Below are 72,089 nucleotides of genomic sequence, written 5' to 3' on the forward strand. Positions count from 1 at the left end.
GCAAGACTACTCTAACACTCTTACAGAGGAGCTACACCGGGATGGCGCGTGCCCAAACTGTGAACAGGACATTAGTGCTGTAATTTTACACGCTACACCAGAGAGATAAACAGATGCGTGGGTGGAAGCAGAATCAGTAGTACTAGGTCTCTTCTGCAAGGAATCTATTGACTTTCGGTCCAATATGGGTATATGACTATATGACGACAACCATATTTCTCATTATATCAAAAATAAAGTTGAGTAAAAATTCTACAACCATCTGCAGTCAATTCATTAACCTCATTCATTAATCAACAATTGAACAGTTGCTGGCTAGCTGCAGTGTCGGCCGCCCATTTGGGCGTTAGGGGCAGCGCCCCACATGTGATTGGTCAAACTGAAAAAAGTAATAATTATATATATAGAAAAAATAACAATATTATATAATTCATGGATTATGTTTTAAATGTTCATAAAAGTGTGGTAAATGTGTACATTCTCCTGTTTAAAAAATATATTGTTCAAAACAAGTGGTGCAGTAACTTACTACTCTGCCCCTCAGTGACTCTGCCAGCAGCAGCAGCTCCGCGGGCGCATAGGCTGCGCGAACATTGCTTGGATTGTTTTGCCAGCTATTTGCTATGAGGGGGAACTGCCCCAATGAAATCACAGAATTTCATAGCATACATTTTTACAGCACAAAGTAAATGGACCACCCTGGGGTGTTGAAATGTTCACTCAGTCAGAACTTCTGTGTCTGCTCTAGTCTTCCTCCCAATGAGTCTCTCACACCTGACGGCTTACTTCCGCGTGAAACTAGATCTGCTCTATCAGGTACAGATGCCGCTAAATCAAAAAGCTAATTGTACAGTTAACTTGTAAATAAATAATCAAAACAGTCATGGGAGCCTGGGACCTGATAAACCGGACATCTACATCCAACAAGAGTCGAAGGACAGAGGGATACACTAGCTAGAACCTTCTCATCGCAGATCTGGTAGGACAAAAAAGCATGTTTCCCCCATGGTGTTTAACATATTGACTAAAATAGCATAAAACTGGGTGTATAACAAAGCATGATCAAATTAATTAATTAGCTAGCTACAGTAATTTTGAGTAACGTGAAATAGTTTGGTAGATTTTTTTGTCAAATTAACCCTTTATCTACCTTTGATAAGCAGATAGCTAGCTGGTAGCTTGCTAGCTAGTTGGCTCCCATGCCAATGTCAAGTCTATCTAAACTAATATCTGACTAACTCGGAAATAGGAAGTTATTTCAGAATTAAAGTTAACTTGCTAGTGCATCATACTTTGTGACATTATGTTAGCTATCCCCAGTTAGATAATCTGCTTTCACTTATAGCATCTGCATGCTTGTTGCGTTCTCCCTGGTGCACTCGTTCGTTTGTGAGCTGGCTGCTTGTTCTAAATAGACCCGCGCCCCGGGCTTTCAACCAATCAGCGGCTGCCACTGGCTAGCTGTCTGTACTTTGCAAGCCAGAACAAATACACATCAATTGATTTTGTTGACAAAACAGACCTGGTTCTCCGAAGACGGTTGCTACAGCATTCCATGCTTTTTCAAGCGTCCTTGTATTGGGGGTTGCTAGGGTCATACAGCAAAGGGTCCTTCTCAACTTCGATGATCAAACGGGTGTCATCCATTTTGCCAACTTTGTCCTGTCCTTTCAAATCGGAATAACTTCAAAGGAGGGTTGGGGGAGGGGTCTACAGCATCCTCTGCCTCAAATTATAATACAAGGTAGACAATCAGCTCTGCAACTGCCTCTAGTTATGAACTAGGAAGACTACAGTTATATTTGTTTTTCAATCAATCAATCAAATTTTATTTATAAAGCCCTTTTTTTTCATACAGGTAGCCTTCTACTATTGTATTGATGTAGCCTACTACTATTATTCATGTTTCTATTACATTTTCACTATGAAGCTGAGTGAAAGTGTCAAAAAAAGATTCATACCAATTATTTCAGGCACTTTGTATGGTGTTTACGTGTGTGGATCCGAGAAAAAGAGACTCCAAACATAATGTTAGGTTGCTGCTACAGCAGCTGCCAATGTCTACGCTTTATGCACGTGCCAATGTAGCAGGTAACATTGACTACAGTAGGACTCTTATCAACTTCGTATGAAGCAAGTCTCATGGACGCGTGGTGTAGCTGGGCCGTTACAGACTCTTATTATTATTAATGTGCTTGCTGAAGGCAAGACCACTAGAGTTCTTACATAATAATATTAATAATAATAATAATAATAACAATAATAATAATAGTAATACTATATTATTATTTTTGCATAAATTAATGTGGACTTGAATGAGAACAATAGTAATACAGTGGTAGCTATTCAACATCATATCAAATTTTATTTGCCACATGCGTCGAATACAACAGGTGTAGACATTACAGTGAAATGCTTACTAACAAGCCCTTAACCAACAATGCAGTTTTAAGAAAAAAGTAAGTAAAAAATACCGGTTAGTCGAGGTAATTGAGGTAATATGTACATGTGGATAGAGTTAAAGTGACTATGCATAGATAATAAACAGAGTAGCAGCAGCATAAAACATTGTCCTGTTTCTCAGCCAATTAAGACCAACTTTAAAATGTTCAGGCTATCCTAACTACAAAATTCTCTAAAACCTTTCTAAACTATATAAAGAAATGTATTTGCAAACATTTGCATACAACTTAATTTATTCAATGCCAGCCATAAGAACACAGTGGTGGACATTTTAAATGCTACTGCTCTTTATCCATTTCAGCTACAAACATTAAAGCAACTTTAAGATTTTCAAAAGGTTATAAATTATAACTATTGAAATGTGCATAAATTACCATAACATAACCCATCAAAAATAACAGTAACTTTTGAACCGTTCAAGCTAAAAACACCAAACCAACTTTTATATATTCAGGCTATCAATCAATCAATCAATCTTTCAATCTACCTACTTTATCAACTATAACCAGTCACTACTGTTACTACTGCAGTCACAAGCACTACCATAAATACTTCAACACAAGCTAGCAAGCACACACATATTCTTTAGGAAATTTACTTTTCTAGTATGTATATATTATTCTTTTCACATGGCTGAACCAACTTTATATGTATTATACAATTGTAAAATGCGAACAATTCAAAGCATGAGAATGTTTTTGCCCGCAGGCATTTGCATTGGTATGCAGCATTGCCTGTGTGTACTTTTTTTTTAGGAGATTAGTGACTGACTGTGAAACTATCTGTCTTGACGTTAGGTATTTGCCCAGCGTCACCTATCATAGTATTTTACTGTGACAGAAGTCACAGATGATCACAGATGAGAAGATGATTTATTGCCAGGACATGAATGTTCCAATGTGGTTAGCCAAAAATGTCATGAGATAGTTCACACGGCCATTATCCAGGGTTTCAAATGAACAGATATGCCACATTTCTGGTTCGTTCTTGTTGCAGGGAGCGTTGACAGGAATGATAATTTGATTATAGAAAACCATGCTTTTGTTATGTGTGACATGACAATTGGAGAGAAAGAAGATTATACAGGCTGCCCAATTCTGATCTTTTGCCCAATTATTGTCAAAGAGCTGACATGTCCCGTGTAGCTCAGTTGGTAGAGCATGGCGTTTGCAAAGCCAGGGTTGTGGGTTTGTTTCCCATGGGGGACCAGTATGAAAAATAAAAAAAAGATGTATGCACTCACTAACTGTAAGTCGCTCTGGATAAGAGCGTCTGCTAAAATGACGTAAATGTAAAGGGTGCTTGTCTGGCACCTCTGGGCTACATCATTCTACAGTCTTGGGATGGGTTGATGCGTTTTGAAATGCAATTTACTGATCTGATTGGTCAAAAGACTAATAAGCAGCAAAAGATCAGAATTGGGCTGCCTGTGTAAATGCAGCCAAAGAAGAGGTGTGGAAAGAATGTCACCATGCCGGTTTGCAGACAGTTGCCACGTTTCAATCCAACCCTTTTTCTGCGTAAAAAAAAACTCCAGACAAGTGGAAGTAAACAGCAAATTGTCTGTAAAATGTACACACAAAATATGTTTGACTAGAGTGGATTATTTTTTGTTGGTGAAAAAGATTATGGGACAAATGGCGATGAAAAAGCTTTTTGGAGCGAATAGCCTATTGATAGAATATCATCATGTTGTCCTCCCACTCCTAGGCTATGACATGGGGATGCACCACAGCTCACGTTCAATATGTTCCTCATGTACAATTCCTTGTGGGAGTATTCACACCCTTAGACAGGTGTAGCAAATGTATGATTGTAATCTTCTCTATCAACTCCAATCCAATACTGAAAAGTGCTGACTGACCCAACTTTATTTAATTTAGTTATTTCGTTTATTTTACCTTTATTTTACCAGGTTAGTCTCACTGAGATTAAATATATATTTTGCAAGAGAGACCTGGCCCAAAAAGCAGCACACGAAGTTTCAAACATTTACAACACAAAGCACTACAGTTTCAAACATTAGTTTACACATTGATCAGGACATTGCTGGTTGGGAGGAGTGGTTGACTAGGGGTCAAAACATTGACAACACCGCAAATCATTTTCCACCATTTGACTCTAGCTTTAAAATAATTTAAAGAGACAAGCTCCTGAAGTTTCAAGTCCTTTTGTAGCTTGTTCCAAGTAGAGGGGCCAGAGTAATGGGATGCTTTTTCACCTGTACGGACCTTAGGCACCGTCAAGGAGATACAGTCCTTTGAGCATATGCGGTAATTGTCATTAGTCTGCTGGATAATGCAGGTACACAGGTAAAATGAAAGCTGTCTCAATATGGCCTTATAAATTAAAACTTATGTTGCTTGCATTCAGATTTTTGAAACTATTTATACTTTTTGAACTATAACCGTTTTGAATTTGCAAAAATTAACATGGATTTCAATGAGAACCATAGGAGTACAGTGATTGATATTCAAAATGGTCCTGCTCCTTGGCCAATTAAGCTACAATACCAACTTTGAAAATGTTCAGAATATCCTGACTTCAAATTCTCTAAAACCTTTATAAACTGTAAAAAATTTAAATCGCATAAATTAGGATAAAACATAATGGATTCAAAACCAACCGTAACAACACAGTGGAATACATTTTAAATTCTACTGCTTTTTAACAATTTTAGATACAAATATTAAAACAAATGTAACATTTTCAAAACTTTTTTAATTAAACTATTTAAATTACCCACAAATAGTAATGATAACTGTTGAACCATTCGAGTTAGAGACACCAAGCCAACTTTCTTGTGTTCAAGCTATCCTATCAATCAATCAATTAACTAATTAACCAATTAAAAAATTGATCTTCTTTACATTTCCATAACTTAACATGGGTTAGCATAAAACTTCATGGGCTCAATGCCAACCATAAGAAAACAGTGGTAAACGTTTGAATGCAACTGAGTCCCTGGCGGCGTAGTGTGTTACTGTAGCTCAGCTGGTGGTCCTCTGTAGCTCAGCTAGTAGAGCACGGCGCTTGTAACGCCAAGGTAGTGGGTTCGATCCCCAGGACCACCCATGCACAAAAAAAATTATGCACGCATGACTGTAAGTCGCTTTGGATAAAAGCGTCTGCTAAATGGCATATTATATTATTATAAACATTTCAGTTTCAAACATTTAACCACTTTAAAATTGTCAAAAGTTTATAAATTATAACTATTTAAATGTTCTTACATCTTACTAACCCATCAACAGTAATAGTAAAAATCAATCAATCATTCAGTCAATCAATTAATCTTTCCATCTACAGGTACCTACTTTTTTAACTACAGTGGGGAAAAAAAGTATTTAGTCAGCCACCAATTGTGCAAGTTCTCCCACTTAAAAAGATGAGAGAGGCCTGTAATTTTCATCATAGGTACACGTCAACTATGACAAACAAATTGAGAAGAAAAAAAATCCAGAAAATCACATTGTAGGATTTTTTATGAATTTATTTGCAAATTATGGTGGAAAATAAGTATTTGGTCACCTACAAACAAGCAAGATTTCTGGCTCTCACAGACCTGTAACTTCTTCTTTAAGAGGCTCCTCTGTCCTCCACTCGTTACCTGTATTAATGGCACCTGTTTGAAATTGTTATCAGTATAAAAGACACCTGTCCACAACCTCAAACAGTCACACTCCAAACTCCACTATGGCCAAGACCAAAGAGCTGTCAAAGGACACCAGAAACAAAATTGTAGACCTGCACCAGGCTGGGAAGACTGAATCTGCAATAGGTAAGCAGCTTCAAATCAACTGTGGGAGCAATTATTAGGAAATGGAAGACATACAAGACCACTGATAATCTCCCTCGATCTGGGGCTCCACGCAAGATCTCACCCCGTGGGGTCAAAATGATCACAAGAACGGTGAGCATAAATCCCAGAACCACACAGGGGGACCTAGTGAATGACCTGCAGAGAGCTGGGACCAAAGTAACAAAGCCTACCATCAGTAACACACTACGCCGCCAGGGACTCAAATACTGCAGTGCAAGACGTGTCCCCCTGCTTAAGCCAGTACATGTCCAGGCCCGTCTGAAGTTTGCTAGAGTGCATTTGGATGATCCAGAAGAGGATTGGGAGAAACACAACTCGTCGTGTTTGGAGGACAAAGAATGCTGAGTTGCATCCAAAGAACACCATACCTACTGTGAAGCATGGGGGTGGAAACATCATGCTTTGGGGCTGTTTTTCTGCAAAGGGACCAGGACGACTGATCCGTGTAAAGGAAAGAATGAATGGGGCCATGTATCGTGAGATTTTGAGTGAAAACCTCCTTCCATCAGCAAGGGCATTGAAGATGAAACGTGGCTGGGTCTTTCAGCATGACAATGATCCCAAACACACCGCCCGGGCAACGAAGGAGTGACTTCGTAAGAAGCAGTTCAAGGTCCTGGAGTGGCCTAGCCAGTCTCCAGATCTCAACCCCATAGAAAATCTTTGGAGGGAGTTGAAAGTCCGTGTTGCCCAGCGACAGCCCCAAAACATCACTGCTCTAGAGGAGATCTGCATGGAGGAATGGGCCAAAATACCAGCAACAGTGTGTGAAAACCTTGTGAAGACTTACAGAAAACGTTTGACCTGTGTCATTGCCAACAAAGGGTATATAACAAAGTATTGAGAAACTTTTGTTATTGACCAAATACTTATTTTCCACCATAATTTGCAAATAAATTCATTACAAATCCTACAATGTGATTTTCTGGATTTTTTTTTCTCATTTTGTCTGTCATAGTTGACGTGTACCTATGATGAAAATTACAGGCCTCTCTCATCTTTTTAAGTGGGAGAACTTGCACAATTGGTGGCTGACTAAATACCTGTTTCCCCCACTGTATATAAGGTCCCACAGTTGACAGTGCATGTCAGAGCAGAAACCAAGCCATGAGGTCGAAGGAATTGTCCGTAGAGCTCCGAGACAGGATTGTGTCGAGGCACAAATCTGGGGAAGGGCCTCAATAATTCTTAAATGGAAGAAGTTTGGAACCACCAAGACTCTTCCTAGAGCTGGCCGCCCGACCAAACTGAGCAATCGGGGGAGAAGGGCCTTGGTCAGGTAGGTGACCAAGAATCCGATGGTCACTCTGACAGAGCTCCAGAGTTTCTCTGTGGAGCTGGGAGAACCTTACAGAAGGACAACCATCTCTGCAGCATTCCACCAATCAGGTATTTATGGTAGAGTGGCCAGACTGAAGCCACTCTTCAGTAAAAGGCACATGACAGCCCGCTTTTTAGTTTAGTTTGCCAAAAGGCACCTAATGTACTCTCATAACATGAGAAACAAGATTCTCTGGTCTGATGAAACCAAGATTGAACTCTTTGGCCTGAATGCCAAGCGCCATGTCTGGAGGAAACCTAGCACCATCCCTACGGTGAAGCATGGTGGTGGCAGCATCATGCTGTGGGGATGTTTTTAAGCGGCAGGGACTGGGAGACTAGTCAGGATTGAGGGAAAGATTATTGGAGCAAAGTACAGAGAGATCCTTGATGAAAACCTGCTCCAGAGTGCTCAGGACTTCAGACTGGGGTGAAGGTTCACCTTCCAACAGGACAATGACCCTAAGCACACAGCCAAGACAACACAGGAGTGGCTTCGGGACAAGTCTCTGAATGTCCTTGAGCCCGGACACTCCCCATCCAACCTGACAGAGTTTGAAATGATCTGCAGAGAAGAATGGGAGAAACTCCCCAAATACAGGTGTGCCAAGTTTGTAGCATCATACCCAAGAAGACTCAAGGCTGTAATCACTGCCAAAGGTGCTTCAACAAAGTACTTAGTAAAGGGTCTGAATACTTATGTAAATGTCATATTTCCGTTTTTTAAATATATTTATGCATTTGCAAAAAAATCTAAAAACCTGTTTTTGCTTTGTCATTATGGGGTATTGTGTGTAGATTGATGAGGAAAAAAACAAATTTAATAAATTTTAGAATAAGGCTGTAACGTAACAAAATGTGGAAAATGTCAAGGGGTCTGAATACTTTCCAAATGCACTGTATATTTATATAGTCATTATTATTCAACGTGTCCTCACCTGAGATTTGAACTCACAACTTCTTGGTTCCCGGCATTCCGATCTTTCTGCTACGCCACCATGTCTGTGTGAATAACTGATTTCACCTGTATTCCGACACTTTGGACTTCAAAGTAAATCTCAGCTTTGTATGATACATTCAAGAAAAACTATTTTATTTAAGGGTTGGTGTGAGGTGTGAACAATGTGCGGTACAGTATAGACAGTAGGCATAGATGGTGAAACAAGGATCTTTACTGGTGGTCCCAAAGCCAGGATACAAAATAACGGACTTGTCACGATAAAATAAAGGAGGAGCAAATTGGTCTCCAAAAACAGGCTGACAGCAAAAATACAAAATACTAACTATGACTGAAACAACAATGAAACAGGGAGAACACTTCTCAAGTACCTGTACATATGTCTCGCGATCAGACACTGATTCGTACTGCTTGGCATCAAGAAACTAACAGAGAAAACTGAGCAAGGGAACACAGGGAAGTGAGGGCATAAATACACAGGTGAACAGGTAGACACAGGTGACACCAATAGGATCATGATTAGTCCAAACTGTGAGTGAGGAGGTGCCTAAGGTTGTCGGAGGAGGACACCTAATGGGTCGCTTCGCTGCGTCCCCCTCCTGTAACAATCATAGTGTGTCACGTTTGTCTAATGACGGGACAGACCAAGGCGCAGCGTGATATACGTACATGTTTATTCAACTAAATAAACACACGACAAAACAATAAACGAAACGAAACGTGAAGTCCTAAGGTAGATACAACAAACCTTAACCGGAACAAGATCCCATGACACACTAGTGCCAATAGGCTGCCTAAGTATGATCCCCAATCAGAGACAACGAGCGACAGCTGCCTCTGATTGGGAACCACACCGGCCAACATAGATATACACCTACTAGAAAAACAACATAGAACATACACAACAAAGAATATACACACCCTGACTCAACATATAAGAGTCCCCTGAGTCAGGGCGTGACAGTATCCCCCCCCCCAAAGGTGCGGACTCCGACCACACAACAATAAACATAACAGGGTAGGGGCCGGGTGGGCATTCCGCCTCGGAGGCGGATCCGGCTCGAGGCGTGACGACCTCTCACTCTCCGCCTCCCTGTTGCGCCCCTGGTCTGATCTGGACCTCGGCGCGCTGCTTCCCCTCTCCTTCCTCCCACGATACGCCAGGCCCTGTCTGGACCCTGGTGTGGGAGACCCCGAACCTGGAGAGGGGCTGACGTCATGGTCTGGACTGGAGCCGCTGACTGGAGCTGGACTGGGCACCGGTGGAGCGGACTACTCTGGTTCCGGAGTGGAGCCGCTGACCGAAGCTGGATCAGGCACCGGTGGAGCGGACTGCTCTGGCTCCGGAGTGGAGCCGCTGACCAGAGCTGGACTGGACCCCAGTGGAGCAGACTACTCTGGCTCCGGAGTGGCGCAGCTGACCGGAGCTGGATCAGGCACCGGTGGAGCGGACTGCTCTGGCTCCGTAGTGGAGCAGCTGACCGGAGCTGGATCAGGCACCGGTGGAGCGGACTGCTCTGGCTCCGGAGTGGAACAGCTGACCGGCACTGGATCAGGCACCGGTGGAGCGGACTGCTCTGGCTCCGGAGTGGAGCAGCTGACCGGTGCCGTACCAGGCACCGGTGGAACGGGCACGGGCCGTGCCGGACTGGACAAACGCACCACTGGTCTGGTGCGAGGAGCAGGCACGGGCCGGACCGGACTAGGAACACGCACCACTGGCTTGGTGCGAGGGACAGGAACGGGCCGGACTGGCGACGCACACCACTGGCTTGGTGCGAGGAGCAGGAACAGGCGGTGCCGGGCTGGCGACGCGCACCACTGGCTTGGTGCGAGGAGCAGGAACAGGCTGGGCCGGGCTGGCGACGCGCATCACTGGCCAAATTGTTTTTCTTGGGGCTGCTTCTCGGGCTTCCTCCTCGACCGGCCTCCTCCGTGTTGCCGTTGCTCCTCTCCTGCCTGGGCATCTACCTTAGCCCATGGTCCTTTCCCCGTGAATATCTCCTCCCATGACCACAAATTGGCCACCTGTGACATGGCCATCCGCTCCGCCTGGACACGCTGCTTGGTCCTCGTTTGGTGGGATCTTCTGTCTCGTTCGTCTAATGACGGGACAGACCAAGGCGCAGCGTGATATACGTACATGTTTATTCAACTAAATAAACACACGACAAAACAATAAACGAAACAAAACGAAACGTGAAGTCCTAAGGTAGATACAACAAACCTTAACCGGAACAAGATCCCACGACACACTAGTGCCATTAGGCTGCCTAAGTATGATCCCCAATCAGAGACAACGAGCGACAGCTGCCTCTGATTGGGAACCACACCGGCCAACATAGATATACACCTACTAGAAAAACAACATAGAACATACACAACAAAGAATATACACACCCTGACTCAACATATAAGAGTCCCCTGAGTCCCCTGAGGGCGTGACATAGTGATTCAGGAGTAACATTTAAACATAATATGCCCTAACAACATTGGACAACTATACAAAAAAAACTCAAATTGCTGATATAAGTAAATAGAATCAATGATGAGAGAATAGTCAGATTAACTGATAACTAAAATAGCAGTGCAGATGGCACTCTTTTGCTAAGTGCAGAGATGTATTATAGGTAATGAATGTGATGGGCCTTCTGACAATGTTACAGACTTAGTGGCACAGCAGAAACATCAGCATACCCAGGTGGGGTCATATTGAAAAGTCAGTACTACGTTATCATGTCAAATGTAATCATATTGTCAATGATTTAAGATTTTTACTAACATTTTGCTGAACGGCATACCATTTACCTTAAAACCTCCATACCATTTCATTACTTCTCTTACAAATACAAATTATATATGAAGAGAATAACATGTTTTCACCTCACAATTGAATTGCAGATTGTGAAAATCTAATTTCTATTTTCACATGTGAAAATTGAATTTGCATTTTCACATGTGAAAATGTAACTTTCACATGTGGAATTGCATTTTTACGTGAAAAACTGTCACGTGAAAATCTAATTTGCACTTTAACATGTGAAAAACTTTCACAAGTTGTCACATGTAGTTTCATGGTATCACATGTTGAAATGTTGCATCCCAATGTTGTCACATTTATTTCACCATGAGATCATGTTTTCATATGTGTAGCTTCATGTTATCACATGTTTCTTTTACATGTTGTCACGTTATCACATTAACTTCGGTAGTGTATATATTATGTATTTTGGATGTTTTCAGTGTATTTTGAACTCTTTCAGAAAATGCGATTTAAACAATTGTGCATTAAAATTACAAAACGTTAACTGATTAACTCTGACAGCGCTCATTTTAACATGTTAAAATGATAAATAAGGAGACACGGAGCACAAACCCTTGAATGAGTAGGTGTGTCCAAACTTTCGACTGGTAGTGTACATTTTAGTTATTTTGATGTTGGAAGGGAAACAATCTCTCTAATTTGTCTATCATATATGAATGTGGGCCTATGTCTCAGTTTGGCAAACCTTTAATCCAACTTACAAATCTCTCTCTAGCTCTCGCTCTCGCTCAGCTCTCACTTACATCTTAGAGAAGAGAGGAAAAAATATTGAATGTCATGTACTTGCATGGATGGCTTACAACATATGCTTGTTTGGTGGACCATGGGTCTCAGACAAGTGGAAAGGTTTTTAATGTTTCAGAGGTTGCTAATGCCACGATAATTATACTGACGCACAACAAATACTGCTCAGAGATACATTTGGGTCTAAGGAGATGCACCATGTAGTGTTTCACAAAGTTTTAGTTTAGGAACTGTACACGATGCACTTCATGTGCTATACTTTTAGCTGTACTGGTTACTCTGTTCAGAATCAGCTCACACATGAAGATTCTCACACCGCTGTACTGTTGGTAATACTTTACTTACATGGTCAGAAAATTACCAAGTAAATACTACTTATCATAGTGTGGCATTACTGGGTCTACTCCTCAGCTAACTAACTAGCAGAACAAGGAGATGGTAGATCAAGTTGAACCAGACAACAGGGTTTTATTGCCCTCTCAATACAGGTTAAAGAGGGTTAGCAGGGCAGCCCAAAACAATAAAAGCTATGGCTCACTATAGCAAGCTAACTTGGTAGAACTTGGTAAGAGTGGGGCTCTCCCTTTCAGTCCAGTTTGTAGTCTTCCCCTCACTCTCTTCCTGCTCAAATCCCTCAGTGGCCTGAACTAGTGGCAACTCCTTTCCTTATATTTCACCATAAGCCATAAGCTAGGTAGTGTTTGACATGATGTTTTAGTTTAGGACCTGTACACGACGCAATGTAGGAGGCATTGCATATGTGCAACCATGGGTCTTACAGGGTTAAGCTATGAACTTCAAACCAATGTTGAAATGTGCAGACTGACTCAACTTAGATGGCTTGCATTCGGCTTGTTGATACTATTTATACTTTTTTGATATATACATTTAACATTTGCATAAATTAATATGGATTTGAATGGAAACCATAAGAACAAAGTGATAGCTATTAAAAATGGTGCTGCTCCTTGGCTACAAGACCCATTTTTAAATGTTTAGGCTATCCTAACTTCAAGTTCTCTAAAACCTTTATAAACTATAATGACATGATATAGACTATAATGACATACACTGAGTATACAAAACATTAAGAACACCCGCTCTTTCCATGACATAGACTGACATGATCCCTTATTAATGTCACTAATGTTGGGGGGGGGTTGCTAATGTTTAGTATACTCAATGTATATAGATATAATGCTAATGCAGTTTAACCATTTCAGCTACAAATATTGAAACCACTTCAACATTTTCAAAACGTTAAATTATGGAGTGGCTACGCTAAAGGTACTGAGATTTCTGTGCATTTGCAGGATCCGCTGCGCGCTTCCCCTTCAGAGTCCTTTCAGTTGCTGCTTCAGTGCTCACTCACTCCATGACTCCGCTGCCGCTTGTTCAAACAAACTTAGTTCTTTGTCTGTTGTAACAGTAATCAAAGCAAACATAAGAACGACACAACAGGCAGTCTAGCGATTTCATGTTCTTTTTTCAGGAGGGGAGTTGGCCTACATAGAGCTATTTAGGCAGGTTATATGTACACAGCATATCAACAAGCAAGACACAGACAGGCAGTCAGTAGTAGCGATTTGATGTAGAAACATTGGCTATAGGGAGGCTGAGCAATTTTTTTTAGCAACTGGCTATATGGCAGCATAACTATAAAGATTACATCATCACAAAAAATGTTGATACTTTTCCCCCAATGCAATGTGTAGACTGTGTCTTGCGTGTGCAACAGCAATATCCATTACAACAGACAGATAATCTTCATATACAGTATACACTGAGAGTACAAAACATCAGGAACACCTGCTCTTTCCATGACATAGACTGACCAGGTGAATCCAGATGAAAGCTATGATCCCTTATTGATGTCACTTGTTAAATCCACTTCAGTCAGTGTAGATGAAGAGGAGGAAACAGGTTAAAGAAGGATTTTTAAGCCTTGAGACAATTGAGACATGGATTGTGTATGTGTGCCATTCAGAGGGTGAATGGGCAAGACAAAAGATTGAAGTGCCTTTGAACGGGGAATGGTAGTAGGTGCCAGGCACACCTGCTTGAGTGTGTGTCAAGAACTGCAACACTGCTGGGTTTTTCACACTCAACAGTTTCCCGTGTGTATCAAGAATGGTCCACCACCCAAAGGACATCCAGCCAACTTGATGCAACTGTGTGAAACATTGGAGTCAACATGGGCCAACATCCCTGTGGAATGCTTTCCACACCTTGTAGAGTCCATGCCCTGACGAATTGAGGTTGTTTGAGGGCAAAAGGGGGTGCAACTCAATATTAGGAAGGTGTTGCTGTTTTGTACACTCAGTGTATATATTTTTGGAATGTTTGTTCAAATCGCCACCACATTTTTATTTCAGCTGTTCAGAATTATGATGCGCAGAACGTGATTCGGATCCTTAGTTTTGGGAGAGAAGTTTCCAGAGGGGCGGGGGGCGTAAACTCCATATTCATAGTCTCGGCCTAAATTATTGAAACGGTTGAAATTAGCATAAATTAACATAACATAACCCACCATCTATAACAGTAACTTTATGTTTGTATTCTTATTTTTTATGACCTATTATTGTTGAGAAGGAACATGTATTGTAAGCATTTCGTTGTGATGCTGTATTGTAAGCATTTCGTTGGATGGTGTATACCATGTGTATTCTTTACGACTTTTTTTAAAACTTGAAACTTGAACAGTACACGTTAGAGACACCAAACCAACTTTCACATGTTCAGGCTATCCTATCCTATCATATCCTATCCTATCCAATACTATACTATCCTATCCTATCCTATCCTATCCTATCCTATCCTATCAACCATAAATACTTAAAGACAAGCTAGCAGACACACATTTTCTATTTTTATTACGGTGCATTCGGAAAGTATTCAGACCCCTTCCCCTTTTCCACATTTTGTTACGTTACAGCCTTATTCTAAAATGGATTAAATAAAAACATTCCTCATCAATCTACACACAATAACCCATAATGACATAGTGAAAACAGGCTTTTAGAAATTTTTACAAATGTATTAAAAATAAAAAACAGAAATACCTTATTTACATAAGTATTCAGACCCTTTGCTATGAGACTCGAAATTGAGCTCAGGTGCATCCTGTTTCCATTGGTCATCCTTGAGATGTTTCTATAACTTGATTGGAGTCCACCTGTGGTAAATTGGACATGATTTGGAAAGGCACACAACTGTCTATATAAGGTCCCACAGTTGACAGTGCATGTCAGAGCAAAAACCAAGCCATGAGGTCGAAAGAATGGTCCATAGATCTCCGAGACAGGATTGTGTCGAGGCACAGATCTGGGGAAGGGTACCAAACAATTTCTGCAGCATTGAAGGTCCCCAAGAACACAGTGGCCTCCATCATTCTTAAATGGAAGAAGTTTGGAAGCACCAAGACTCTTCCTAGAGCTGGCCGCCCGGCCAAACTGAGCAATTGGGGGAGAAGGGCCTTGGTCAGGGAGGTGACCAAGAACCTGATGGTCACTCTGACAGAGCTCCAGAGTTCCTCTGTGGAGATGGGAGAACCTTCCAGAAGGACAACCATCTCTGCAGCACTCCACCAATCAGGCCTTTATGGTAGAGTGGTCAGACAGAAGCCACTCCTCAGTAAAAAGCACATGACAGCCCACACTAAAGGACTCTCAGAACATGAGAAACAAGATTCTCTGGTCTGATGAAACCAAGATTGAACTCTTTGGCCTGAATGCCAAGCATCACGTCTGGAGGAAACCTAGCACCATCCCTACAGTGAAGCATGGTGGTGGCAGCATCATGCTGTGGGGATGTTTTTCAGCGGCAGGGACTGGAAGACTAGTCAGGATCGAGGGATGAATGGAGCAAAGTACAGAGAGATCCTTGATGAAAACCTGCTCCAGTACGCTCAGGACCTCAGACTGGGGCGAAGGTTCACCTTCCAACAAGACAACAACCCTAAGCAACCCACAGCCAAGACAACACAGGAGTGGCTTCAGGACAAGTCTCTGAATGTTCTTGAGTGGCCCAGCCAGAACCCGATCTAACATCTCTGGAGAGACCTGAAAATAGCTGTGCAGCGACGCTCCCCATCCAACCTGACAGAGCTTGATAGGATCTGCAGAAAAGAATGAGAGAAACTCCACAAATACAGGTGTGCCAAGCTTGTAGCGTCATACCCAAGAAGACTCGAGGCTATAATCGCTGCCAAAGGTGCTTCAACAAAGTACTGAGTAAAGGGTCTGAATACTAATGTAAATGTGATATTTCCGTTTTTGTTTTTATTATACATTTGCTAACATTTCTAAAAACCTGTTTTTGCTTTGTCATTATGGGGTATTGTGTGTAGATTGATGAGTGAAAAAAAACACAATTTCATCAATTTTAGAATAAGGCTGTAACGCAACAAAATGTGGAAAAAGTCAAGCGGTATGAATATTTTCCGAACACACTGTAACTTTCTTTTGTTGTTACACGGACTATGAAGATTTAATGAGGATGAAGACTACAATAATGAGTCTTCCATTACCGTGGGCTTATGCCAATCATGGACATTTCATAGCTTTTTCCAACATCTTAATGTTAATGTGGGAATGATTGTCACTGTATAATACGCTGTTATTATTTTGATTAAGAAATTAGGTTCATAAGAAATTAAAATCAAGCCACTGGCAGTTTATCTTCAATGTGTCCTTTATTAATCTCTTAAGGACAGACTACGTAATCATAAAAAAAGGAATTATGTGAGATTTTAGTTCTGGGTTAACCGAGATTAGACCTTTATAGATAGCAAAGTGTAGTTTGAAGGGGCAATCTGCAGTTCAAAATATTACAAAGCGGTCACCCTCCACTTGTTTTGATAAACAGCTGAGGGATGGGGCTTGAGTAATATAACCACTCTGAAATTCATAGACAAAGCTATGGATGCAAGGACTGACCATCTATGAGATTGAAATGATAGTTTTACCATGTTTTAAAGCTATAGTGGTTGTTTACATTAACATTGTTTACAAACATTGGAGTAAAACAAGCTTAAATTTTGGCTTCTGATGGGGTACTACAGTTGAACTAAGCTCATGAAGCATTGATAAGGTATATTATTCAATAATGAATGGCTATATATCAATCATGTAACGGTCCAAAAATTGATGTAGCATCTGCAGATTGCCTCTGTAAATGGCACAAACATGAGTTATTAAAAAAGTAATGTTCTGTTTTCTTTATTTTCTGTATAAATTAGAATATTATATAAACAACTTCCGGGCACTGGAAAGTGCCATTTTTCATGAGTGAAAATAGAAACTGTCATGATTTTGGTTGCCCTATTTTGCCCGAATCAAAGCTACCTTGGGGAAAATGCAGAATAGTTGTTATTGTAAATCAGATTCAATTACAGTCTATGTTATTGCAGACTTAATAGGATGCTGCATAGGAGTGTCAACTGCTCATATAACATGATAACAAACACTTGTGAGAGTCAGACAATTATGTCCATACAATAGTTTTGATTTAGATTGACAGAAATGTCAAACCGATTCATGCAACTTCGCCTCCATGCCACATGCAATTGTTTGTAGTCACAACCCTAGGCTGTTGAATGGACGTCATTCCAATGTTTTGGATGGCGGTTCAATGAATCCCCACATCAGACCACTTATTGGCGCAACAGGTTTCAGGAGCTAAGGCTGGGGGTTTACTCAGAAACACTAACCCATCTGGAACAATAAATGTCAACCCTTGACCTAGCCTAGTCTTCATTCAGATACAACCAGCATTGTCCAGAACTTGCACCCCATTGATAGACTAGATTAGCCAGCCTACTCCAATTGTGCTGATTGGAACCTGCTTGACCATTTCTGTCTTAACCTAAAGTAGGGGCAATCTATGATTGCTACATCCATTTTGGGATTGAAAATTCATGATATAAACCCATTGATTCTTGAAGAGTATAAGAGATTAGTTCCACTGTCTTACCCCATCAGAACCCCATCAGAATCCCAAATATATGCATTTGTTTGTAAACAATGCAATTGTAAAGAAACACTGTATAGCCTCAATACATGGTTAAAACTATCATTTGGATATCATGGAAGGTCAGTCCTTGCATCCATAGCTCTGTCTATGAACTTGAGAGTGGATACATTTCTCCAGCCTCAGCTATTTACCAAATCAGTGGCGGGGTGACCACTTTGGTTACATTTCTCCAGCCCCATCGCTCAGCTATTTACCAAGTCAGTGGCAGGGTGACTGCTATGTAGTGAAGCGGCATGGGGAATACGTGGAAGAAGTGCATGGATGTACTGTATGCCTGCCTGAGGTAGTCCATGGAAATTTGCTGTTCTTCTGATGAGGTATACAGAGAACAGTGTCAATATGGGCCCCCTGCCCAGAGAATGTCCACGTGCTGTTGTGGGTGCACAAAGTGGAATGGTGAAGCATTATAGTGGAAAAGGTTAAATAACACAGTATTACATAACAAACACATTGAAACAACACTCAACCCCTCATCCATAAGATGGTTTTCATAGACAAATGTCAGAATGACTAATGATGTTCAATTCTATTCTAATTTATTCTATATTCTTCTTCTATTCTGGTCTATTCAAAATGTCCATTACTTTAGGCTACTAGAATGTCAATTTTCCATCCTCAATAACTGACAATTCTGTTTTTATTTTCAGCCTTATGGGCCATTTCCTGATCCATCTCCCTGACCTCCAACCCCACCCCCACCTCCCCACCATGAATCCCCAAGACTGCACCTCCAATCCTGGGGACTTCAACCTCTCCTCCTCCTCCATCGGCTACTCCACGGTCACCAAGTCCTTCATGAACGGGTCCGGCGAGAGCGCTCCCTTCCAGGACAGCAGCACCGTTATCACCGCGGTAATCTCTATGACTGTATTCATGGTGGGACTCCTGGGCAACACGCTGGCCATCTACGTGGTCCTGCGCTATGCCAAGATGAAGACTGTCACCAACATGTACCTCCTGAACTTAGCCCTGGCAGATGAATTGTACATCTTAGGACTTCCCTTCCTGACCACCCAGAATGTGCTCTCCTATTGGCCGTTCGGGCAGTTCCTGTGCCGCGTGGTCATGACCGTAGACTCCATCAACCAGTTCACCAGCACCTTCTGCCTGACCGTGATGAGCATTGACCGCTACCTGGCCGTGGTGCACCCCATTCGGAGCGCCAAGTGGCGGCAGCCGAAGGTGGCTAAGATCATCAACGGGATGGTGTGGGTAGTGTCATTCGTGGTGGTGCTGCCAGTCACCATCTACTCAGATGTGCAGGACCGCTTCAACTCGTGCAACATGAGCTGGCCTGATCCCCAGGAGCTGTGGTCAACAGTCTTCATCCTCTACACGGCCATCTTGGGCTTCTTCGGCCCCCTGTTAATCATCTGCCTCTGCTACCTGCTCATCATCATCAAGGTATAGTTGGTTTGTGCTATAACCCACATCCTCTTTAGTCTTATGTTGTTCATTGTTTGTTCATTGTTTGAGGCCACATTCCATTTTAGTCCCTAGTCCCTTCTTCTCACTGTCCCAAACTTAATTCTAATGGTTCTTAGGTTTGGTTCCATTTCCAAACCCAATGGACCAGTGCCTTAAACCCTGGCCTGGGTCTTTAACCTCTCCAAACCACTCTATAAATCCTCTCAATGTAGTGATGTTCAAAGGTATCCATGTCCAAAGATATTCATTCACAAAGTCACTGAGCAAAACCTCCCATTCATTACAGGTGAAGTCTGCCGAGGCCAAAGCGGGCCTGACCAAGCGGCGCCGCTCCACATGCAAAGTCACTGACCAAAACCTCCCATTCATTACAGGTGAAGTCTGCTGGGGCCAAGGCAGGCCTGACCAGGCGGCGCCGCTCCGAACGTAAAGTCACCCGCATGGTGGTCATCATCGTGGTGGTCTTCGTCATCTGCTGGCTGCCCTTCTTCACCACCAACATAGTCAACCTCGTCTTCATCATACCAGAGAACAGCGTCACCGCCGGCGTCTACTTCTTCCTGGTCATCATGACCTACGTCAACTCCTGCGCCAACCCGCTCCTCTACGGCTTCCTGTCGGACAACTTCAAGCAGAGCTTCAGGAAGGTCCTGTGTCTCCACAAGGCCAACGGGGTTGGGGTGGGGGACGGAGGAGACATGGGGAGTGGAGGGAGACGTCCCATATCCCCTAGGCTGGAGAGGGTGGAGACGACCCAGCAGCACGACCCGCTCTTCACCCCCCGGATCATGGACTTCAAGAATGGACACATGCAGAACAACCAGGTAGGTACATCTATAAGAAATAGAACGACTAGAACGGACATTCACAATAAAGTGAATGTTTCATGATGGGTGGACTACTAATTCTATGGGTCAATCTTCTACCCAAGAACTGTGAATGGCTGTGAGGTATCACTTATTTTGGTCAGTCTGCCAAAGATAATCTTGAAGGCTGTCAGTTTCATTTATTGGTAGTCAACCGCAGCATACAATATAAATAGATTCACAGCCAATTTATATGTAATACATCTAAATGATAGTATTTTATAGTTTGATCACCTGCAGAGCATCTTAAGAAGTCAAACCAGCAGTAGAATATATTAATAAGCACTTACTAGACAGGGCGTTTACCCTTCTCCTTGGCCCACAAATGCTTTACGGCATAGAGGGTGAGAGGAGCTGAAAAATCACTCTGGAATCCTAATATAGTAAACCCTCCTGATCAGCAGCTATGACGCTGAGGGGATCCAGTGTACTGTGTGCTGACAGTTAGTTCAAATCAAATCAAATGTTATTGGCCACATGCGCCGAATACAACAGGTGCAGACATTACAGTGAAATGCTTACTTACAGCCCTTAACCAACAGTGCATTTATTTTAAATAAAAAAGTAAAATAAAACAACAACAAAAAAGTGTTGAGAAAAAAGAGCAGAAGTAAAATAAAATAACAGTAGGGAGGCTATATATACAGGGGGGTACCGGTGCAGAGTCAATGTGCGGGGGCACTGGCTAGTTGAGGTAGTTGAAGTAATATGTACATGTGGGTAGAGTTAAAGTGACTATGCATAAATAATTAACAGAGTAGCAGCAGCGTAAAAAGATGGGGTGGGGGGGGCAGTGCAAATAGTCCGGGTAGCCATGATTAGCTGTTCAGGAGTCTTATGGCTTGGGGGTAGAAGCTGTTGAGAAGTCTTTTGGACCTAGACTTCGCACTCCGGTACCGCTTGCCATGCGGTAGCAGAGAGAACAGTCTATGACTAGGGTGGCTGGAGTCTTTGACAATTTTGAGGGCCTTCCTCTGACACTGCCTGGTATAGAGGTCCTGGATGGCAGGAAGCTTGGCCCCTGTGATGTACTGGGCCGTACGCACTACCCTCTGTAGTGCCTTGCGGTCGGAGGCCAAGCAGTTGCCATACCAGGCGGTGATGCAACCAGTCAGGATGCTCTCGATGGTGCAGCTGTAGAATTTTTTGAGGATCTGAGGACCCATGCCGAATCTTTTCAGTCTCCTGAGGGAGAATAGGCTTTGTTGTGCCCTCTTCACGACTGTCTTGGTGTGTTTGGACCATGATAGTTCGTTGGTGATGTGGACACCAAGGAACTTGAAGCTCTCAACCTGTTCCACTACAGCCCCGTCGATGAGAATGGGGGCGTGCTCAGTCCTCTTTTTTTTCCTGTAGTCCACAATCATCTCCTTTGTCTTGGTCACGTTGAGGGAGAGGTTGTTATCCTGGCACCACACGGCCAGGTCTCTGACCTCCTCCCTATAGGCTGTCTCATCGTTGTCGGTGATCAGGCCTACCACTGTTGTGTCGTCGGCAAACTTAATGATGGTGTTGGAGTCGTGCCTGGCCATGCAGTCATGGGTGAACAGGGAGTACAGGAGGGGACTGAGCACGCACCCCTGAGGGGCCCCCGTGTTGAGGATCAGTGTGGCAGATGTGTTGTTACCTACCCTTACCACCTGGGGGCGGCCCGTCAGGAAGTCCAGGATCCAGTTGCAGAGGGAGGTGTTTAGTCCCAGGATCCTTAGCTTAGTGATGAGCTTTGAGAGCACTATGGTGTTGAATCCTGAGCTGTAGTCAATGAATAGCATTCTCACGTAGGTGTTCCTCTTGTCCAGGTGGGAAAGGGCAGTGTGGAGTGCAATAGAGATTGCATCTTCTGTGGATCTGTTGGAGCGGTATGCAAATTGGAGTGGGTCTAGGGTTTCTGGGATAATGGTGTTGATGTGAGCCATGACCAGCCTTTCAAAGCACTTCATGGCTACAGACGTCAGTGCTATGGGTCGGTAGTCATTTAGGCAGGTTATCTTAGTGTCCTTGGGCACTGGGACTATGGTGGTCTGCTTGAAACATGTTGGTATTACAGACTCAGTCAGGGACATGTTGAAAATGTCAGTGAAGACACTTGCCAGTTGGTCAGCACTTGCTCGGAGTACACGTCCTGGTAATCCGTCTGGCCCTGCGGCCTTGTGAATGTTGACCTGCTTAAAAGTCTTACTCACATCGGCTACGGAGAGCGTGATCACATAGTCATCCGGAACAGCTGGTGCTCTCATGCATGCTTCAGTGTTGCTTGCCTCGAAGCGAGCATAGAAGTGGTTTAGCTCGTCTGGTAGGCTTGTGTCACTGGGAAGCTCGCGGCTGTGCTTCCCTTTGTAGTCTGTAATAGTTTTCAAGCCCTGCCACATCCGACGAGCGTCAGAGCCGGTGTAGTACGATTCAATCTTAGTCCTGTATTGACTCTTTGCCTGTTTGATGGTTCGTCGGAGGGCATAGCGGGATTTCTTATAAGCGTCCGGGTTAGAGTCCCGCTCCTTGAAAGCGGCAGCTCTACCCTTTAGCTCAGTGCGGATGTTTCCTGTAATCCATGGCTTCTGGTTGGGGTATGTACGTACGGTCACTGTGGGGACGACATCATCGATGCACTTATTGATGAAGCCAGTGACTGATGTGGTGTACTCCTCAATGCTATCTGAAGAATCCCGGAACATGTTCCAGTCTGTGCTAGCAAAACAGTCCTGTAGCTTAGCATCTGCGTCATCTGACCACTTTTTTATTAACCGAGTCACTGGTGCTTCCTGCTTTAGTTTTTGCTTATAAGCAGGAATCAGGAGGATAGAGTTATGGTCAGATTTGCCAAATGGAGGGCGAGGGAGAGCTTTGTATGCGTCTCTGTGTGTGGAGTAAAGATGGTCTAGAGTTTTTTTTCCTCTGGTTGCACATTTAACATGCTGGTAGAAATTAGATAGAACGGATTTAAGTTTCCCTGCATTAAGGTCCCCGGCCACTAGGAGCGCTGCATCTGGATGAGCGTTTTCCTGTTGACTTATGGCCTTATACAGCTCATTCAGTGCAATCTTAATGCCAGCATTGGTTTGTGCTGGTAAATAGACAGCTATGAAAAATATAGATGAAAACTCTCTTGGTAAATAGTGTGGTCTACAGCTTATCATAAGATACTCTACCTCAGGCGAGCAAAACCTTGAGACTTCCTTAGTATTTGATTTTGTGCACCAGCTGTTGTTTACAAATATACACAGACCGTAGTTACACCCATTAGTAGTGTAAATGGGTACCACTGATTTCTCCTCAACAGTTGATGCCTCCAGCGTATTTCATTTTTCTGATGTGGTGTAGTTGATGCGGCTGTGCCAGTGTGTGTGTGTGTGTGTGTGTGTGTGTGTGTGTGTGTGTGTGTGTGCATATGTACAGTGTGTGTGTTTCTGTATCTGTGTCTGTGTGTATGTATATTAGTCCATTGAGTGTGTGTGTGCGTGCGCATGCGCATGTGTGAGTGTGTGTGTGTTCAGCATTCAACACTATTGTCTCACTATTGTGAGATGGCGCTGCAGAGATGGGTAGCTGCCGTCTTACGGGCTCCTGACCAATTCTGCTATTTTGTGTGTTTTTTTACGCTGATCTTTGGACATAATATTTCCTCCATTTAATATGACCGAAAACAGCTTCTGGACATCAGAACAGCGATGAAGATTTATATTTCAACGAGTCGGCAGCTGTGGAGGTACTGCTCAGGCCCTAAGCCCCGGGACTTGGAGAGACGGCGCAAAAGAGGCAAACGAACCCTGAAGAGACTACGTCGACGAGTAAATAAACCGCCTCTTACACTTCGTTCAATTGGCGAACGTACAATCACTAGAGAACAAACTGGACGAGCTCAGTTTGGGACTATCCTATCAAGGGGACCTGAAGAACTGTAATATCCATATCCTTCTTCAGTTGTGGCTGAAGAAGGACATTGATAATATACAGTACCAGTCATAAGTTTGGACACACCTACTCATTCCCAAGGTTTTTCTTAATTTTTACTAGAATAATAGTGAAGACATCAACACTATGAAATAACACATATGGAAACATGTAGTAACCAAAGAAGTGTTCAAATCAAAATATATTTTAGATTTTAGATTCTTGAAAGTAGCCACCCTTTGCCTTGTTGACCGCTTTGCACACTCTTGGCATTCTCTCAACCAGCTTCACCTGGAATGCTTTTCCAACAGTCTTGAAGGAGTTCTCACATATGCTGAGCACTTGTTGGCTGCTTTTCCTTCACTCTGTGGTCCAACTCCTCCCAAACCTTCTCATTTGGGTTGAGGTCGGGTGATTGTGGAGGCCAGGTCATCTGATGCAGCACTCCATCACTCTCCTTGGTCAAATAGCCCTTACACAGCCTGGAGGTGTGTTTTGGGTCATTGTCCTGTTGAAAAACAAATGATAGTCCCACTAAGCACAAACCAGATGGGATGGCGTATCGCTGCAGAATGCTGTGGTAGCCATGCTGGTTAAGTGTGCCTTGAATTCTAAATAAATCACTGACAGTGTCACCAGCAAAGCACCCCCACACCATCACACCTCCTCCTCCATGCTTCACGGTGGGAACAACACATGCGGAGATCATCCGTTCACCTACTCTGCGTCTCACAAAGACACGGCAGTTGGAACCAAAAATCTAAAATCTGGACTCATCAGACCAATGGACAGATTTCCACCAGTCTAATGTCCATAGCTCGTGTTTCTTGGCCCAAGCAAGTCTCTTCTTATTATTGGTGTCCTTTAGTAGTGGTTTCTTTGCAGCAATTCGACCATGAAGGCCTGATTCACGCAGTCTCCTCTGAACAGTTGATGTTGAGATGTGTCTGTTACTTGAACTCTGTGAAGCATTTATTTGGGCTGCAAAATGTCTGAGGCTGGTAACTCTAATGAACTTATCCTCTGCAGCAGAGGTAACTCTGGGTCTTCCTTTCCTGTGGCGGTCCTCATTAGAGCCAGTTTCATCATAGTGCTTGATGGTTTTTGCGACTGCACTTGAAGAAACTTTCAAAGTTCTTGAAATGTTCCGTATTGACTGACCTTCATGTCTTAAATTAATGATGGACTGTCATTTTTTCTTTGCTTATTTGAGCTGTTCTTGCCATAATATGGACTTGGTCTTTTACCAAATAGGGCTATCTTCTGTATACCACCCCTACCTTGTCACAACACAACTGATTGGCTCAAATACATTAAGAAGGAAATAAATTCCACAAATTAACTTTTAACAAGGCTCACCTGTAAATTGAAATGCATTCCAGGTGACTACCTCATGAAGCTGGTTGAGAGAATGCCAAGAGTGTGCAAAGCTGTCATGAAGGCAAAGGGTGGCTACTTTGAAGAATCTCAAATATAAAATATATTTTGAGTTGTTTAACACTTTATTTGGCTACTTACAAGATTCCATATGTGTTATTTCATAGTTCTGATGTCTTCACTATTATTCTACAATGTAGGAAATAGTAAAAATTAAGAAAAACCCTTGAATGAGTAGGTTTGTCCAAACTTTTGACTGGTACTGTACATCTAGCTGGTTTTTGTATGCACCGATCGGCAGCTTCGGGTAAGGTTAGGGGGGAGGTGTGTGTCTCTTTGTCTCAGCTGGTGCACAATCTCTAATGTTAAGGAAGTCTTGAGGTTTTGCTCGCTTGAGTTAGAATATCTCATGATAAACTGCAGACCGTATTATTTAACAAGAGATTTTTCATGTCTATTTATCCCCACAAACCGATGCTGGCACTAAGACCGCACTCAACAAGCTGTATAGGGCCATAAGCAAACAAGAAAATGCATATCCAGAGGCTTCGCTCCCAGTGACCAGTGTTTTTAATGTAGGGAAACTGGAATCTGTCTTGCCTCATTTTTACCAGCATGTCATCTATGCAACTAGAGGCGAAAAAACACTAGATCAAAATTACTCCACACACAAAAACGCATACAAAGCTCTCCCTTGCCCTCCATTTGGCAACTCTAACCATAACTCTATCGTCCTGATTCCTGCTTACAAAAACTCAAACAGTAAGTACCAGTGTCGTGCTCAATACGGAAGAGGTCCGATGAAGTGGATGCTAAGCTACAGGACTGTTTCGCTAGCACATAATATCATTGAGGAGTTTACCACATCAGTCACCAGCTTCAGCTTCAATGCATTAACGACGTTGTCCCCAAAGTAACTCTACGTACATATCCCAACCAGAAGCCATGGATTACAGGCAACATCTGAACTGAGCTAAATGCTAGATCTGCCGCTTTCAAGGAGTTGGACACTAATCCGGACACTTATAAAAAATCCTGCTATGACCTACGATGAGCCATCAAACAGTAAAATCTTCCATACAGGACTAAGATCGAATCCTACTACGCTGGCTCTGATGCTTGTCGGATATGGCAGGGCTTGCAAATTATCACAGATGACAAAGGGAAACCCAGCTGCAAGCTACCCAGTGACGTGAGCCTACCAGACAAGCTAAATTCCTTCTATGCTCACTTCGAGGCAAGCAACACTGATCCATGCATGAGAGCACCAGCTGTTCCAAACGACTGTGTGATCTGACTCTCCATAGCAGATGTGAGTAAGCACGTTAACATTCACAAGGCTGCAGGGCCAGACAGATTACCAGGATGCATACTTAGAGCATACACTGACCAGCTGGCAAGTGTCTTCACTGCCATTTTCAACCTCTCCCTGACCCAGTCTGTAATACCTACATGTTTCAAGCAGACCACCATAGTCCCTGTGCCCAAGAACACCAAGGTAACCTGTCTAAATGACTATCATCCCCTAGAACTCACATCTGTAGCCATGAAATGCTTTAAAAGGCTGGTCATGGCTAACACCATCATCCCAGACACCCTGGACCCACTCCAATTCGCATACTGCCCCAACAGCTCACAGATGACGCAATCTCTATGACACTCCACACTGTCCTCTCCCACCTGGACAAGAGGAACACCTATGTGAGAATGCTGTTTATTGCCTACCCTCACCCCAGGTGGTGAGGGTAGGCAACAACACATCCGCCACACTGACCCTTAACACAGGGGCCCACAGGGGCCCCTCAGGGGGGCATGCTTAGTCCCCTCCTGCACTTCCTGTTCACCAACGACTGCGTGGCCACGCACAACTCCAACACCATCATTCAGTTTGCTGACGACACGACGATGGTTTGCCTGATAACCAACAACGATGAGACAGCATATAGGGAGGAGATCAGTGACCTGGCAGTGTTGTGCCAGGACAACAACCTCTCCCTATATGTTAGCAAGACAAAGGAGCTGATCGTGGACTACAGGAAATGGAGAGCCGAGCACGCCGCCATCCACATCGACGGGGCTGTTGCAGAGTGGGTCGAGAGCTTCAAGTTCCTTGGTGTCCACATCACTAAGGAATTATCATGGTCCACACACACCAACACAGTCGTGAAGAAGGCCTGACAACTCTTCTTCCCCCTCAGGAGGCTGAAAGGAATTGGCCATGGGCCCTCAGATCCTCACAAAGTTCTACAGCTGCAGCATTGAGAGCATCTTAACTGGCTGCATCACCACTTGGTGTGGCAACTGCATGGCATCCGACCGCAAGGCGCTACAGAAGGTAATGCGTATAGAGCTCCCTGCCATCCAGGACCTCTATATCAGGCGGTGTCAGAGGAAGGCCTTAAAAATGGTCAAAGACTCCAGCCACCCAAGTCATAGACTGTTCTCTCTGCTACCACATGGCAAGCGGTACTGATGCACCAAGTCTGGTACCAAAAGGACCCTTAACAGCTTCTACCCCCAAGCCATAAGACTACTAAATAGTTAGTCCGGGTAGCTATTGGTTAACTATTTAACTATCTGCATTGACCCTTTTTGCACTAACTCTCTTGACTCATCACATGCGCTGCTGCTACTGTTTATTATCTATCCTGTTGCCTAGTCACTTTTTCCCTACGTATATATGTACTACTTCAATTACCTCGTACCCCTGTACATCAACTTGGTGCTGGTAACCCGTGTATATAGCCAAGTTATCGTTACTCATTGTGTATTTATTCCTTATTTTTCTATTATTTGTATTTTTCTCTCTCTGCATTGTTGGGAAGGGGCCGTAAGCAATAATTTCACTGTTAGTCTAAAGCTGTTGTTTACGATGCATGTGACATTTTCACTTGATTTGATTCCCTCCAAGCTCAACACCAAGCTCAGAGCCCTGGGTCTGGACACCACCCTCTGCAACTGGATTCTGGAATTCCTGACGGGCAGACCACAGGCTGTCAGGATTGACAAAAACATCTCCTCCACACTGACTCTTAACACAGGGGCCCCCCAGGGGGTTGTCGTCAGCCCTCTGCTGTAGGCCTGATAACCAACAACGGTGAATCAGCCTATAGGGAGGAGGTAAGTAAACTGGCATTGTGGTGCCAGGACAACAACCTTTCCTCAACATCAGCAAAACAAAGGAGTTGATTGTTGACTTCAGGAAGCAGAGGGGGGAACATGTCCGATCCACATCAATGGACTACAGTAGAGTCAGCAGTTTTATGTTCCTCGGTGTCCACATCACCGACGACATGACATGGACCAACAACACCACCACAAAGCGTCTCTACTTCCTAAGGCGGCTGAAGAAATTCCAAATAGTACTGCTGCACCATCAAGAGCGCCCTGACCGGTTGCATCATGGCCTGGAACGGGAATTGCTCCGTCCACGACCGCAAGGCCCTCCAGCTGTTGGTGAAGACGGCCCAGTGCATCATTGGGACCGTGCTCCCACCCATCCAGGACATCTACTCGAAACGTTGCCTGAGGGCGGCCCGCAGCATCATCAAGGACCCCACACACCCCAGCCACGAGATGTTCTGTCCCTCGCTGTCGGGCAGATGATATTGGAGCATGAGATCTGATAGCAACAGGCTCAGAGACAGTTTCTATCTACAAGCCATCAGACTGCTAAACACTTGAACTGGTCTGACCACCTTCACTGACTCTCCGCACCTTAGCACATATGCACTCACTTCCTCACTCACACACTCACACAGACATACACTCATCCACACACACACTCACACACACACACACACACACACACACACACACACACGTTAGGTTACGGTAGTCCATCTTATCCGATGATGAGTTCCACTTCTGAGTTAACAGTGAATTCTTTGGTGACTGTAGAGTCCAATCCGAGATCCACAAACTTTATTGCAGGTGGGGAATGTGCAGTCTGTGTTGGTGGGGGCAGGCATGGTTGTATGTCTCAGTCTGTGTTGGCGGGGGCAGGCATGGTTGTATGTCTCAGTCTGTGTTGGCGGGGCAGGCATGGTTGCATGTCTCAGTCTGTGTTGGCGAGGGCAGGCATGGTTGTATGTCTCAGTCTGTGTTGGCGGGGGCAGGCATGGTTGTATGTCTCAGTCTGTGTTGGCGGGGCAGGCATGGTTGCATGTCTCAGTCTGTGTTGGCGAGGGCAGGCATGGTTGTATGTCTCAGTCTGTGTTGGCGGGGGCAGCATGGTTGTATGTCTTAGTCTGTGTTGGCGGAGGCAGCATGGTTGTATGTCTCAGTCTGTGTTGGCGAGGGCAGCATGGTTGTATGTCTCCTGAGCTGTTTTTGCTGTCTCTTTGTGCTCCTCTCCTTCTCCCACCTCTGTACACCACTCTGGCAAAGCTGCCGCCAGGTGGAACAGTCAGCAGCAGCTTCCTCTAGGTCTGTGGGTTTGATGTTGCACTTCTTCAGCAACGCTTTCAGCTGGTCCTTGTAGCGCTTCATCTGCCCCCTACAGACCGCCGGCCAAGATGTAGCTGGCCAGACAGGATCTTCCGAGGCAAGCGCTCCTGAGACATTACTTGAAACGTTGCCTGAGGGCGGCCCGCAGCATCATCAAGGACCCCAAACACCCCAGCCACGAGCTGTTCACTCCCTCACCGTCGGGCAGATGGTATCGGAGCATGAGATCTGATAGCAACAGGCTCAGAGACAGTTTCTACGTACAGTGGGGAGAACAAGTATTTGATACACTGCCAATTTTGCAGGTTTTCCTACTTACAAAGCATGTAGAGGTCTGTAATTTTTATCATAGGTACACTTCAACTGTGAGAGACGGAATCTAAAACAAAATCCAGAAAATCACATTGTATGATTTTTAAGTAATTAATTTGCATTTTATTGCATGACATAAGTATTTGATCACCTACCAACCAGTAAGAATTCCGGCTCTCACAGACCTGTTAGTTTTTCTTTAAGAAGCCCTCCAGTTCTCCACTCATTACCTGTATTAACTGCACCTGTTTGAACTCGTTACCTTTATAAAAGACACCTGTCCACACACTCAATCAAACAGACTCCAACCTCTCCACAATGGCCAAGACCAGAGAGCTGTGTAAGGACATCAGGGATAAAATTGTAGACCTGCACAAGGCTGGGATGGGCTACAGGACAATAGGCAAGCAGCTTGGTGAGAAGGCAACAACTGTTGGCGCAATTATTAGAAAATGGAAGAAGTTCAAGATGACGGTCAATCACCCTCGGTCTGGGGCTCCATGCAAGATCTCACCTCGTGGGGCATCAATGATCATGAGGAAGGTGAGGGATCAGCCCAGAACTACACAGCAGGACCTGGTCAATGACCTGAAGAGAGCTGGGACCACAGTCTCAAAGAAAACCATTAGTAACACACTACGCCGTCATGGATTAAAATCCTGCAGAGCACGCAAGGTCCCCCTGCTCAAGCCAGCGCATGTCCAGGCCCATCTGAAGTTTGCCAATGACCATCTGGATGATCCAGAGGAGGAATGGGAGAAGGTCATGTGGTCTGATGCGACAAAAATAGAGCTTTTTGGTCTAAACTCCACTCGCCATGTTTGGAGGAAGAAGAAAGATGAGTACAACCCCAAGAACACCATCCCAACCATGAAGCATGGAGGTGGAAACATCATTCTTTGGGGATGCTTTTCTGCAAAGGGGACAGGACGACTGCACCGTATTGAGGGGAGGATGGATGGGGCCATTTATCGTGGGATCTTGGCCAACAACCTCCTTCCCTCAGTAAGAGCATTGAAGATGGGTCGTGGCTGGGTCTTCCAGCATGACAACGACCTGAAACACACAGCCAGGGCAACTAAGGAGTGGCTCCGTAAGAAGCATCTCAAGGTCCTGGAGTGGCCTAGCCAGTCTCCAGACCTGAACCTGTCATAGAAATATATGACTCGAAAGTAGTCAACTCAAACATATCTCTCAAGAAACTGGAGCCTGTGAATCCAAAAATTTGACTTTTATTATCTAATAACGAAAGCCGAGCAGTTCCATGGAACAACTGTCTCTCTTTGGCTTAGAGATCCTTTTATACCCACACAAATGCACAAACATACTTCCATGGCATATTCAGTTACCCCCTTATGGCAAATTCCTAACTTATTTTAGTTCTGCACCACCCTTCTTTTTCAACGTCCAGCTGTCACACAATGTCCACTCCAAAAGGTCATGAATGCTTTTTTCTATATGAAGCCTCTCATTCTATCATTCTATTGGCTGCGTGGCTTAGGCCCCTTCTTAAAAAAGAACTAATGTAACACATACTGTTGAGAGCTTTTGTGAAAGAGCACATACATTCATTTAAAACACAGCATATACTACATGGCTATATTCCTTATTTAAGCATGTATCTGGATTATAAAATATCAAACATGTTTATTATATTTTACCTTTGGCATCTCCCTACATTTGCCTTAATGATACATAAAATAATCCTATATAATCCCCCCTTTGGGACTTTACTTAGTCCCAACAATACAAAGATTAATTGTAAAAATGAATATAAGCATGTGCATTTACTTATTCCTAACCTTGCCATATGTGGCTACATTTTACGTGCATATATTTAAACCAATATATCTTCCTCATTACTTGACCCATCCTGATGAGGACCCAGAGCCCAGTCAGGTATTGATTACAAGTCTGGAAGGTTTTCCTCTAAATTAACCTCCACATTTTTCTATTGGGCTTTGTAACCATGGCAAGCCCATCCACACCCAGGAACAACTCCATACAAACATTCAGAATTCCCAAATGGACAGTCCATTGGTCCTCCCTTAACGTTTACAAAATTTCCCATATTCATTTACATACTGTCCTGGAGCTCCCTGAACTGGGTGTATTTCTTTGGCTGAACTAGTAACAATGATCTGTACAGTCATTTGTTTTACTGTGGTTTGGATCAACAAATGATTTTAACAGAGGTAGTATACAGCAAAACACCATTCCCATTACTACAAGTGCTATGCCTATCATGATTGCCATCTTTGTAAACATTGCTACCCACTTCTGTTTAATTGTAGCATTTTCCCATATATGTATTAGTATACTAACACATCAACATATGCAACTTTGTCTTAACAATAATATCTAGGGCATGTTAAGAATGGTGTCAACATCTTTAGCTTACATAACCTTTTTCACCCATATCACAAGTAGTATAACAATCAGAATAATCAATGTCAATATCTAATCCATTAATTGCAATGTCAAACATCACTAGGCATTAATATTAATAACTTATTCAGATCAATTAGTCCACTTATAATTTATAATCATAATACAATTAATTACCCAAAACAACTTTAGAATGACAATTCTTAATTAGTCACTTTGGATCCATCATTCAAAGTTAAAACTCTCACATTGGCACATATTGACACTATCATAATTCTAGCATTAACTTCCTCATAACGAGAATTACAACAGATCAGTATCTTAATGCATTCATAGTCTAAATTACTATAAATTTAGCAGTGTATAATACCTCCTTAATCAACATACTACCTCAACTAACACTCCCTTCCTCTACCGGCACTTAATCTTCTGGCGTCTTCATTATGTTCTTCAGATAGCTTCATAGTTCATCTTGGATTGCCCATGGCAATGCCCCAATTCCAATGTCACACCTGAGCCTCCCACCTCCACCATCATTCTGTTTTGTCCATTTGCAAACCAGTATACCCAAACTACGAAGAACGTTGCATTTGCATAGACCTCTCTCCTCCTGCTCACTACACATGGACTCCTGTCACATTCTTGAGAGAAAAGGCACAAAAGAGAAGGCAATTGATTGCTTTGATTTGATGCTGGATTCAGGTCTCCTGGCAGAGGTGGTATCGGACAGGAACGTCTTCAACGCATTTGTTGTTCCTCTTCAGCCGGGTAGAGGGTTTTTGGTTTTTATTGAGGTTTACACCGTTCTGGACCGAATTATCTCTGCTTATGCATTACGACACCATCCGTAGTAACCTCAGGAAAGGACAGATCATAACAGTTTAGTTGAGTTAATTTTCAATCCAAAACATCCCTATTAACATTGTCTACATGACAAATCATTATGTTTCATCACTCATTCTTAATACCCATTTCTATCTAATGCCTGATAGATTTTCCTTTGAGGGGTCCCTGTATTCCAAAGGCTATCTGTTTAAACACCCCCTAGTTTCACATTCTCCCTTGAATTCTCCCAAATTATATAACCCAATTGTTTTATTGTAACCTTCCTATATTTTTGCTCATACTCTATTTGACATTACTCTGGTGTTTCCCTTTTCCTTGTTCCTATTCTAACAATTGCTTACACTTCTCTCCTCATCCTGGTTGATCATAAAATTGTTTATATTTAGGATTTCCTAAATATTACAAACATTCTGCTGGCCAATATGGTCTTTCCGAGTTCCTTATATGACAAAAGTTGTAGTTGAATCATAACACAGTCCTAGTAACTGTGAAGATTTTGAACTACTGTTAATTCTTTAAAATGTGGTGCATATTAGACTATTTTCTTTATTTAATTGTAATATAATATATTGTACTCATCTATATCAATCATTGTTTAACGGCTCCTTCAATTCCCTTTCTTCTGTATTTGGTATAGCTCTAACATGTACAGGGTTTAGTGCACTTTCCCAAGGAATAACTACTCCAATAACACTTCCCCCTGGAAATCTAACACCAAATACTACATCAAATTGTTTATCTATGTCTTGGACTGTTCTCCTTATGTCTATGATTCACCTGTCTCTTTCTTTCATTATCTTAAGGTCACACTACCCCATGTGACTTCCCCATACTCTTTGTGCTGGTTCCTTACACACCAATAATATTTTAACCCTTGTATTTTAATAGTGATCCCTTCCTGCATTTTAGTTATGGTTCCTGCCTGTGCAAGAATATACATTCTAATCCTGTCTATATCCCTTCTATGTCTTGTTCTTCTGCTCTTTATTATTATCAGTACTCCATTCCCCTTATTCTCAGGGAACTAGTCAAGTGCAGAGAAATCATGATAAGGATATCTGGTGCGTCTTGAAGGTCTGGAATCTCTCGGTGGTCTGGAATCTCTCGGCGGTCTGGAAGTTCTTGAAAGTCTCTTAATCATCAGTTCCCTCACTCTGGTACAATGGTTTAGATGATACCCGATCGCGCTCCCCTCTATCCGTACCATCGTTGGTGTAACCTGGACAACGATGTATGGTCACTTTAGCTGTTAACCTTCCTCCGTCACTAGGGTCTCCGGATCAGCCAGAGTTCCTCTCAATCTATCGACATCAGTATGCGAAGAGTGTCCTTCTACCAGCCTACCCATAGGGAAGCTCGGAGTTACTGCTGCAAAGACATACAAGCACAGACACACACAAAAGACAACAATGCTACCCAATGGCTGAGGTTGGAACACTCCTATAGTGAGAAACATGGATCTAAGTATCTGTCTCCACCACTTTTACCATCATTAAGGTAGCCAACAACACCTGGTACAGGCCCCTCCACATAGGGTCTTTCCAGCTCTTTCTTCTGTAGTCTTTTGCCATCACATAGTCTCCAGGGCGCAGAGAATGCTCAGACTCTCCTACTCAGTTGGGCAGAGTTATCTTCACCCATGAAAAGAAAATCTTAAGAGCATTGTTAGGTTAGGTGAGACACAGTATGCTACTTATGTCCTCTCATCCGTCAAGAGAAGCCTTGAGATTATGAAGCACACCTGCTTCCAGCTTGTTGTAGACAGACCTCCTCTACACCCTGCCTCCTATCACAAAAACAAAAAATATTTAACCTAACCCATAACACATTATTACTACTGCTCATATCCTTAATACAATTTGCATATCTTACCACAAAAACATTAAAACCATTAAACCATTAAAACTCCTGTAAGCCCAAAAATCATTAAAACACCTTTAAAACCCCTGTAAGCCCAAAAAAACTAAATCGTTAACACCTTCCCCCCTTTGGACACACACACACACACACACATTCATGCTACACACACATCACAACTGCTGCTTCCAGACTCTTATTATCATTGCTAAATACCGCACAATTTAAACACTTGCACCCCAATCACTCCTTCCCCAAAACACGTGTAAATATTAGACTATAAATTGTGCCTTCCTGTATTATACTAATGCTAAAATGTTTATTCTATTCTACTGAACCATTTACTTTATGTTCATATTCTTATATTTTATTATGTCTTATTGTTGTTGCATTGTCCAGAAGGAACCTGCAAGTAAGCATTTAATTGGACGATGCATACCATGTGTATCCTGTACATAAGACTAATAAAACTTGAAATTTGAAACTTGTTTGTGCGTGTGTGAATAGATTTTTGGTAATCTCCATGGAGTGTCGGTGAAGGCCATCAGACTTGTCTCCCTCTGAGAGCTGTGTCTGTGTCTAATACCGACTGTTAGTGTGAATGTGTTTATTTAATGCCATAGTGTGAGAATACAGAATACAGGGGGGGGGGGGGAATACAGTCCATGATAATGTGTGCTGGGCGTTGTTTGTAAAGCATAAAATGTATCTCTTGCTGTCTTTGCAGTGTGTTCAAATTGAGACTTCTGGCAACATCAAGACGGAGCTTTTGCCCTCAGAGAGCCCAGTGATTGATCAGTCTTCGCTATGATGAGGCCTGATTGGTCAGTCTACGCTATGATGAGCCCTGATTGGTCAGTCTACGCTTTGATAAGCCCTGATTGGTCCGTCTACGCTTTGATGTGCCCTGATTGGTGAGTCTACGCTTTGATAAGCCCTGTTTGGTTAGTCTACGCTATGACGAGCCAAGACGCCTCCCTCTCCATCCAGGCAAACAAGACATCATCTGGAGCCCTCCCACTGTCAACCCATGTAACTCTTGACCATTGAACTCTTTGGGACGATATGGGAAGAAGAGGTACATGGGACTACAAAGAACACTCCCTGTTCTGACACTACCTGGCACACTGAACGATTTCTGCTATGACACCTCTCCTGTTTGTCAGTATAAACCTCAGACATTTACAGCACATTGCACCACTGGAAGAGGCTGAGGGGATGATGGCTCATAACAATGGCCAGAACGGAGCAAATGGAATGACATCAAACACATAGAAACCATGTGTTCAATGTATTTTATACCATTCCACTAATTCCGCTCCAGCTGTTAACACGAGTCTGTCCTCCTCAATTAAGGTGCCAACAACCACCTGTGCATTGCACCAGCTTGGTGTCGTGGAACCAGAAAGAACACCATCTTCCATGTACTTTATAGATTCCTTCCATACACTATAAGGAAAGACAAACTTTTAGATGGTGAATGGGCAAAAACTTGCCCTAGATTAAAATGCCCTAGAAAATGAACCTGAGTATTCTATTCACTTTATATGAACTGGATCATTTGATTTAATCAGGAATGTTGTGAATTTAAATGGATTGTCCTCTTTGTGAGCTTAGATCTCTCTGTATGTACTCCATTACTATGTAGGTATGGCCATGGGGGGAGCGTGCTATACATACTGTCTATGACCCTTGTCCATTTGTAACTATAATCACCTGTAACAAGTCCCAATGGCTCATAATGCCTACCTATGGAGTCATGGATGGTTTCTGCTCTGGGCAAAGTTAGTTCAAGCTGGGATGACCAATGAAATGGTACTAGAGTAAACCTGCATTGTGGAAAATGAACACTGTCCCCAAACAGAGAGAATGATGATAATAATTATATCAATCAAACAGATGCAACTGGCTTATAGTACTCACTGTATCTATGGCATAATGTCATAATTGACAATGTATCTCTCTCACATAATGTCATAATCTCTCCCCCTCTCTCTCTCTCTGACCGCAAGGCGCTACAGAGGGTAGTGTGTACAGCCCATAATTGATGACCCTATTCATATTATTGATGAATTATTGTTATTTGTTGGATATTATTGTTATAAACTTGGGTAGTTGTTCCAAGTGTTTCAGTTATTTTAATGCGTTTATTTGGGATTATTGGATCCCCTTGATCTTTTATTGGAGATTGAAGCGCTGGTACAACCTCATTGTGCTCGGCCTTAACTGGAGTCTTGTTCTTTAGGCAGCATAAGAAATAAAACTGACTGAAACAGGGAGGGACTACCTAGACTGACGTCCAATAAGATGCACTGATTTTTGTTTCCCATTTTGAAATGTTTTGAAATGTTTTCCCTTGCATGCCCTAATGAACATGACCCAGGGTTAATCTGATAACAACAACATAATTGTCGCTGTCTGATGAAAACCACTTATCTCCAAAACAGAAATGTTTCAGGAAATGGAAGAAAGGACCATATTGTCACATACAATTATCAAACTTCAGAAGCTATTTTGAATACATGTTCTTGGTCCTAGTTATGAAATGTTCAGAGTACATTGAGGGGAGTTACTGCTTTCAATACATGTTTAAAAAAGGAAGACAATTGGCAAAAATTGAGTTACAAGGTTTTCATCAGACAGAGGCGCAATGATTAATCTGCTGTACACACGTGCAGTATTTTATGGATTAAATGTAACTATATTGATTTAAATGAGCACACAATCCACACTCACTGTCTTACAGTCATCTATGACAGGTTCAATATTTATACAGTAAGTTATTATCCGTATATTCTATGCTGGGATTACACATTGATCAAGTGCAGATTTTTTAAATTGCTGTTATTTATGCTCATTATTTTAGATAATACCAAAGCATTATTGCTAATGTGTACCATTTGGACATATGTTCAAAATGTTTCATTTCAGTGTTATTGTTTTAATAAAATGACAAAAATACAATTGGTTCGATCCATATGCATGTAGTCTGGGTACCAGTCCTTTTAGCTAACATTCCACTCCTTGCCACTCCTTTGGCAAATGACAGGAGTGGCATGAAGTGGAATGTAAAAGCTGAACAGACACAGCGACCAGGCATGGTCTTTGGATGGATGTTGCTCCCCCTGTCTGTCTCTCTGTCTCTCTGTCTCTCTGTCTCTCTGTCTCTCTGTCTCTCTCTCTCTCTCTCTCTCTCTCTCTCTCTCTCTCTCTCTCTCTCTCTCTCTCTCTCTCTCTCTCTCTCTCTCTCTCTCTCTCTCTCTCTCTCTCTCTCTCTCTCTCTCTCTCTCTCTCTCTCTCTCTCTCTCTCTCTCTCTCTCTCTCTCTCTGTCTCTCTGTCTGTCTGTCTGTCTGTCTGTCTGTCTATCTATCTATATCCCCTTCTTTCATCTCCTATCCTCCCATGATCCCTCCCTCTCCCCAACCGTCCCTGGTGCTTTCTCTTTCTCTTCCTCTCCACCCCTATCCCCAGTGTGTTTACAGGCAACGTGTCCCAGTGGCATACTACTGCAGGTGTATGGGTGAAAACAACAAGCTGCCCTTTAAACCGCTAGGCCCTAGGCTACACCTAACCGTTTGACTGGCATGTTTTCCACCCCTCAATGTCAGGGGAAAGGACAGAAGGAGAGCAGCAGGGTATTTGAAGGTCTGTTCTCAAATCGCCTACATACGTTAGCTAGCTATCTCATCGACCGTTGAATGAAGCTTACGTGTATTTACCAGCTTTGTTTTTTAGTCTTCAAATTTGTTGGTAACAATGGCTATGTTTTGAGTCTTATCTCAAATAGTTCAACATAATAGCTTAAAGAAAAGGTCCAAAGTGGCAGTGATAAAGCTGCAGCCTCCATACTCTGGCTTGAACAGTGATGAGACTATGCCGTCTCAGAGGAAGATGCAGCGTCGTGGAGAAGATGAGAGAAACTGATATTTATTTATATATTTCTTAATTCCATTATTTTACTTTTAGATTTGTGTGTATTGTTGTTAATTGTTAGATACTACTGCACTGTTGGAGCTAGGAACACAAGCATTTCGCTGCACCCGCAATAACGTCTGCTAAATATGTGTATGTGACCAAACACTATTACAGAGGGTTTTAATTGGTTTACAGATGTTGATGGTTTTTTATTGACGCTTCTTGAAATACGGTAACATTAGACTGTACTGTACTGCTTTCTACAGCTAAGTCTTGGAATGGGTTGATGCATTTCGAAATACAATACAATCAATATGTAGGCCATTTTATTCATATTTATTTATTTAACCTTTATTTAACCAGGTTAGTCTCATTGAGATAAAAATATATTTATCCAAATGAGATTAGCCTGGTTGAATAAAGGTTAAATAAATGAAACATTATAAAATAGCCTACATTTTGGTTGCATTGCAGTATGAAAAAAAAAATGTATGCACTCACTAACTGTAAGTCGCTCTGGATAAGAGCGTCTGCTAAATGACTCAAATGTAAATTGCATTTCAAAACGCATCAACCCATCCCAAGACTGTAGAATGCTGTAGCCCAGAGGTGCCAGACAAGCACCCTTTACATTTACGTCATTTAGCAGACGCTCTTATCCAGAGCGGCTTACAGTTAGTGAGTGCATACATTTTCATACTCTTTTTCATACTGGCCCCCCGTAGGAATCGAACCCACAACCCTGGCGTTGCAAGCGCCATGCTCTACCAACTGAGCTACATGGGGCCCCTTTCCCAGAGAAAGTACATTTTCAGTAGGCAAGAGCTTCTCTATTACGAATGACTACACATACTTCTCTCTAACACACATTGCTCTTTTTCACTCTCAAACGCGCACGCACACGCACGCACACACACACACACACGCACATACAAAAACACACACATCTCTAAAACACACTCTCTAGGAAAGTATGTCACCCAGTTAGAGACATTTAGTGCCTTCCAAGAAATCTATATCTCGTTTTCAAGTGGTTGCGATAATATTGTAACTCGCACAACGCTGACATCAATATTCTTGGAGATTTATTTCAGGTGTGAGGAAACTAAATTACAAATTTTTATAGATTCATGGAGACCACTTGAACTTGTGTTGCTGTTGATTACATAAAGGTTAAATTAAACCAAATTGATAACACATACAATGTGCTGAACTTTACTATCAATCTTGTTTTTTTTAATCTTTATTTATTTTACCACAAAATTCCATTGAGAGAATTAAAGTCAGAGACATAATCATGGTACACATAACCCAGAAGGCAGCTCCAACTCTTGTCATTTCTCTACATTTACATTTTACATTTACGTCATTTAGCAGACGCTCTTATCCAGAGCGACTTACAAATTGGTGCATTCACCCTATAGCCAGTGGGATAACCACTTTACACATTTATTTTTATTTTTATTTTATTAATTTTTTTAGGGAAGGATTACTTTATCCTATCCCAGGTATTCCTTAAAGAGGTGGGGTTTCAAATGTCTCCGGAAGGTGGTGAGTGACTCCGCTGTCCTGGCGTCGTGAGGGAGCTTGTTCCACCATTGGGGTGCCAGAGCAGCGAACAGTTTTGACTGGGCTGAGTGGGAACTATGCTTCCGCAGAGGAAGGGGAGCCAGCAGGCCAGAGGTGGATGAACGCAGTGCCCTCGTTTGGGTGTAGGGACTGATCAGAGCCTGAAGGTACGGAGGTGCCGTTCCCCTCACAGCTCCATAGGCAAGCACCATGGTCTTGTAACAGATGCAAGCTTCAACTGGAAGCCAGTGGAGTGTGCGGAGGAGCGGGGTGACGTGAGAGAACTTGGGAAGGTTGAACACCAGACGGGCTGCGGCATTCTGGATGAGTTGTAGGGGTTTAATGGCACAGGCAGGGAGCCCAGCCAACAGCGAGTTGCAGTAATCCAGACGGGAGATGACAAGTGCCTGGATTAGGACCTGTGCCGCTTCCTGTGTAAGGCAGGGTCGTACTCTCCGAATGTTGTAGAGCATGAACCTGCAGGATCGGGTCACCGCCTTGATGTTAGCGGAGAACGACAGGGTGTTGTCCAGGGTCACGCCAAGGCTCTTCGCACTCTGGGAGGAGGACACAACGGAGTTGTCAACCGTGATGGCGAGATCATGGAACGGGCAGTCCTTCCCCGGGAGGAAGAGCAGCTCCGTCTTGCCAAGGTTCAGCTTACGGATACGTCATCCATACAGGATATGCTCTGCAGACATGCAGATGCAGATTCGCCTGGTAAGGGAAGAGATTAGTTGTGTATCGTCAGGTAGCAATGTAGGAGTATCCATGTGAGGATATGACAGAGCCAAGTGACTTGGTGTATAGCGAGAATAGGAGAGGGCCTAGAACTTGAGCCCTGTGTACTACCAGTAGGTGAGAGCACGTGGTGCGGAGACAGCTTCTCGCCACGCCACTTGGTAGGAAGCTACCGCGTCACTAGGTAGATCCAAGACCGTCAGCGTCGCCTGAACTCCAGCCGTGAGCCGCGAACGGCGATCTATAGAGTTCACAGTATCAAAGGCAGCAGAACAGGTCTAGAAGACAAGAGCAGAGGAGAGAGAGTTAGCTTTAGCAGTGCGGAGAGCCTCCGTGACACAGAGAAGAGCAGTCTCAGTTGAATGACCAGTCCTGAAACCTGACTGGTTTGGATCAAGAAGGTCATTCTGAGAGAGATAGCAAGAGAGTTGGCTAAAGACGGCATGCTCAATAGTTTTGGAAAGAAAAGAAAGAAGGGATACTGGTCTGTAGTTGTTGACATCAGAGGGATCGAGTGTTGGTTTTTTGAGAAGGGGTGCTCCACTACTCACATTTATTACCACTACTCATAGTAATCTATTGTTATATTCCTCACTGTCCATATATTTAGGAGTTTTTATAATGAAGTGCAGCTCCTTAGTTACTTACAGTATTATCATAATAACAGAATCAGGGAGAGGGGGGTTGTGGGTAATGGATGCCCATTCTTGATGCAACAAACGTCATGACAACCCTTCAGCAGCCCACCGGCAACCCACTGCTTTATGGAGTGGCTCTGATGCTTATTGATGCCCGGTGTAGACTAGACTAAATGGTTGTGAGATGCTGTCTGGGTCTCTCCACTGGGGGTGGCTGCCGTTGGCCGGCTTCCCCAGGCTCCACAGCCCATTCCTAGGTTGAGGAGCGGATTGTTTCCCTCGGCCTGACAGGCTCGCCTGGGTGGAAGGTGTTGTGATGGGGATGGCTGCTGACCTTTCAAGCTTTCAGACTCTCTCGTCAGCGGCACAATGCTATCCTGCAGAACTGGGTTCAAGTAGTATTTGATTTCTTTCAAATACTTTAACAACGCTTGATTTTGCTTGCCTTGCGCAGTGGAACCAATGGAATCATCCCAAAAGAGCAAACCCCGACCATATGGCACTCCAGACAGGCTAAATCAAACGCTTAAAGTATTTTCTAAAAAACAAATACTGTTTGAACCCACCTGAAGGTGTTCAAGGTGGCTGTACTGTAGTCAGACAATGGTTTCCAAAATATAACATATACCTACAATTATCGTATAGAGGAAATATGCATGGAGGATATCCAATTTGGCTCACGATATCCGATCTGTTTAACCAATTGAGATGTTGCGATTGTGTGATCTTGTATCCTCCAAGCTGCAACATCCGTTCTGCCTCAATTAACATTTAATAAATTGCTTTTCCTAGGCCACAATTCTTTGCTTCAAACAAAGCTCTTGTCTAAAAATGTGCGTCTGAGGTGACTATCTGTAAAGCACCCTCCACGGAACTTAACATTTTGTGTGTTCTCAGCTCTCCAAATGATTTATTTCCGGGTTTTACAGAGAAACGCGGCTGGTAATCAAGGTCACTGTAGGAGAGTTCAAATTATTTCCTCAATCTGATTTAAAGGCTACAGCAAGGCTTTGATGTATCTTGGTCTGTTAACTCAAAGGAATTGAGCTTGAGGTCTTTGACCTTGACCCACTAGAATTGCTGCAATGTAATATTTCGAATGAGTGAGACAGAGTGAGCCTAGAAAACACAGGCAGAAAAGTGAAAATGGTTTAATTCGGTAAACGTTACAGTTTTTTCCTCCACTATACAAGCATTGTTGTTATCTCCACATGGATGCTTAGGAAAGGTGAAGCCATAACCCATTACCAGTATCTTCAAGTAGACACCCTGAGAATCAAGTGAACATTTCTGTTTTTGTCCTTCTCTTTTTCTCACTCTGGAGGGGGCTGCCCACTTTTCTTCTGTGGCTCTCTAGGAGTATGAGCACCACCACTTCTCAATTAGGTGGAGAAAAAGCTTTCCATGGGGCGAAAAGAGGGGGAAGAACGGAGGGGACGGAAGTAGGAATGAGAAGGAGGACAGAAGGAGAGTTGAGATATGGCAGACAAGGAGGAGGGATAATCACAGGAAGGTTTCTGTTCTACACATCCTCAGGACCGAAAGCCTTCTATCGTTCGCTCCTGTGTTCCTCTCCACAGGTGTTTCTGTGATGGACAGATGGGTCCAGTGGGCTCGATGGGGACGTGTGGCTGAATAATTATTCATTGATTTGTCTAATGACAGAATGGGTGACTTTGTAACAGAGGTGATAAGTAACCTTGCCTGAGGCCTGTAGATTTGAGTTTGTCCTCAAGTTAATGCCTAAGCTTAAAGCTGGAATCTGTAGAAACTGCCACGTCTGTTTGGTATATTACAACAACAAAGAAGTTACTGTAAACAACAAACACAGTTTTTTCCCCTCAGACATCATTGCCCGCGTGATAGAACAGCACAATATGTACTGCCATTTTTTTACAACGCTGCTCACCTCCCTTTGGAGGCTCCTCACCTCCGTTTAGTCAACAAAACAAAAAACAGAACAAAGGCGCTGGGGGGAACAGTGACGCTGTTTCCCCTAATGCTGATTCCATCTTTAATTGGTGAAACTGCCATGTCTGTTTGGGATTACAACAACAAAGAAGTTACTGCAAACCGTAAACACAGTTTTTCCCCCCTCAGACATAATTGCAAGCGCGATCTAACTTTTTTTTACCACACTGTGCGGACGCTCCTCTTTTCAGTTACCCCTCCATTTCATGAACAAAACAAAACCAATAACAAAGGCTGTGGGGGCGAACAGTGGCGCTGTTTCCCCTAATGCAGATTCCAGATTTAAGCTTCACTGGCTAAAATAGTATTGTTTATTTAATGTGTAACGGAGGTGGTTTACTGTGTTAGCCTGCTGAGCTTAAAGCGCAGCTGAAGGCAATAAACAACTTCTCTGATGGAAAATGGCCTATGTGGCATAGATATTATTCAGACACATTTATTTATTCGTGTCAAAATTGACTACAAAGTGTAAATAGAAACATTTTGTTCATAAAGTCAGTCTCGTCCAAAACGGAGTTTTGAAAGTGAGTTGGATTTTGATTTCGACAATGCTCACTTGCCCACTAACACAGGATACACAGCTGCATTGATTTCTCTCTATCCAATCCTACCGCAGAACACACAGACAATGAGACAGATCTTCCCATCAGTGCAGCAGATCTGACTTTGTTTACATAAGACACACGTTGAGAAATACTGCACAAACACCTTAGCTAGATTTACAATTGCGTGACTAAAACCTCCTCTGTAAAAACATCAAAATGAATTGTAGATTTATTGAGTTATCTTAGATTCATTCTAACTATTTTGAGGAAGCAACACTATTTCACCACCACATGTGAACTTGCAATTCCACATGTGAAAGTGAGATTTCCACATATGGAGTTTTTCATATGTGAAACTGCATGTCCGATTTTCAACCGCAAATTTGACAGGTAGTTTTTTTGTAAGTGAGTACAGGCTTTGTTCCTATGGTGTCTCATGGGAGACAAACATCAGTAACTGCCACATCAAATCACATCCCCAAGACTGAAATCTCGTTTTTTTTATGAGCAACAGAGTAACACATGCGGAATCAGTGCGTTCAGTCACTCTTTAAGCCCAGGCATTAGCTTGCTCAGGGAGCTAATGCAAGTCTTCAGGTCTCTAATCTTGGATGGGTAGGCCTATGTGTTGCGGAGGTGATTCTGTGAACCACACTTGCATGATGAGTCACCTTGTCTGAGACCTGGAGACTTGAGTAAGCTCCCCAAGCTAGCTAATGGCTAGGCTTTAGCTCGGCGGCTATTGCGGTCTTGTGGCATGCAGGAGACTCGGATTCGAACCCAGTCACAGGGGGGAAGTATCTGAGTAATTCAACTCATTGGTAACTGTATAACTGATAAAGACCATGGGGTTTCAAACATCAACATTAACACACTGTCTGGTCTGGTAAACAGAAATGTGATTTTTATTTTCTACACATCCAAGAACAGGCTGTGAGGTCTAAAGTAAGTGAGAGACATGTCAATAGCAATCTGATGTCTATTCATTTTCTGTCTACAAACATGTTGAATATTCAGATGTGCTTGACACTGAGTCAAAGCAGATGTACCGATGTCTAATTTAACAGAGATTAGCATGTTATTTTTAATGGTAATTTAGAGCTTCTGTTTCGGTTTAACAACATTTAAGAAATGTCTTGGAAGTATTTAGGGATGTCAGGTTTAAAATAGCATAGATGAGCTAATGATGATACATGCACCCAATTTGTTCCAATCAATCTCAAAATGGATAACAGGCTGATCGAGATGAGGAAGGATGATTTCAAATTAGAATTGTTCTTTGCAACGGAACAGACTGTGAGGTCATGCTGAACTTTTCACATTAGCTGTCAGTTAGCAGGAGAGAAAAAAATGTGGTAAATCATACATACAATAGCCTACATACACACCGCTATACACAGACAGGAATGGAGAGTGAGGTCTTCTGGGATAGAAAAAAGAGGGGAGGATGTTATGGAGGAAATATGGAAGAGGTCATGTGAGGAAATAGGAGGTGTGGGGGGATGATGGGAAAAATGTGATAATAGAGAGATAAAGATAAGGAGAGGAGTGAAAACATAAAGAACACTTGTACAGTATGGTCTTGCTTCTGTTGCACGATACATTTGAATAAAGTATAATTTTAAATGAAAGTTATTTATTAAGTTTGTTTAAGTGGTAATTAAGGTATTGTTTTTATGCTTGAGAAACAGCTAATAGCATCATTGTGATGGATCAGCTCATGATTAAATCGCTTCAGCCTGGTTCTTGGAAATCAACTGATTTAATGGTTCCTGGTTTTCCAAGTAATTCTCTGTTTTTCCAACTGCGCTCACTGTCTTTCATGTGTTTCAAACATGAACTTTTCCAAGGTGTCGTGTCGCACTCGACGACAGTTGCTATCCATTGGAGCTCTGTAATTGGTTGCCCAAAATTCTGCGGCGGGGCTTAGCGAAGGGTCCATTCAACTCACAGGTAACTGTATAACTGAAAAGGCCATTGGGTTTCAAACATCATCAACATTAACACAATGTCTGTTCTGGTGAATAGAAATGTCTTTTTTTTTCTACTCATCCAAGAACAGGCTGTGTCTAAAGAACATGAGAAACGTGTCAATAGCAATCTGATGTCTATTCATTTCCTGTTTACGAACATGTTGCCTCAGTTGCATGATACATTTGGATGAAGTATAGTTTTAAAGGATTTTTTTTTTCTTCTTTCGTTTAAGTGGTAATTTGGGAAATGTTTTAAGCATGAGAAAAGCAATGCAGATCTTATTTTCTACACACACACAATTATTATGATGAGCTTCCCTGGCGTTTTCCCAAAATGTAACTTTTCTGATGCATTTCAGTCACTTACTGATGCAAATACAAATTGTTTCACCTTTCCCATATTCAAGTCATTTGACATATTTTCTTATTAGCCTTATGAACATAGAAACTTGGTTGCAGTTTGTGCTACATTGGTTAAAAAGGCCATTACTGTTTCTGTAACAATATAGCTAAAACCACTATTGTTTGTCAGTGTCAGAGTAGCCTGTCATTTCGGCCATTTGTGAGGTATTAAAAAAATTCTGCTAATGTCTCCAGTCATGTAAAATGACGTAGAATTGCATAAAATTAGGCAATTTTTTAAATAGTTTCCAGGTTCCCACCTCATTGCTTTCACCAATCTAACCATGTCAGAATCAGTTCGGTCATCAAAAGAAGGAAGGCACAGTAGCACTTTCACACATGCGCCCAATTTGTTCCAATCACTCTCAAAATGGCTGACGGGCTGCTTGAGATGACGTAGGTTGATTTGAAATTGAAATTGTTCTTCGTGACGGAACAGACCGTTAGGTCGTGATGAACTTTTCAGGTTAGCTGTTAATTAGCAGGAGAGGGTATGTAGTTTGTTTTAATTTGTAAATTGCATATACAATAGCCTACATACACACTGCTACACATGATCAAGAATGGGAATGGAGTCTTTTGGGAGAGTAAAGAGAGGGGGAGGATGTTATGGAGGAAATATGGAAGAGGTCATGTGAGGAAATAGGAGGTGTGGGGGCCGCAGTATGAGGGATAATGGGAAAAAAGTGATAATAGAGAGAAGAAGATAAGGAAAGGAGAGAGGTGAAAAAATACTGGCTATACACAGAGTTATGTGTGTGTACATGTGTGTGTGTGGTGTCAATATGCAAATGTGCGTATGTGTGTGTGTTCCAGGTAGAACCCTTTTTGGTTCCAGGTAGAACTATTTTGGGTTCCACGTAGAACCCTCTGTGTAAATGGTTCTACATAGAACTAAAAAGGGTTGTACCTGGAACCAAAAGAGTTCTACCTGGAACTAAAAATGATTATTCTCCTATGGGGACAGCTGAAGAACCCTTTTAAGATTAGATGATGTTATTACTCACACGCACAGGGTCGCAGATGTAGTCACAGGGTACAGTGAAATTCTTATGCTCCGAGCTCCAACAGTGCATGTGAAAAAAAGAGAAGTGTAGGAGACAATACATTTTTTAAAACAATTATATATACTGTATATACAACTGTAGCAATGATAAATGTCCATTGGGGAGGTTGGAAGCAGGGTACAGTGGCTTGCGAAAGTATTCACCCCCCTTGACATTTTTCCTATTTTGTTGCCTTACAACCTGGAATTAAAATGGATTTTTTTGGGGTTTGTATCATTTGATTTAGACAATATGCCTACCATTTTGAAGATGCAAAATATTTTTTTATTGTGAAACAAACAAGAAATAAGCGTGCATAACTATTCACCCCTCCAAAGTTAATACTTTGTAGAGCCACCTTTTGCAGCAATTAAAGCTGCAAGTCTCTTGGGGTATATCTCTATAAGCTTGGCACATCTAGCCACTGAGGTTTTTGTCCATTCTTCAAGGCAAAACTGCTCCAGCTCCTTCAAGTTGGATGGGTTCTGCTTGTGTACAGCAATCTTTAAGCCATACAACAGATTCTCAATTGGATTGAGGTCTGGGCTTTGACTAGGCCATTCCAAGACATTTAAATGTTTCCCCTTAAACCACTTGAGTGTTGCTTTAGCAGTATGCTTAGGGTCATTGTCCTGCTGGAAGGTGAACCTCTGTCCCAGTCTCAAATCTCTGGAAGTCTGAAACAGGTTTCCCTCAAGAATTTCCCTGTATTTAGCGCCATCCATCATTCCCTCAATTCTGACCAGTTTCCCAGTCACTGCCGATGAAAAACATCCCCACAGCATGATGCTGCCACCACCATGCTTCACTGTGGGGATGGTGTTCTCGGGGTGATGAGAGGTGTTGGGTTTTCGCCAGACATAGCGTTTTCCTTGATGGCCAAAAAGCTCAATTTTAGTCTCATCTGACCAGAGTACCTTCTTCCATATGTTTGGGGAGTCTCCCACATGCCTTTAAGCGATGGCTTTTTTCTGGCCACTCTTCCGTAAAGCCCAGCTCTGTGGAGTGTACGGCTTAAAGTGGTCCTATGGACAGGTTTGTTGTGGTGCCATATTCTTTCCATTTAATGGTGCTCTGTGGGATGTTCAAAGTTTCAGATATTTTTTTATAACCCAACCCTGATCTGTACTTCTCCACAACTTTGTCCCTGACCTGTTTGGAGAGCTCCTTGGTCTTCATGGTGCCACTTGCTTGGCGGTGCCCCTTGCTTAGTGGTGTTGCAGACTCTGGGGCCTTTCAGAACAGGTGTATATATACTGAGATCATGTGACAGATCATGTGACACTTAGATTGCACACAGGTGGACTTTATTTAACTAATGGATGAAAACTTTTGCAAGGCACTGTATCAGGTTGTAAATCACAGCTGGACTGGTACGTTGTTTACTGCCTCCACCCATTTGGGAATTACTCAATATTTTGAACAAAAACGGACGACCGTAACTAAGGCCGGGAATGTGAAGACAATCATACTAGAAAGGACAATGATCACAAGTTAGTCATAACGTGGCTAATAGGCTAGCACATGTGTCAAACACACGGCCCGCGGGATAAATAGGATACGCAGGCCAGTAGAAATGAGTCACCAGTTGAGTCATCTACTTTATGAAATTACAGCCTGATGTGCTCGCATCGGTGAATTCAACGTCAATTGTGCTGCTTTCGTGTGTCCCGTTTACAGCGCGCATCGGAGGGAAAGTGTACAGACACATGCCACAGTCCTAGCTAGGCTACTAAAATGTTGCAGTCTGACTTCAGTTTTTAAAACTTGACAATGAATAACCAAAAAAACCTGCAACAAAACACCATGCAAAGGAGAAACATGTAGGCCTATTACAGCAACATTTGATCAGTAGCCTGGCTACTCAACTACAATACATTTTGAGTGCGCCATACAGCAATGCCCCGTGTAGCTCAATTGGTAGAGCATGGCGCTTGCAATGCCAGGGTTGTGGGTTTGATTCCCACGGGGGGGGCAGTATGAAAAAATGTATGCACTAACTGTAAGTCGCTCTGGATAAGAGCGTCTGCTAAATGACTACAATTTTAAAAATGTAATGCTATATTCAACCGCACTGGTGAAAAAAATGGAAAACATGTTTTAAGTTTAAATGTTTTAACAACCTATAGCTACGTTTTTGTTATGTGGCATTATTAAATACTTTTTTATTAGGGTCGCAGCATATTATGCACATCTGCAAGGATAGCCGCAAAGGCTTGACAAATACTATTTAGCTCTTCTTTTGTTTTAGTATGTTAAAATACCATATACATCAACCTATGTACATAAGTGGACATAAAGGGCCATCTTTTTCTAATAAAACAATGGACAGTTTGGGTCGCAATTGCAAGTTTTTTGTAAAAACAAATAGGCTATGTCAGGCCCGCAAATATGTTGTGTTTTTTCAGTATAGCCTGTGCTCTGATTGAGTTTGACACCCCTGGGCTAGCGTATCTATTTATGTAGCTAGCTATTTATTTAGCAAGCTAAAACATGGAGCCTAATTTTAGCTAGCTAGCTGCTGGGAAAATGTAATGTCATTGTAGGAGTGGGTGACTGAACAATTTTTTCCACACATATCGTTTTTGGTGGCTACAGCTAGAGATGCAGGTGTCATTTGGTTAGCTTTTTTTGATGGCCAACTAGCTGAAAAAGGTTGAGAGGGTTTATCTTACGTTCCCTCGTTAGATTTGAGCTCATCTCGCTCTTGCTAGCATTAGTTGTTGATCTTGTTGTTGTTGATGCGCATAGGCAACTGAGGGAGAGATATCCTACCTTTTCATGGTTTCTTGATCAAAAGGACTGTGAAGTTCACAAATGTAAGAGGACTCCCTTGGTATTTACATATTTGCAGAAATCCATTAAGGTGTATTTTGTGGCTTTTGACGATGCTACTATTTGTAAACATACAGTCCAGTTCAAAGTGAATGATGGCAGGCCCATATAGGCCTATTGTAGCTCTGATTGGCTATGGCGCACTGGTCTGTGTAGACTCCGGTCCTGGACAATACAGGTTTTATTAGGTTTTATTTACTGCAGTGTCTATTAATTGTCCAAACACACGCCGCTTTCCCACTCTATATTGCTATAGAATTTTCACAAATGCCTTACTATACGTAATTCCCAAACATTCTATGAATTTATGAACACATGAAAATTACCATATCTAAGTGCTCGCTTGTCAGAAAATGTAAAATAAGGTGTCATAATCTTCCTGTGGGTGTATATGAACAGAATGCTGTCAGTTCCACTTTAATTTGCTACAGCAGGAAAATAATCCTGCAGCAACAGGAAATGTGAATTATTATGTGGACTATAATGAATGAACATTTTTGTAGGGGTTGATACAGTAAATCAAGGGAAAATCAAGTTGAGTGGAAATTACAAACTTCAGAAGCCTTTTTAAACCTCAAATCCGCTACAGGTTTTATATTTAATGCATTGCAGGAAGGTTTTCCTGCAACCGGGTGATGAAATTAAGATCCTATATCTGTATTATATCTGTGTCAATATTGTCCATGAGTTTCTAATAGCTAGACCATATGGTTCAAAAGAAAATAGCCTAATTCATAATTTAAAAATGCATTTAATCAATAATGGCATTATTTTCAATTCAGAGTCAAAGATAGATCAAACCTTGGTTTTCTTCAGAGCTACAGTATCTGAGCTCAATCAGATGAGAAATCAGACCTGGGCCAAAGCAAGGAAAACTGACTCTGTAGTGGACTGGCAATCTTTCAGACAATTGAGAAACAGATGTAGTATCTCGATTAAAAGAAAACTAACTCAAGCTACTTTTTAAGCTCTATCTCTGACTCTACTGGAGATCCATCTACATTTTGGAAAACAGTAAATGCACTGATGAGTGAAAATTCCTCTTCTTCCCTGACTAAGCAAGTTCTCTCTGACTCTGGCATCATAACTGAGAAGAATAGGATAAGTGATGTTTTTAATCATCATTTTATCTCGGCAGGCTTTTTATTTGAGAGAAACTGTGGTTTAATTGACCCTGGTCAGTCAACCGACTGCACTTCCCTCTGCCAGCCTCTAGCTGTCTTGACGGTTAACCTGCCAACTTCTACTAAATCTTTGTTTTCATTTCAACAATTTACTACCTGTAATGTGCCTTGCTTAAGATTGATGTAAAAAAAAAACACTGGGGCTGATGTGCTTGATCCATTTTTGCTGCAGTTCTCTAACCCCCTGATTGCTGAATCATTAACCCATATTTTTTACCTGACGATTATATCTATATCCCCAAGGTTTGGAAGGCGGCCCATGTACTCCCCCTTCACAAAGGTGGTGATCCTTGTGACCTAAATAATTATCACCCTATTTCTAAACTTTCTTGCCTAGCTAAAATATGAGAATCCTTGATTAATTCTCAGCTAAGTTCATTCTTATCTTTGAAATGTATTCTAAATGTACGTCAGTCAGATTTTAGGCCAGGTCATAGCACTATCTCTGCTGCATCCCTAGTTATAAATGATGAGGTTAAATGTATGGATAAAAAGCAACATTGTGCTGCCCTCTTCATTGACCTGTCAAAGGCCTTTGATACGGTTGATCACTCACTGCTAATTCAGAGGCTTTCATCGATTGGCCTAGACCAGGCTGCATGTAACTGGTTTAAAAATTACTTGACAGATAGAACTCAATGTGTATCTACTGATGGTGTTAAATCAGGTTTCCTGGATATTACGAAAGGTTTCCTGCAGGGGTCAGTTCTGGGTCCTGTACTATTTACTATTTACATTAACAATATTGAATTGTCTGTAAAATATTGTAACCTGCACTTGTATGCCGATGATACTGTTGTGTATGCTATTGCCCCCAGGGTTGACCAGGCTCCATCTGAACAACGGTCTGCCTTCATTGTATTACAGAAAAACTTTATTGACCTGAAATGAGTACTGAATGCCGGTAAAACTAAGTATATGTTGTTCTCTAGAGCGCATAAAAATAACTCTGATTATGTAAGCATATGTACTTTGGATGGTGTCCATATTGATTGTGTCCCTGCTTACAAATATCTGGGCATATCTGTATAAATGAAAAGCTGTCTTTTAAAAAGCATATTGATGAGTTAGTTAAGAAGCTGAGAATAGAAATGGGTTTATTCTATAGAAATAGTTAATGCCTCTCACTAAATAGTAGAAAGCAGATTATTCAATCGACGTTCCTATCAGTCCTAGACTATGGCCACATCATCTATATGAACACAGCTGCCACTTCATTAAAGCCGTTACATGCAGTTTATCATAGTGCACTGTGCTTTATTACCGGCGACAGTTTTAGTGGTCCTCTGTAGCTCAGCTGGTAGAGCACGGCGCTTGTAATGCCAAGGTAGTGGGTTCGAACCCCGGGACCACCCATACACAAAAAAATTTATGCACGCATGACTGTAAGTCGCTTTGGATAAAAGCGTCTGCTAAATGGCATATTATTATTATTATAGTACTCATCACTGCATTCTCTACCATAAAGTTGGTTGGCCTTCTTTAATGTCACATAGGTTGATACATTGTTATGTTTTCATATACAGTATAAAGCCCTTTTACAAAAAGTTATACTGTACCAAACATCATTACTAAACTTTAGACATATGTTCCCACAACCGTTCTCAGGGATGGCTATCTCTGGAAATTGCTTTGGTCTCTACTGAGTTAGGTAAATCAGCTTTTAGTTTTTTTGCACCTTATTTGCGTAACAATCTTCAAAAGGTTATTACATTGGATGTTTTGGTGCCTCCAGGGCAATTCAGAAAGCTGATTGAAACCTTATTACTGATGAATGTGTTTGTTTTTTATGATTGTGTATTTCTTTCTTTCTTTCTGCAGTTTGTATTTTTATTTTGATGTGTGTATTTTCCATAATTGCTGTAATTCAGGGCTCATCTGTAAAAGAGACCTTGGTCTCAGTACGCTCCCTGATAAAATAAAGGTTAAACACATCAATAAAATTAACTCTGCAACTCTTCCAACTATTGACTTTATTCACAAATGCCACCAGTTTAACGCCAAAACATTGACAACAAATATATATTGACATAGCAAAATGAAGTTAGTAAAAAATATAATAAAGGATATTTCATGCTGAAACACTTACAGTGCATTCAGAAAGTATTCAGACACCTTTACTTTTTCCACATTTTGTTAGGTTACAGCCTTATTCAAAGTTTGATTAAATTGTTTTTTCCCCTCATCAATCTACACCCAATACCCCATAATGACAAAGCAAAAACAGTTTTTTATAATTTTTTGCAAATGCTCCTGTCCGGCAGGCGGTACCCTGGCCATGAGAAAAGGTCATATCAAATTTACATAAGTATTCAGACCCTTTACTCAGTACTTTGTTGAAGCACCTTTGGCAGTGATTACAGCCTCAAGTCTTCTTGGGTATGATGCTACAAGCTTGGCACACCTGTATTTGGGGAGTTTCTCCCATTCTTCTCTGCAGATTCTCTCAAGCTCTGTCAGGTTGGATGGGGAGCGTCGCTGCACAGCTATTTTCAGGTCTCTCCAGAGATGTTCGATCTGGTTCAAGTCCGGGCTATGGCTGGGCCACTCAGGGACATTCAGAGACTTGTCCCGAAACCACTCCTGCGTTGTCTTGGCTGTGTGCTTAGGGTCGTTGTCCTGTTGGAGCAAGTTTTCTCTGGAGCAAGTTTTCATCAAGGATCTCTCTGTACTTTGCTCTGTTCATCTTTCCCTTGATCCTGATTAGTCTCCCAGTCCCTGCCACTGAAAAACATCCCCACAGCATGATGCTGCCACCACCATGCTTCACCATAAGGATGGTGCCAGGTTTCCTCCAGACGTGACGCTTGGCATTCAGGCCAAAGAGTTCAATCTTGGTTTCATCAGACCAGAGAATCTTGTTTCTCATGGTCTGAGAGTCCTTTAGGTGCCTTTTGGCAAACTCCAAGCGGGTTGTCATTTGCCTTTTACTAAGGAGTGGCTTCTGTCTGGCCACTCTACCATAAAGGCCTGATTGGTGGAGTGCTGCAGAGATGGTTGTCCTTCTGGAAGGTTCTCCCATCTCCACCGAGGAACTCTGGAGCTCTGTCAAAGTGACCATCTCCCTGACCAAGGCCCTTCTCCCCCGATTGCTTAGTTTGGCCGGGCGGCCAGCTCTAGGAAGAGTCTTGGTGCTTCCAAACTTGTTCCATTTAAGAATTATGGAGGCCACTATGTTCTTGGGGACCTTCAATGCTGTAGAAATGTTTTGGTACCCTTCCCCAGATCTGTGCCTCGACACAATCCTGTCTCAGAGCTCTACGGACAATTCCTTCGACCTCATGGCTTGGTTTTTGCTCTGACATGCACTGTCAACTGTGGGACCTTATATAGACAGGTGTGTGCCTTTCCAAATCATGTCCAATCAATTGAATTTACCACAGGTGGACTCCAATCAAGTTGTAGAAACATCTCAAGGACGATCAATGGAAACAGGATGCACCTGAGCAAAATTTTGAGTCTTATAACAAAGAGTCTGAATACTTATGTAAATAAGGTATTTCTGTTTTTTTATTTTTAATAAATTTGCAAACATTTCTAACAACCTGTTTTTGCTTTGTCATTATGGGGTATTTCTTTAATCCATTTTAGAATAATGCTGTAACGTAACAGAACTTTGAAAAAGTCAAGGGGTCTGAATACTTTCCGAATTAACTGTACAGTGGGGAAAAAAAGTATTTAGTCAGCCACCAATTGTGCAAGTTCTCCCACTTAAAAAGATGAGAGAGGCCTGTAATTTTCATCATAGGTACATGTCAACTATGACAGACAAAATGAGGTAAAACAATCCAGAAAATCACATTGTAGGATTTGTAATGAATTTATTTGCAAATTATGGTGGAAAATAAGTATTTGGTCAATAACAAAAGTTTCTCAATACTTTGTTATATACCCTTTGTTGGCAATGACACAGGTCAAACATGTTCTGTAAGTCTTCACAAGGTTTTCACACACTGTTGCTGGTATTTTGGCCCATTCCTCCATGCAGATCTCCTCTAGAGCAGTGATGTTTTGGGGCTGTCGCTGGGCAACACGGACTTTCAACTCCCTACAAAGATTTTCTATGGGGTTGAGATCTGGAGACTGGCTAGGCCACTCCAGGACCTTGAAATGCTTCTTACGAAGACACTCCTTCGTTGCCCGGGCGGTGTGTTTGGGATCATTGTCATGCTGAAAGACCCAGCCACACTTCATCTTCAATGCCCTTGCTGATGGAAGGAGGTTTTCACTCAAAATCTCACGATACATGGCCCCATTCATTCTTTCCTTTACACGGATCAGTCGTCCTGGTCCCTTTGCAGAAAAACAGCCCCAAAGCATGATGTTTCCTCCCCCATGCTTCACAGTAGGTATGGTGTTCTTTGGATACAACTCAGCATTCTTTGTCCTCCAAACACGACAAGTTTAGTTTTTACCAAAAAGTTCTATTTTGGTTTCATCTGACCATATGACATTCTCCCAATCCTCTTCTGGATCATCCAAATGCACTCTAGCAAACTTCAGATGGTTCTGGACATGTACTGGCTTAAGCAGGGGGACACGTCTGGCACTGTAGGATTTGAGTCCCTGGCGGCGTAGTGTGTTACTGATGGTAGGCTTTGTTACTTTAGTCCCAGCTCTCTGCAGGTCATTCACTAGGTCCCCCCGTGTGGTTCTGGGATTTTTGCTCACCGTTCTTGTGATCATTTTGACCCCACGGGGTGAGATCTTGCGTGGAGCCCCAGATCGAGGGAGATTATCAGTGGGCTATAGCTACCTAGTTAGACTAGCAAGCTAATTAGCTACCCAAAAAATGTGAACAGACCTTTGTGAAATAGACAAGCGTGATACATTTGTACCAATGTCAAACAAATTGGTATGAGTATGATGTACCCTAATCATAGAAGAACAACTAGCTACTGCATTTTATTTGGTATCTACAAGTGGTCATTTCATTAGCTACATTGGTTATCAAGATGTTTTGTATTGATTGTAGAAATGTGTCACTCGATCCTTCTGCATGAAAACCATTATCCGTTATACATACATAGTAAACTATGTACTGGACATTACAATACATTCCTAACAGTGTAATTTGTATGTTATTTTTTATAAGTTCCCGTTTTGAAGAGTTGCAGTCCTCATTCGGGGTAAGCTATCCCAAGATCTTCAGACATCCCAGACTGAGGACAGCCCTGTTGGTGCAACTGCCTGAATTGCCAGGAGATGGCCACTGACCTTGAGAGGAAGTGCTGCGGTCAGGGCCCGGACAGATGTGTGAGCAGGATGGCACAAATTGAACTTTTTTGCCTGGAGTAGGGGATTTTGCGCCTTGTCCAGTCTACCAGAAATTACATTTTGCCATTGGCCGACCTGCAGGATCCAGGCACCGATCACAAGGAGTACAGGCTTGCAGCATAAAGACAGTATGGATCCCTGGGACAAGAACCAAGTGGTAATCTCTAGGCTGTAGAGCAGTAAATCAACTTCCACAACAACAAGTGGGCTTCGATACTAACTGTTCTACCATTTACTGTCCAGCTCCAAGTTCACAGACTGCTAACTACTTCAATCCAAATACTCATGCACATTATAACACACAACTGCTGCCATTTCACCACACCACTATTCTATTTATTATTACCTAGTATTTTTACATAACACTTGAACACTTTCCACGACAATGCTGTACTTTATTCTTCATTTGGATCCCAATTAGGAAAAATATTCCATTTGGTGACATCTTTGTGTGTCTTTTCTTAGCAATTATTTTTATGGTTTGGGTGATATCAGTTTAGTACTTTACCAGTTCAGTACTTTATCAGAATGTTTTCCTAACACTGTGCTGAGAAGGTTACAGAGACTACCTTGTATTCTTGTTTATCTCCCTAATAAACCTTTATTTAACTTGATCTGTGTAATCAGACCGACTTGTTTTGTACTGTATTTACACCAGGGTAGTCCATCCATCTTCCTGGATATCTACCCTCCTGTAGGTCTGCTAATTTGAAGTTAAATATCCAGAAAAATAGCAGTTTAGTAAATGATACTAAAACCATTCCAAAAGTACAATGATGATTTCTATATGCTAGATAAAGAATTCACAGATATTGTTTCTCACACCAATTTATTGTTGCCCACACAAACTTCCCTTATTTACAAATTATTTATACGTTTGGTTGTAGGCCACCCTCGTTCAACAACATTTCTGAGTACTCTGTAGGTTTTCACACTTCCTGGGAGCCACCAAGTCTTAAAGGTGTGCTAACTGCATCCGGTGTTGCGTGGCAACATCTCCTCAAAGTTGTAGCAGCTCAGCCGTAGTTGGTGGTGGCACTTTAGGGAGTCTTGGGTAATCTGATCTCAGGATCATTCTCCTTGGTAGCCCCAGTTGAGAGCCCAGTCTTCTCAACACTGCTCTCTGAAGTTCTGGGATGTAGATGTAGTCCTTTGCCGTTTTCAATATGTAGAAACTCCACCTTAGAGACTTGTTATTGTATAATAATAATAATAATAATAATATAATAATATGCCATTTAGCAGACGCTTTTATCCAAAGCGACTTACAGTCATGTGCGCATACATTTTTACGTATGGGTGGTCCCGGGGATCGAACCCACTACCCTGGCGTTACAAGCGCCATGCCCTACCAATTGAGCTACAATTGAGTATAAAATCCCTTAGTATCGAAGTGGCGTGAAAATAATGTGCCCGAAAAAACTGCGAGTGGGGTGTCTCACTTCCTCTTCAGTCTCTGCTGCTACCTTTAGTTAACAGAGAGGAAGTTTGCTTGCAAGAGCAACAAGTCAACAAGTTTGGGAGTAAAGACCCCTTAGTAGCAACTACTCCTAGTGGTGAAAGGAAGAACTGCAATTGAACTCAGAAAATGTATGCAGTCAAATAGGAGAATAATAATTCTGTCAAGGAAATTTTTTATTTATAGAGGCCTTGCAAAAGTACTAATTTCTTCACATTTTATTGTGTTACAAAGTGGGATTAAAATGTATTTAATTGACATTTTTTGTCAACAATCTATACAAAATACTCTGTAATGTCAAAGTGAAAGAAAATGTTTAAATTTTTTAAAAGATGAATAGAAATTAAATAACTAAAATATAGTCTTTGCATATGTATTCAGCCTCTTTGTTTAGGCAAGCCTAAATTAGTTCAGGAGTAAAATCTGGCTTAACAAATCACATAATAAGTTACATGGGCTCACTACATGTGAAATAATAGGGGTTGACATGATTTTTGAATGACTCACCCTTCCTCTGTCTCCCATACATACAACATCTGTAAGGTCCCTCATTCAGGTATTGATTTTCAAGCACAGATTTTCAAGCACAGGGTTGAGAGATGGCGCCGACAGACATGGCAGCTCTGCTTCTAGCTCCTAAGCAACTTTGTAGTATTTTGTATTTTTGTGTGTTATTTCTTACATTATTAGCCCAGAACATTTTTTGTATTATTATTTACAAGCATTCGCTACACCCGCAATAACATCTGCTAAATATGTGTATGTGACCAATAACATTTGATTTGATGCAACTACAACAACCAGTGAGCTTTTCAAAAGCCTCATAAAAAAGGGCAGGGATTGGTAGATAGGTTAAAATAACAAATCAGACATTTAATATATCTTTAAGCATGGTCAAGATAGTAATTATGGTTTGGATTATATATTAAACCACCCAGACACATCAAAGATACAGTCGTCCTTCTGAACTGAGCTGCAGGACAGGAATGAAACTGCTCAGGGATGTTACAATGAGGCCATTGGTGATTTTAAAATAGAGTTAAATGGCTGTGATGGGAGAAAACTGAGGATGGATCAACAACACTGTAGTGACAATAATGACTTAAATGACAGAGTGAAAAGAATAATACAAATATACAAAACAAGGCACTAAAGTAATACTGTAAAACAACACGGCAAAGGAATACACTTTTTGTCCTAAATGCAAAGCCTAACAGTATGTTTGGAGCAAATCCAACACAACACATGACTGAGTAACTGCCCCCTTATTTTCAAGCATGGTTGTGGCTGCATCATGGTATGGGTATGCTTGACATCGGGAAATACTAGGGAGTTTTTCAGGATGAAAAGAAACGGGATGGAGCTAAGCACATGCAAAATCCTAGAGGAAAACCTGCTTCAGTCTGCTTTACACCAGACACTGGGAGAGGAATTCACCTTTCAGTATGACAATAACCTACAACATAAGACCAAATCTACACTGGAGTTGCTTACGAAGAAGACAGTGAATGTTCCTGTGTGGTAAACTACAGTTTAGACCTAACTCTGCTTGAAAATCTATGGCAAGACTTAAAAATAGCTGTCTAGCCATGATCCCCACCATCTTGACAGAGCTTGAAGAATTATGAAAAGAATAATGGGACAATAATCCAAGTGTATAACGCTCTTAGACACTTACCCAAGAAGAATCACTGTTGTAATCGCTGCCAAAGTTGTTTCTAGCATGTATTGATTCAGGGAGCTGAATACTTATGCAACAACTAGATTTTAGTTATTTAATTTCTATCAATCTTTTAAAAAGTACATTTTTTCTTCCACTTTGACATTATCGAGTATTTTGTGTAGATTGTTTATAGAAATTAAATCTATTTTAATCCCACTTTGTAACAATACAATGTGAAGAACTCCAAGGGGTATGAATACTTTTGCAAGGCACTGTAAGACAAAATATACATGACACAGTGTGTGACTGATAAATTAGAGCAGGAAATGAAGAAATTGATTCAAATGATGGAAGTGAATGCTAGAATTGAACAAATAACTATGCAAACGGAAACCATTGGTCGAGTACCAGAGTAAGAGGCTACAAAATATGATTTTGATTCCTATGCAATGTTCTAAAAATAGGTTTACTTCACTGTCAGTTTTGTCCTTCTATTATTTTTGGTTGAAGTTTGGTTGAACAGTAAACCAATCAGAATGGAGAAAGAACATTAAAACCACTTAGAATTAATTTGTTGCCATCCTAGGGCCTTGCGCTACCCATAAAGCATATTTAGAACTTTATTATTATTCAGAAACATCAAATACTGACATTCAATCAAAAATTATACGAATACAGTGATATGATATTGGGCCCCGTGTAGCTCAGTTGGTAGAGCATGGCGCTTGCAACACCAGGGTTGTGGGTTTGATTCCCACGGGGGGCCAGTATAAAAAAAAAAAAAAAAAAACTGTAAGTCGCTCTGGATAAGAGCGTCTGCTAAATGACTAAAATGTAAATTATATTTTGGCCATATCGGCCAGCCCTAGATACACATGGCGCTTGGCCGGGCTGTCCTAGCCACAGTCCAGGGCTATCACAGAGGCAGGGGGAGGGGAGGGAGGGTGTAGTGGGGGAAGCAGAGGGGTGTGGTGGGATCGGAGCTGTTGGAATAGTCGCTATTTCTGTCCCTGTTCCTGCTGTCCCAGTCATGGCTGCTCTGCTGCTACTGCTGCGGCTATGGTTGTGTGAGTGGTGGTTACGGTGTCTGCAGTGGTCTCTGGAGCCCAGGTTGTCCCGTCTTTAGCCCCTCTCCCCTCACTCTCGCTCTGAGTGATGCGAGTGGTGGGAATACTTTGAAGAAGAGTTGGCCTCCTGGTAAGATCAATTTCTAGAGCCGATCCCACTGGCACCATACCTCCCTCCTGAGTCCCTGTCCCGGTCTCTGTCCCTGTCCTTCTCTCTGTCCCGTTCTGCCAGAGGGGGCTGCTCGTACTGGGGTGCAGGGGGTGGCATTGCATATGTGGGGTAGAGCTGGGGCTCATTAGGATGTAAGGGGGCAGTAGGGGGGTACGTGGGGTGACCCTTGTGATAGGGTTCTTGAGGAGGTGCATGGGGGTCCTCCGGGTAACGGGGAGCTATGTATGCTCCGACTGAGGAAGAGACAGCAGAGGAGGAGCAGGAGGGCAACATGTCCTGGGGAGGGTAGCCACTGCTGGTCAACGACCCAGTGCTGTATACAACTTGTCTGACAGAAACACAATTACAGAGGGTTTTGATAATACCAAAGTTGCCACATTGATTGCGATCCTAATTAATATAAAAAATATATACTTTTTTATAATAACAACACGTGGATAATTGCTCAACTCTAACTGAGCTGTTATGCCATAACCTCATGTTATTTTTAAATTTAGACTAAAAAATGTCACCCCAACATGGTCACCCCCAAGACTGACCTGGCAACAGCGTACTAGCCCGAGTCCTGTAAGAACGGAGTCCCGGAGCGAGGGGTTTAGGGTGTTCCTCCTCCCTGGGAGGAAGCAGAGGAGACTGGGGTGTAGGGATATTGAGTACAATAATTTTTATTGTCTCCATAAAACACCTCTATGCTTCAATATTAATCACAAGTTTTTTCCCTACACTCACAAGATCAAAGTTAGCTAGCTTGCAACAACTAGACCCTAAAATCCTGCTTCACACAAAGTAGCTAGCTAGCTAAAATATGTTTATTCATCACTGGCACTTAATTCAGCTGACTAACGTTAGCTAGCTAGTAAATAATTGAAATGTACAGCCACCACACTGACATTAGACCTACTGTGTACATTGTTCCCTTACATCGGTTCTTTTGAAGTCCTTCGTAGTCGACTTTGTTGAAAGTCTTGTTGAAGTCTTCTCATTGAAATCACAGCTAATATTGCGGACAGGCAGTGAGTGGATCTCTACGGACGTAAGTGGATCTCTCTAGCTAACTGACACTGAAATTCAAATATTCCCGCCCCAATGTGAATGGTACTAGCTAGTTGGTTGGGTGTGTACTGATATTACGCTATGATGTCTACTCTTTCCAAGCGCAAATATCATGCAGTTTACACACCAGAAAATGTCAGTTTAAGTTAACATACATTAATCGGGAGTGTACTATCCCAGAAATCCTTGTTAATGCGTAATCGGGTGTAAAAACAGCCAGCTGGAGCCGTCTGAGCGGTTGGCTTCTGAGCCCTCACCAGCTAATGACGTAATGCTGACTTTACTTTGGTCTGACCCACTACAGGCAGTCCGGCAGGAACCAGGCAGATGTTTTCATACCCAGAGCTTTATTCTCTAGGTCACCACCATACAGTTGCACACACACACACATCATTGAAGTATCTTTGTGGTTACAATTGGGAATGGACTTGTGGTTCTGAAAGGTAAGAACAGATATACAGTGTTGGAAACTAAACAATAGGAATATCTATACAGGAATGAATGTCCTAACATTACATCTGAACAGGGATATTCACACAGCAAATAAACATCAACATGTGTATAAACATCTCACTGGAGAGAGAGAGAGAGAGAGAGAACTAATTACTCTGACAGGCTAGATTTATGTCCCTCTCTCTTAGACCGGGTGGGGATCTTATCAGATCTGTCTTTGGAGTCATAAATTATACTGCACCTGCACAAGCTCCAGGTCTGAACCTTCTAATCTAGACTGTTCTAGAGGCTTGCCCTTGCACATGCAAATGGCCACAATAATGGCTACTATGAAAACGCTGCGGTATCATGCGCATACAGACTATACAAATGACTCTACACAAATATGCATCCACTGCACAGATACTCATGCAATCAAGGCGATACTGGCACTTAGGCAATATAAACAACATGCACATGGAGTATCTGAAATGTACATAAACTGCAGGATGACAGCAGTACAATAATACAGTTACAGATGTTACAAGGTAACTTACTGTAAATTACTTGCAGTCAATCATCATTGCGTAGCATAAAACATCCCAACAATAAACCCCACAACTCACTTTCTTGGATGCACGCACAATCTTCCTAGTAAACACAATGAAAAACCTTGGTCGCAAGCCAAAACTTGCGTCTTCTTTTTGGAACGACATAAACACTCTGAGCTAGAGTGGGCGGGTGCAGTGTCCAAATGTGCATTCAGGCATGCTGATTGGCTGAAACTTCAGAGCTGTGATTGACAGCTGAGATGGAGAGATATCCTCCCTAATGGGACTCTGGGGAAGGTTAGGTGGAAACGAATGGCCTTTTTTACATCGGGAGTGTACGATCCCGGAAATGCTTGTGCCAGTGCGTGGTCAGGAGTGTGCACCCGCTCACGACAAATTTCACTGAATGTGTACAGTTTGGAAAATACCCGGAAACACATATTTTCATGCAGTGATCACTGGCTGTCTACCTGCACCCATACCCACCACACTCTCACACACACACACATACGTACCCACACACACGCTCACAGACACACTCACACACACACACACACATTGAACGCAATGCATTGACTCATGCGTCATGGTTCGTGACGCATATCACTTCGCAAAAGGTTCACTTTCTGTGGCTTATCAATTGATACCTGCCTGGTGTGGGAAATGTATGTTTGCGTCTTTCTCAGAAGATTTTAATAGTTTGCTTCACACTATGTGAAACTCCGGTGGTCAACTTTGTTTAAAGAGGAACTTCAGCATTTTATTACCTCATATTCATTATCTTTACAAGGATACCATGTACTATTTCAGGCATATAGAGACAGTTAGGCAGACTGTCACGGACGTTGAAGGACGGGTCAGACCAAGGCGCAGCGTGAAATGCATACATGTTTATTTCACAAAATAAACACACGAACAAAACAACGTAACGTGAAGCCTCTACACGGAACAAGATCCCACAACTAATGATAGCAACCAGGCTACTTAAGTATGATCCCCAATCAGAGACAACGAGCGACAGCTGCCTCTGATTGGGAATCACACCCGGCCAAACATAGAAATACAATAACTAGAATGTGAACATAGAAATAATGACACAGACAGAGCGAGACAGACAGACATACAGACAGACAGTCAGGCAGACAGAGACATGGAGCTGCCTGTCCCTAAGCAGTGTTAAGCCTCTGTTTGTTCCATACTGGCTGGTGTTCCACTCTAGCTGGTGTTCCATGCTAGCTGGTGTTCCATGCTAGCTGGTGTTCCATGCTGGCTGGTTTTCCATTCTGGCTGGTGTTCCACACTGGCTGGTGTTCCACGCTGGTTGGTGTTCCACGCTGCATGGTTGTTGGCACACATGATGATCCCACTGGTGGAGGCTTTTAGAGCGCTCGATAGGAGCACAAGCAGGGTTCATCCATAAGGGACAACCAGGCATCCTCAACCTCAACAATGGCCCTCCAAGGGAGCCCAATCAAAAGCTTGTTCAGCTCGCCCTCCTCTGTCCTCTCTCTCTCTCTCTCTCCTCTCTCTCTCTCTCTCTCTCTCTCTCTCTCGCTCTCTCTCTCTCTCTCTCTCTCTCTCTCTCTCTCTCTCTCTCTCTCTCTCTCTCTCTCGGTCTCTCTCTCTCTCGCTCTCGCCTCTCTCTCTCTCGCTCTCTCTCTCTCCTCTCTCTCTCTCGCTCTCTCTCCTCTCTCTCTCTCTCTCTCTCTCTCTCTCTCTCTCTCTCTCTCTCTCTCTCTCTCTCTCTTTCTCTCTCTCTCTCACTCTCTCTCTTGCTCTCAAATCAATTTCAATTCAATTTAAGTCTCTCTCTCGCTCTCCTGGTGGTTGAGTCAGTCAGGTCTCTACAATGTGAAGCAGTGACAGAGAGACTAAACTGAGCCTGTCCCCAGGGTTCTACTCCATGTCTACTGTCTGTCTGTATGTATGTTTATTTCACTAAACACAGGTCAAACACCACTTAGTCACTTACATTAAACAATACCGTCTCTCTCTGTGTGTGTGTGTTTGTGTGTGTGTGTGTGTGTGTGTGTGTGCGTGCGTGTCTGTGTGCATGTGTGCCAGTGTCTAACCTGGCGCCCTGTCTACAGCCTAACTGTACACATGCATGTGTGCATTTGAGTGCGGGCAAACAATGTGCAGGTGTTGAGATACAGAGCTTTGTGTTTTAAATAATGAAAGCCCTAGGTCAAGTGTCCATTACCAATAACAGAAAAATAGGGGCCCATATTGTACCAAGACTCCATCTTTTTCCATTATACATTATCTTCATCCACTTTCTCTCTCAAACTGTCAGTCAGCTCTCCAATGGCTGACAGGAGTGAATGTATGATAATGGCTTTAATAGGATTTGCTGGAGAGTAGTAGCTGGCAGGGGAATATAGCAGAAACCATGCTAGATGGTCATATATACATTTTACGAGAAAGAGAGGCAGAGATAGCGTGTAAAAATACCTTTCACTTCTGCTTTTTACAAAGGCGCTGTACCACGGCTGACCCTTTGCTTCCAACCCTTTGGGGTGTGTGTGTGTGTTTGTGTGTGTGTGAGAGAGAGAGAGAGAGAGATGTCTAAGATGAGTATGCAAATATTTCCCAAAGCTCTCTCTCTGGGTTGAACCTGAGTGATAAGAGGTTGCCTAGAGGATGTGTGTTTGGTGCCACCTGTGGATCACCAAGAGACACCAGCTGCTCTGATACAGTACCTACTGGTAGAATGGATTTGGGGCTTCAGAGGCAGAGGGGAAGGGAGAGGAGGAGGGGAAAGGAAATTAAAGGAGAGGTAATGAAATGAGCGGAGAGGAGAGGGGAAGAAATGAGAGGAGAACAGAGGAGAGGAATTGAGAGAACAGAAGAGAGGAGAGGAGATAAGAGGTGAAGAGAGGGAAGGGAAAGACAGAAGAGAAGATCATTATTTATTGAAGTTATTTATTTGAAAGCAGTGGTCTGGTCTGCTGTCCTCCCAGTTTCGATTCAGAGTGGAGAGGTAGTAACAGCTGCAGCCAAACTTCATCCATTATTGCGGACAGTACCCTTTGACCGATAACGACTCTTTCAGACTTTCTGTTTCACTCTGTAACAGACCTGTTAGTTTTTCTTTAAGAAGCCTTCCTGTTCTCCACTCATTACCTGTATTAACTGCACCTGTTTGAACTCGTTACCTGTATAAAAGACACCTGTCCACACACTCAATCAAACAGACTCCAACCTCTCCACAATGGCCAAGACCAGAGAGCTGTGTAAGGACATCAGGGATAAAATTGTAGACCTGCACACGGCTGGGATGGGCTACAGGACAATAGGCAAGCAGCTTGGTGAGAAGGCAACAACTGTTGGCGCAATTATTAGAAAATGGAAGAAGTTCAAGATGACGGTCAATCACCCTCGGTCTGGGGCTCCATGCAAGATCTCACCTCGTGGGGCATCAATGATCATGAGGAAGGTGAGGGATCAGCCCAGAACTACACGGCAGGACCTGGTCAATGACCTGAAGAGAGCTGGGACCACAGTCTCAAAGAAAACCAATAGTAACACACTACGCCGTCATGGATTAAAATCCTGCAGCGCACGCAAGGTCCCCCTGCTCAAGCCAGCGCATGTCCAGGCCCATCTGAAGTTTGCCAATGACCATCTGGATGATCCAGAGGAGGAATGGGAGAAGGTCATGTGGTCTGATGAGACAAAAATAGAGCTTTTTGGTCTAAACTCCACTCGCCGTGTTTGGAGGAAGAAGAAGGATGAGTACAACTCCAAGAACACCATCCCAACTGTGAAGCATGGAGGTGGAAACATCATTCTTTGGGGATGCTTTTCTGCAAAGGGGACAGGACGACTGCACCGTATTGAGGGGAGGATGGATGGGGCCATGTATCGCGAGATCTTGGCCAACAACCTCCTTCCCTCAGTAAGAGCATTGAAGATGGGTCGTGGCTGGGTCTTCCAGCATGACAACGACCCGAAACAAACAGCCAGGGCAACTAAGGAGTGGCTCCGTAAGAAGCATCTCAAGGTCCTGGAGTGGCCTAGCCAGTCTCCAGACCTGAACCCAATAGAAAATCTTTGGAGGGAGCTGAAAGTCCGTATTGCCCAGCGACAGCCCCGAAACCTGAAAGATATGGAGAATATGTGTATGGAGGAGTGGGCCAAAATCCCTGCTGCAGTGTGTGCAAACCTGGTCAAGACCTACAGGAAACGTATGATCTCTGTAATTGCAAACAAAGGTTTCTGTACCAAATATTAATTTCTGCTTTTCTGATGTATCAAATACTTATGTCATGCAATAAAATGCAAATTAATTACTTAAAAATCATCCAATGTGATTTTCTAGATTTTTGTTTTAGATTCCGTCTCTCACAGTTGAAGTGTACCTATGATAAAAAATTACAGACCTCTACATGCTTTGTAAGTAGGAAAACCTGCAAAATCGGCAGTGTATCAAATACTTGTTCTCCCCACTGTATACCCTTATTGCGCTTCCTTTTTGTCAGGCTCTAAAACCATGTTATTTGAGGCTGGTGTTGATGTTACTCTGTGTGAGTCATCTGTGTGAAGAGGGATTCAGAGATGCTTGTTTGACAGAGACAGACACTCAGGCAGACAGAGACAGACATTAAATAAAAAGTATATTTCTGGTATTTACAGTGTTTACATATTCAACATGAGAAGCTTTTCAAATAGATTTCCCTACATGAAGAATTTCTCAGCTGTGTAAATGGTCAGTGAACTATTTTGGTAATGCCTTGCAGTCTTACTATAAACACATTATTTTTGAAGCATTACCATCCAGTGTTATTTCCCAGTGGTTAGGCCATTATACCAGAATGGGAGAATGACTCAATCTATGAAGTACATCATGTGACTTTTTATTAAATTTCTGCCTACTTGCTCTTACCTTCTGATCACTGTCCCTCCCAACAAGCTCTTACAATCTCACTGCAGAATTAGACGTTCATCCACGTTCTCCAAACATCAAATTTAGAAGTTGCTCCAAGCGGCAACTTTCAAAGTGCCTTTGTTGCTCCTGCTGCTCTGTATCGTTCTATTTCTCCAATGTAGAAGTTAAGGGTGAAGTTTAGGCACTCATTACGTATGGTAAAGGTAAGGGTTAAGGTTTGGGATAGGGTTAAAACATTAAGTTTAGGCACTCATTCCAATGGTTAAGGTAAGGGTTAAGGTTTGGGATAGGGTTAAAACATTAAGTTTAGGCACTCATTCCAATGGTTAAGGTAAGGGTTAACGTTTGGGATAGGGTTAAAACATTAAGTTTAGGCACTCATTCCATATGGTTAAGGTAAGGGTTAAGGTTTGGGATAGGGTTAAAACATTAAGTTTAGGCACTCATTCCAATGGTTAAGGTAAGGGTTAAGGTTTGGGATAGGGTTAAAACATTAAGTTTAGGCACTCATTCCAATGGTTAAGGTAAGGGTTAAGGTTTGGGATAGGGTTAAAACATTAAGTTTAGGCACTCATTCCATATGGTAAAGGTAAGGGTTAAGGTTTGGGATAGGGTTAAAACATTAAGTTTAGGCACTCATTCCATATGGTAAAGGTAAGGGTTAAGGTTTGGGATAGGGTGAAAAACACACAAAAGGACTGGGATCAGATGCGCAACCTACTGATCCAGAGTTATGGGATTACAGTCATGGGTTTACGCCCAACCACCACCCCATCCAAACCCAAGCCTACTTGATGGTACCATTCACTGTTGCTCCTAGCGGCCGGTTTTGAAAGCATTTCCCGACATCCTCGGGACCTGGATAAATGTCAAATTTCCAGTGATGGAAAAAGTACTAGATTGTCATACTTGAGTAAAAGTAAAGATAACTTAAAAGAAAATAACTCAAGTTAAAGTGAAAGTCACCCAGTAAAATATATATAAATATTGCTGTCCTGCCTGAGCATTCGAAATATAACGAGTCAGGGAAAATGTATAGGAGTAAAAAGTACATATTTTCTTTAGGAATGTAGTGGAGTAACAGTAAAATGTGTCCAAAATATAAATAGTGATGTAAAGTACAGATACAAAAAAAAGTCTTAAGTAGCACTTCAAAATATTTCTTTCTTAGTTACTTTACACGACTACCAATTTATTTGTCAATCTTGAACAATCTCCCTGGTCCCTCCTGATCCATTTAACCTATATGGTTATATGTATACAGTACCAGTCAAAAGTTTGGACACACCTACTCATTCAAGGGTTTTTCTTTATTTTTACTATTTTCTACATTGTAGAATAATAGTGAAGACATCAAAACTATGAAATAACACATGTGGAATCATATACAAATCAAAATATATTTTATATTTGAGATTCTTCAAAGTAGCCACCCTTTGCCTTGATGACAGCTTTGCACACTCTTGGCATTCTCTCAACCAGCTTCACCTGGAATGCTTTTCCAACAGTCTTGAAGGAGTTCCCACACATGCTGAGCAAGTCTCTTCTTCTTATTGGTGTCCTTTAGTAGTGGTTTCTTTGCAGTAATTCGACCATGAAGGCCTGATTCACACAGTCTCCTCTGAACAGTTGATGTTGTTATGTGTATGTTACTTGAACTCTGTGAAGCATTTATTTGGGCTTCAATTTCTGAGGCTGGTAACTAATGAACTTATCCTCTGCAGCAGAGGTAACTCTGGGTCTTCCATTCCTGTGGCGGTCCTCCTGAGAGCCAGTTTCATCATAGCGCTTGATGGTTTTTGCGACTGCACTTGAAGAAACTTTAAAAGTTCTTGACATTTTGTGGATTGACTGACCTTCATGTCTTAAAGTAATGATGTCATTTCTCTTTGCTTATTTGAGCTGTTCTTGCCATAATATGGACTTGGTCTTTTACCAATTAGGGCTACCTTCTGTATACCACCCGTACCTTGTCACAACACAACTGATTGGCTCAAACGCATTAGGAGGACATTCCACAAATTAACATTTAAAAAGGCACACCTGTTAATTGAAATGCATTCCAGGTGACTACCTCATGAAGCTGGTTGAGAGAATGCCAAGAGTGTGCAAAGCTGTCATCAAGGCAAAGGGTGGCTATTTAAAGAATCTCAAATATGAAATCTATTTTGATTTGTTTAACACTTTTTTCGTTACTACATGATTCCGTATCTGTTATTTCATAGATTTGATGTCTTCACTATTATTCTACAATGTAGAAAATAGTAAAAATAAAGAAAAACTCTTTAATGAGTAGGCGTGTCCAAACTTTTGACTGGTACTGTATATCTTATCTTATATAGCTTAATCATTTTTATTCCATTTCTGCCTGCTTGCTCTTACCATCTGGTAACAGTCTTTGTAGTGGAAGTCCCTCCTGATCTATTTGGCCTTATAGGAGGCAGTGGATGGATTATACAGTGGGGGAAAAAAAGTATTTAGTCAGCCACCAATTGTGCAAGTTCTCCCACTTAAAAAGATGAGAGAGGCCTGTAATTTTCATCATAGGTACATGTCAACTATGACAGACAAAATGAGAATTTTTTTTCCTGAAAATCACATTGTAGGATTTTTTATGAATTTATTTGCAAATTATGGTGGAAAATAAGTATTTGGTCAATAACAAAAGTTTCTCAATACTTTGTTATATACCCTTTGTTGGCAATGACACAGGTCAAACGTTTTCTGTAAGTCTTCACAAGGTTTTCACACACTGTTGCTGGCCCAATTTTGGCCCATTCCTCCATGCAGATCTCCTCTAGAGCAGTGATGTTTTGGGGCTGTCGCTGGGCAACACGGACTTTCAACTCCCTCCAAAGATTTTCTATGGGGTTGAGATCTGGAGACTGGCTAGGCCACTCCAGGACCTTGAAATGCTTCTTACGAAGCCACTCCTTCGTTTCCCGGGCGGTGTGTTTGGGATCATTGTCATGCTGAAAGACCCAGCCACGTTTCATCTTCAATGCCCTTGCTGATGGAAGGAGGTTTTCACTCAAAATCTCATGATACATGGCCCCATTCATTCTTTCCTTTACACGGATCAGTCGTCCTGGTCCCTTTGCAGAAAAACAGCCCCAAAGCATGATGTT

General features: G+C 42.3%; 1 protein-coding gene across 1 annotated transcript; it reads left to right on the plus strand.

Moving 5' to 3' along the window:
* Positions 1 to 18,816: 18,816 nt before the first annotated feature.
* Positions 18,817 to 36,387, plus strand: LOC311103400 (somatostatin receptor type 5-like; the record flags this gene model as incomplete). The annotated part of the gene is made up of 3 exons (XM_084144964.1): positions 18,817 to 19,569; positions 19,968 to 20,417; positions 36,304 to 36,387. The coding sequence occupies 3 exons, from the start codon at positions 18,817 to 18,819 to the stop codon at positions 36,385 to 36,387; spliced, it is 1,287 nt and encodes a 428-aa protein (XP_084001090.1).
* Positions 36,388 to 72,089: the final 35,702 nt, after the last annotated feature.

Source organism: Coregonus lavaretus (assembly GCF_964263955.1).
Source record: "Coregonus lavaretus genome assembly, chromosome: 28".
NCBI classification, from domain to species: domain Eukaryota; kingdom Metazoa; phylum Chordata; class Actinopteri; order Salmoniformes; family Salmonidae; genus Coregonus; species Coregonus lavaretus.